Here is a 67,268-nt window from a genome sequence, read left to right on the forward strand (position 1 = left end):
AATTGAAAATTACTCTGGTAGTATTTTTTGCCTCATGGCTGGTTGCTAAAGGAAACCACCGTCATGTCCAAATCACAGAATATTGGTTTCACACATTGGAATGTATCCATTCAAAGAAATAGCTATGAAAACGCGTTTAAAAGAGGAACTAATGACATTACAATGGAAAATACGAGAGTTTGAGGGGAAGAAAAGCAGAATACAAAGTTTGTGCAGCTGTGGTATATATATCTTTAAAAGCTGGAAGAAAATACGTCCGAATGTTGGCAGTAACTGCCTCTGGGGTCATGAATACTGGCGTCCTTTGTGGTGGTGGTGGTTTCAGTTTCTGCCCAAGTGTTTTACAAGTGTTACCTTTATAATCACTTAGGTTTTCCTTTTAACCGTCCTAAGCACTTTGACACTGCTCGCCTTTTTCCTCCTGTTCACCCTGTTTCATCCTCCAGTGTCCCTTCCCAGATCCAGGCCCACGTTCCTCAGGACACGTACTGACGTCTCCCCCATCAGTATCCCAACCCCACCCTCCCACAGCCAGTCCACTCCTTTGCCTTCCACTCCAAGCACCAAACTCCTCTCCTCTGGGAAGGTCCCACTCAATCCTGTCCCCTAGTCCCTGTGCCTTTGGTGACAGCACCTCCTTTTACAGTTTCGGCCTGCTTCTCAGAGATGGCAGCATTCCTGCTCAGATGACCTGAGAACGGTACCAGTCTTCCTGTTCATGTGATTTTCCATCCTTCCACTTCCTTCGCTGTCTTCTGCCTCACCTTCTGCCCAACACGTGGAGCGTAGAGCCCAGAACTTAACACCCCACACCCCCTGGTAACGTATTAACCAAAGGAGCTGAGTTAACTGAGAGTCTGCTGGGTGCTAGGTGCCTTCAGAGGGCATCTAACGTAATTCTTACCCAGCCATGCAAAGAACACATAGTGTCCTTAGTTTGGAGACCAGTAAACCATGATTTGGGAAAACTAAGTACAAATCAGAGGTCACCCAGCTGTGAAATTGACAGAGCCAATATTTGAACTCAAGCCTCTTAGTCCGTTTCCAAATTCTTTCCACTGTGTTCTGAGATTTAGTCCCAAGGCCCTCCTCTGACCCAACTTCCACCCCAAGGCAGCCTTGTCGGAGGTCAAGGAGCATCTCAGTGTTTTCCATCAGAATTAGTGGTGAGTGGTCTGTGTGCGGGGGATGTACTCTGGTGAAAGTCGTGTCTTCAAGGACAGTCTTCTATCCTACACAGACAGCTCCTGCGATTTAGAAAACTGTATGGGGCAAAGGTTTAAAATTCAACCATGAGGTTATTTACAAGCCAAGCCTCACCTCGGCTTCTCCGTGATGGCTGGAGCCCTTTCTGCAGCTAAGACGGTCCTGAGCTTCTGCGGGTGCTACCCCCTCCGGGACGGCTCGCAGCACTACCCTGCCAGGAGAGGGTCGGGGGTAAGGGAAACCTTTAACAAAGGCTCTCACCTGCTCCCCATGTCCAGCTCTAGTTTGGTTGTGCGGTCTTGACTCGGCAGGCCTTGGGGCTTTGTGCCAGGAAAAGGAAACAGCAAAGTTACAAAGTTATTTCTAGGATGCCTTCACAGGCCCGTGCGGGAACCCAGAGTGGAATCTGGAAACTTTAGTGAGATAGGAAAGCCACAATGCAGTTCCTGCTGGAACCCCCCGGCCCCTCTCCCACCAGACACTGCGGGTCATGGGGAGCACTGTCTCACAGGTGCTGGGGACAATCGCCAGGTTACAAAGTTGACACCGTTGCTTCTGTAAATAACTTTTCTGTGAGGGAGCCCTTCTATGAGAAATAAATGAAGACAATGTAACGAAGTGCTAGGCTAACCTAAACCACAGAAAGGACAGTAGTCAGCTCGTTGTCCCTTCTGAAGCGGATGTGAGGCCAGGTTAACAGATGTAGAAAAGACTCAGTTTTTACACACAAATGTAGTATTTCTATTCCTGGAACTACAAGAGGATCAGATTTTCTTGAAGATTTCAAAACAAACAAGTATTATGTTTAGTTAAATATATGTAATGAAGAATCTACCAGGTATGAATATTCATACCAGTCCCAAAAGCGTACGTATCCTTATGCACGTACGCGTTTGGGCACCGGGTTGGTAGGGTTTTGCTGGTTCCTTTTGCTGAAACAGATTTCTGTCTTATTACGCCCAGCTCAGGAACTAATTGTTCATGTATTCAGAGCACACTATCACAGTATCCAAACAATACCCAGAGAAAAAAGACGCATCACCGCACTTTTCTAGGAGAAACTACAGAATGCTGAGAACTCTGCTATTTGACATGTGAGTACAGGTCTTACACCTGTAATAAGCACAATCATGTTTCTGCAGTAAAATACAAGATTTTTTTAAGATTTATTCATTTGAGGGGCGCTGGGGTGGCTCAGTCATTAAGCGTCTGCCTTCGGCTCAGGGCATGATCCCAGAGTCCTGGGATCGAGCCCCACATCGGGCTCCTCCGCTGGGAGCCTGCTTCTCCCTCTCCCACTCCCCCTGCTTGTGTTCCCTCCCTCACTGGCTGTCTCTCTCTCTCTCAAATGAATAAATAAATCTTATTTATTTATTTGACAGAGAGAGAGCATGAGCAGAAGGGGCAGAGGGTGAGAGAATATCAAGCAGATTCTTCTCTGAGTGTGGAGCCCCACGCGAGGCTCAATCTCATGGCCCTGAGATCGAGACCTAAGCTGAAACTGAGAGTCAGTTGCTCCACTGACTGTACCACCCACGTGTCCCAAAATACGTGTTTATTAATATTAGGTGCAGTAAATAACGACCATAAACACCTTCACAGCTGGTCTCGCCGCCAAATGAGTTGCAAAGTTTTTGATTTTCGGAGCACTGTGGGTTTTGGATTTACAGAATAGGGTGTGTGGAACTGAGTGTACAAACATGAAAAAAGATCTACAAATGGACACTTTAGGAGTCAAGTGAACACATCCGAGGCCAAGGACTAGAGATTCTATTCATAGAAATACCATAAAAACACCAGCGAGGACACCCATAATGGCCCTGTATGGAAATTAGGACCCTATTGCGTTGGGTGGGATGGGTCCTGCCCTGTCCGGTGACCCAAATGGACACCTCGAATCTAAGCAGAAAGGAAAGCCTGGGACAGATGTGAGGCAAGGTCTGCCTTTAGCAATGTAGAGCGAGCAAACGGCTGCTGAGTTTTAACTCTTCCTTCCCCGTCTTTCCAACCATCACTCTGAAATTCTGAAAGCCAGCATGACTCAGACACACCTTCGGATGCTTTCGGTGTTTATTACACTTAGATCCGCACAGAGACATGCTACCTTATCGACACATAGCCCACAAGCAACTCACACTATCTGTCTTAATCCTCCCAACCGTCTCTGTGCACTGTTATTATCAGGATCCATTTTCAGAACAGAAAGCTGCAGCTCAGAGGGGTGAAACGACCTGCCCAAGGTCACACAGCCAATGCCAGCAGAGCTGGGCCTCCAGCCAGACCTCTGGTCCTCCTCCCTCTGCTGCTGGTGTTCCAGCCATCCTGGCCTCATGGCACTCTACGACCTTGCCCAAGTGCTGTCAGCTCAGGGAGCAAGCACCCTGGACACGCTCTCTTCAGCCTCCCCACCCCATGCCATTGGCACCTCAGTAACTGCCTAAGTCACCCCCTGAGGGACCCCACCCTCCCAGCCAGGTGCTCTCCCAGCACAGCCTTCGCCATTGAAAGCACTCATCTCAGCGGTAATTTTGTCTTGATTATAGCACCATTGATTTACTACCTGCCTTCCCGACAGGACCTTTAGCTCCGTGGGAGCAGGGACACTGAGCACGGTGCTCACTTCCTCCCCTGCCACCTGGTGAAAAGCGTAATGAAAGATCAATCAACAAAAACATCGTCTGACCCCAAGATCAGTTTTCACTCCGCAGTGTGGGATTATCTCACCAGTTTCCAAGCCTGTGGACCTCTTGCTGGTCTCTGTTGCTTGTCAAAGATCCACGCATTCATGAGACGCTTTCTTCTGCAGGCCATCAGCTTGGCACAACCTCCACACATTGAAATCCCGCCACCACGAGTCCGCCCTGCAGGTATGACTTCTGGCGCGTGCACATTCTCGTCCACGTGGCGGCTCGCAGGGTAGCTCACGGCAGCCCTATCAGCACAGCACGTGGTACCCAGAAGATGGTCTTGCTGCTCTTCCTGCGGCTCTTAACAAACGTGCCTTTCCAAAATCAGTCTCTCTGCTCATACCCCTAAGACTCTGCTGTGAAATAGGGGCAAAGGTGGAGAATTTCCGGCTGTGTCAAGAACAAACTCTCATCCTGTCCGGATTAATTACAAGTAGGAAAGGGGGAAGAGACAAAGAAAGAGAGGGAGGGAGGAAGGAAAGAAGGAAGGAAGGAAGGAACGAATGAACCAAGAGCCAATGGACCCTAGGAAAAGGACTGGTGGCCCCGTTGTCCCTGGTTTTTGTCAAGCAGCCAGCCCGTGAGACAGGGCTCTCTCCTCTTCCCCCTGCACTAGACACCCTCAATCCTATATCTGTGACGAGCTTGCATCCTCTCTCCTACATCCAACCCAAGTGAAGCCATGGTGGAGAAAATGTCCAATCGTACAAAGAATGTATCAAGCAAGTATCCTTCACTTGTTTTGCTTCTTACCAACATCTTACCAAGGAGACGGCGGTCATGTGGCTTCTAAGTCTTGGGGCCAAAGACAGAGGAGTACAAGCTAACTGGCAGTTCATGTTGGGGGTGGCGGATAAACTAGTCAGGGAGGAGAACGAGAAATAGCTCAAAACAGGCACAACCAATCCTCTTGAGTTTAACTCCCGAGGGATTTCCTCCTCTGGGCATTGACGGAGAGAGAGGGAGAGAAGACACGAACAGTGGGATATAGTCATGTCTGCTTTTCTCAGTGGTAAGACAGTATCACAGGCAATATAATTTATGAAATTCTTTGAAATAAAGGGAGGCAGCAAAGCATAGGTAAGAGAGGTAACAACCAAAACCCAAAACCTGGAGTCCAATCTGCTGTGTGGTCCAGGAAACAGCAGCTGGTGTGAGCAACCTCAGACCCCTGAGCCCTGGCTCCCTTTCCTGACAGTGGGGACCCTCCCTCCTGCCCACTTCCTTCAGGACGTGGTTATGAGGCTCAGACAAGCCAGAGTGCTCTGTAAGCCTGAAACACTGACAAATGTTAGTGCCTAGAAGTTTACTATGGGAGAGCAGTAGATGCAAGAGGAACGGTGATCCAGTGCTCGCAGAAAGGAAGTGTCTGTGCGTCAGGTTACAAAGGCAGCAGCCACTCACCGAACGTGTGGTCGATTTACAAACAGAAATGCGGAGCTTTCCCGATTTCCCAGCCCAGAGTGCATACTTTCCCACATCCTCCAACAGTGACCTTTCGGAACGGCCGGGCTGTGGGAAGCAGCAAGCTCAGGGAGGCTGCGAGCCTCCTGTCCGAGTGCTACGCCCAGACTCTCAGATCTTTTCTGTCTGGGCACGGCTCCTGCACCCAGGCCCAAACTGACCAGGAAGTACCCCCAGAAACCACCTCCCCAGTATTTGCAAAACATTGTTTGGCCTCCCTGTACCCCTCACCTTCCTCATTCTTAAAATGGGCTTAATAGTGTATCCCTCCTGGGGGTGTTGTAGGGGTTGACTGATGAATCACCCATGTGAGAATTGCTAGCCCACAGAGGCCCTCAAAAATAGGTAGCACCCTTTATGCCCCTAAATTCACCGGGGGCCCATCTCAGCTCAGACACTTTACAATGGATCCAGAACCGATGTCCTGGGGGCCCCTGGTGGGTTCAGTCAAAGGAGTCAGCGACTCTTGATCTCGGGTCTTGAATTCGAGCCCCACATTCAGGGTAGAGATGACTTAAAGAAATAAACTTAAAAAAAAAAAAAAACAACGAAGAGATGTCCTGGCCAGGCCGCATCGTGGACAGGGTTGGTGTCCTATGTTTTCTTCCAGAGAGAGATTATAGCTGTTTAAGCAAATGTGTTTCCGCTTCATGACTGTAAGTACAGTAGAGTGCTGTAGTTGAGGCAAGAATTCCACATTAATACGCAGACAGCTCCCTCTTGCCTTACGATGGCTGAATACCCCTCCACTGCATGGCTGTCTCATAGTTTATTTAATAAGTCCACTTTTAATAAACCCTAAGATGTTTATCATCTTCTGCAATTACAAACAACACTGCATTGAATCACTTTATACATAGGTCATTTCCCACCGTGGAATCTGCTTCTCCCTCTCCCTCTGCCGCCCCCTTGTGCTCGGGCGCGCGTGTTCTCTCAAAAATATAAAATCTTTAAAATATGTTTGATTAATAACAGAAATGAATTATACGTAAATTTAGCTTTGTTGTTAAAAATCACATCTCCAAACAGAGTTCAAGTTGGGACAAATTATAAAAAGTTACCATAAATAAAAAGAGATACCATAAAAGAAAAAAATAATAAAATAATAGATAAATAGATATATCGATAGATAAATAGAGTAAAATAAAGGATAAAAAGAAAAAGAAGCCCTAGCAAAAGCTGTAGAAATGGTAGAGAAAGGTTAGGGAACCACTAGGTCATGGCTCCCGGTGAAACGCCTGGTAAGAACTAAGCCTGCACACCTGTGTCGGGGCAGCCGTCACGCCCGGCAAAGGGCCCCGCTGTGCACCTGCGGCCCAGGCTTCCGGGTCTGGCCCACCTTGGGCTCCTCACACCTCCTCCGGCCTCAGTTTTGTCATCTCAATACAACTATTCGGTCCACTTATTGATCGCATATTATTGTGACGGACACGTACAATCCCGGAAACTTCTGAGGAGGTTAAAAACTCCGCATGAAGGCAAAACAGTATCCCCGCCACTGACTGGCACGCGATTCAGCACGTCGCGCACCGGCCGGCCCTTGAGCAGGAGTTCATCGATGCGTTCCTAGCCCAGTAAGTACAAACTGTGGGCAACCTTGACGACGGCCCCGCGCTCTCACCTGCCGCTCCGCTGAACGTCAGGCAGGTGGATGGACCCTGCCCCGCTACGGGTCCTCCGTCAGGGCAGTAAGTCAGTGTGACCATTAGATGGCGCCAGTGACCAGGCGAGCCCTCGGTCCCTCCCAAAATTGAGCATTTTCCCTACTGAGGAGCTTCTTCAAGTTGGTTTGTTTTGTAACTTAAAAAAAAATCATTATAAAGACTGTATGCTCACTGTGAAAATATATCGAACAGTATAAGAAATAAAAAGGAAATCTCCCGTTTCTGGTAAGCCTCGGAGCAGTGTCCTCTCCCCGGTTTGAATGCAATAATAATGTGCAACCCCAATTAACCCTAACTGGCCAGAAAGCCCTGCTGGGCTAGTTGGAATCACCTCAAAAGCGTAACCATAGCAACACAAAGCCACTGCACCCACACCTCCCCCTCCCACCCTCAGAAACACAGGTCCACATTCAACACTCACCAGTCCCCTTCATCACTCACTGGCTTCTTACGAAGCCCTCATCCTTATCGAGGGAATGGCATTAACAGGCTAACTGAGCTGGTTAGACTTTTGGGGTGTCAGCAAGTCAGTAACTGAATCAACAGTTCCAAGAAGCATGTTAAAAATCTTAGAAACAGGGGCGCCTGAGTGGCTCAGTCGTTAAGCATCTGCCTTAGGCTTAGGGCCTGGGCTCAGGGCCTGATCCCAGGGTCCTGGGACCGAGCCCCGCATCGGGCTCCCTGCTCTGCTGGAAGCCTGCTTCTTCCTCTCCCACTCCCCCTGCTTGTGTTCCCTCTCTCGCTGGCTGTCTCTCTCTGTCAAATAAATAAATAAAATATTAAAAAATAAAATAAAAATCTTAGAAACAAATTCAATAATGTGGCAGGATACAGAATCAATGCACAGAAATCAGTGGCATTTCTATACACAATGTGACTGAAGAAAGAGAAATTAGGGGATCAATTCCCTTTACAATAGCACCAAAAACCATAAGATACCTAGGAATAAACACTTATGAAAGAAATTGAAGAAGACACAAAAAGATGGAAATACATTCCATGGTCATGGATCGGAAGAATAAACATTGTTAAAATGCCTATGCTACCCAGAGCAATCTACACTTTCAATGTCATCCCGATCAAAATACCAATGCTGTTTTTCAAAGTGCTGGAAAAGTCTTAGAAACATATTAACATAGTTATCCCCCCCAACACACACACACACACACACACACACACACACACACACACACACACACACACACAGTATTTTTTCTGGGGTAAAACCATAACTATGTTTGCCTCCTTTATAGGGTGACTTAGTAATACCAACCATTCCCAGCGCTGTGAGAACCAAAGGCAAATGGGAACCAAACCCCTGGTGGGCCAAAATGGCTGTCAAAAGGTTCATTCAAACCAATAATACATTATATGTTAACTAATTGAATTTAAATTTTAAAAATGGGAAAAAAATAAAAGAATAAATACAAAAGCAATAAACATTTTTCAGGTTTATAAAAATATTCTAGGTTTCTTTGAAAATGAAGTTATTACTAAGTTCAAAGAAAGGTTCAACAAAATAGACTCAGTTCAAGTCGATTTGATTTGGTTCAAGTTTTTATCTTTATTTTTTTAAAGATGTATTCATTTATTTATTTGAGAGGGAGGGGAGTGGGGAGGGGCAGAGGGAGAGAGAGAGACTCAAGACAACTCTCCACTCAGGGCAGAGCCCAACACGGGACTCGCTCTCAGGACCCTGAGAGCAGGACCCGAACCGAAATCAAGAGTCAGAGGCTTAACCTCCCAAGCCACCGAGGAGCCCCTGATTTGGCTCCTGGTTTGCACTCGGAGGATCCCTGAGCCGTCCCAGGCTTGTTCGCTGCGGGTGCTCTGGCGCCTTTACACGGAGACCTAGCGTCACTGCGGGGAAGAGCCGCGCGTCCCCTCCGGGAGCAGGCGGGACGGTGGAGCTCGACAAGGACACTTCTGCGCCTGTGAGCGCCGCGGGTCACCGGGAGAGGCGGGCGCAGGGAGGGGAGGGAGGAGAGCCGGCGGCAGGGATGTACCTTGGCTGCGGGCCCTGAAAAGCAGCAAAGCCATTCCCCGCCGGTTCAAGAGAGCTGCTCCGGCCCCGGCCCCCCGAAGCCCCTCGTCGGCACCCAAAGCCCTCATCCAGAATTCGAGAGCACTGATGTCTGAGTGCACAGACTGCCGTATGTAGACCAAGTACAAGCGCCAATACTGACCTCTGCGGCTAGAGCGCAGGAAGCGATGCGGAGCAGAGCACAGAGGCTGGGGTCCGCTCCGTCACGCACCCTCCAGCACACTCACTCTGCTCTGTACCCACGCAGGGGGGAGCCGGGAAGACGGGAGAGAGTCCTGCCCTCCCGGCCTCACCTCGTGTGCACAGCGGCTGCTACCATGGTCCTAAAGGGGTCAGACACAGGCCTAGAGCCTCGTGTCCCCTGTCTCAGCTACTCCTCACGTCGGGCCCACGGGGTGGAGGCGGGGGATAGCCCCCATGGCACAGTTAGAGACCGAGGCTGGAATTGGCATCCGACGCTCGGGTGCAAGCTTCTCTACACCCTGGTGTAGACGCAGGGTCCTCCAGGTGCCGGAACGGGGCATCCCTGTGCCAGAGCTCCCAGAATGCGACTGTCCCCGCACAGTTTCCTCTGCGGGAAAAGACCCTAATTGTCAGGCAGGCGGGACCGGCAGAAGGACAGGGCCCAGTTCCAAACATACAGCAGCGCCTTTTCCCAGCGTCGGGCAGTCAGTCCCGTGGAGACCAGCGGGCCCTGGGTAGGTGGGTGCTGCCCGGTGGGTGCGCGCGTCCAGGCAGGACCGCGGCGGGGAGAACGGGGACAACCTGCACAGGACCCCGCGCGGCTCTCACCGGCCATCCCACCGCCCCTTCTCCGCCCCCAGAGGCTCCGGCAACCACTTCTCGGCGGCGGGGCCGTGACGTCACTGTTGCCGGGCAAAGCCGGGGCGCGCTCGGGCCTCCGCCCGCGGATCCTGCCGCCTCTTCTCCGCCCCCAGAGGCTCCGGCAACCACTTCTCGGCGGCGGGGCCGTGACGTCACTGTTGCCGGGCAAAGCCGGGGCGCGCTCGGGCCTCCGCCCGCGGATCCTGCCGCCTCTTCTCCGCCCCCAGAGGCTCCGGCAACCAATTCTCGGCGGCGGGGTCGTGACGTCACTGTTGCCGGGCAAAGCCGGGGCGCGCTCGGGCCTCCGCCCGCGGATCCTGCCGCCTCTTCTCCGCCCCCAGAGACTCGGGCAACCACTTCTCGGCGGCGGGGTCGTGACGTCACTGTTGCCAGCAAACTGGGGCGCGCTCAGGCCTCCACCTGCGAATCCTGCCGCCTCTTCTCCGCCCCCAGAGACTCGGGCAACCACTTCTCGGCGGCGGGGTCGTGACGTCACTGTTGCCAGCAAACGGGGGCGCGCTCAGGCCTCCACCTGCGAATCCTGCCGCCTCTTCTCCGCCCCCAGAGACTCGGGCAACCACTTCTCGGCGGCGGGGTCGTGACGTCACTGTTGCCGGGCAAACCGGGGCCGCGCTCAGGACTCCACCTGCGAACCCTGCCGCCGTGTGGGCGAACAGCGAAGGCGCCAGGGGAACGGAAAGGAGGCGAACTAGACCGGGGGAGAAAGATGAGGAAAGCAGTTAAATTCCTGCAGGATCCTACAGCTAAGGACCACCGGGTTACCTGGCTAATTTCCTGCTCGGCGTCGGCGTGACGGTCCAGCAAGGGGAAGAACGGAAAACCCGCTCGGTCCGTGGGGTCTGGCTGGGCAGCTCCGATGGAGAGGCGGTTCCTCTGTACTGAACTGAAGTCGGCGTCCCGGGCCTGCACCTGCCCAGTCCGCCCCACGAGGACCCACACGACGGCTCGAGGCCTCTTCCGCAGAACAATGCATTTCTCCTGAGTGCCTGACTCACCTGATTCGTCACAGGAGGGAGCTTTCCTTTATAGAAGAGGAAAATATGGATGAATTTCAGAATAGTAACAGGGAAGACACAAAAATGGGGGAAATTTGGTAGATAAAATGTAAACCTTTGGCAAAACACTGTTGTCCGTATTCTTCTGCCCCGTGTGTGTCACTTGTGTAAACATACCAGTGTAGACAGAGGCCCCTGACTGAAGCACAACACACATGCTCATAGCTACGGGCTCGGTCACCTGCGCCGGGCGGATTCGGACCCGGGCTCCCCTTCCTCCCGCCCACCTGTGAAACACCTGGGTAAGTGCCTATGAGTCAGACCCTTCACCGTCTAGCACTCGGAGTCTCCGGGACTGTCCAGACCAACTGAAACACAAACGCTGTGGAAATAAGGAACTTTCAAATTCCTCCTGATATTTACACCACTAGGGGCGGTCCCAGAAGAATAAACCAGTGCCGGGGAGCATTAACACGGCGCAGAGCGCTCACCGTGTGGGGTCACAGCTCATGGGGAGTCGCACCCCTAGTTCTCAGCATCGCCCTCCACACGAGAACACAGCACACACCTGGGTGCAGGGCAGTTCATCAGTGCTTATCAAAATGACAAATACACATGCTCCTTGAACTAGCAACTCCCTCGTGTGGAAGGCCCCATGCCCCTCACGGGCCCTGGGCCAGGACGCTGGCGCTGCCCCATGCTCAGTCAGGAGGGGGAGCCAGGCACTGCCCTGTCTGGCTTCTCGTGCTCTGTGTCATCACCTTGAAATTCTTAGCCATCTTATCTTTCAATGTGTGTTTTGTAAGTGAAGTCCCAAGAGATCGCGCCGGGGCTTGGAGCCCAGGCTCAAGCTTGGTCTTGCTGTTCCTGCCTCCAGCATCTGCAGGACGGGTTTCCAGCTGCCTCCCACTCCCCGCAGGAGACACCGCCACCCTCTGTACTGTGTTTTCCCAGGAGGGGCCAGGGCAAAGGGGAAAGAAAGGGTCAGGCATGCACACCTGTCTAGACAAGCCTGGGGCAGGGCCTCAAGTATCTGTGTTCCTGGAGGAATGTGACATTAAACAGCAAAAACAAAAATGTGCCACCAAGACAGATCAAGAGGGAACTCACACAAGAAAGGAAAATCTCCTTTCTTGCTATTTGGACAAGGGGCCCCTCACATTACGCAGCTGGCCCTACCGGACAAATATTCACTCGCAAATTATATGTAAGAGCAAAAGATTGAAAATGGGGGCTTGATGCTCTGTGACGTGTGCCCTTAGGTGACACGTAACTAGAATGTAGCTCTTCCAGCCCAGGTCAGGGTCTCAGGGTCCTGGTATTGAGCCCCCATTGGGCAGGGGCAGGCTCCCTGCTCAGCCTGGGACCTGCTTCTCTGTCTCCCTCCACTCCTGTCCCCCCTTCTGCACTCTCTCTCTCTCTCTCTCTCTCAAATAAACAGATAATTTTTTTAAAGTATATAGTTGCAATGTAATTGGCATATAATTTATGTGAAGGCAAGAACCTATCTTGTCTTCCTGAAACTTTTACCATCAGAGCCTCATACAAAGGTTAACACATAAGATTTTCTATGAAATATTTATTAATTTAAATTAATTAAATACATTTTTATTTAAGCCAATAAAATAGACACTTAAAAAATTGAAACAACTTAAATGTTTTTGGGAACTAGTTAAGTAAGTTTGATACATTCGTGCAGTAAAACACTGTGTAGCTGTATAAAATAATGAGTATGTTCTTTAGGTACAAATATGCAAAGGTCTCTAAGATAAATCATTACCATTTGTGGGGAGCCTGGCTGGCTCAGTGGGTAGAGCTCATGACTCTTGATCTTGGGGTTGTGAGTTTGAGCCCCATGTTGGATGTAGGGCTTACTTTAAAAAAATTTATTACCATTTATGTTTTATTTTATTATTTTTTAATGAAATCTCAGTGTTTATTTTATTTTAAAGATTTTATTTATTTGACAGAGAGAGACAGGAGAGAGGGAACACAAGCAGGGGGAGTGTGAGAGGGAGAAGCAGGTCCCCTGCCGAGCAGGGAGCCCGGACAGGGCTCGCAACCCTGAGACCATGACCTGAACCAAAGGCAAACGCCTAACGATTGAGCCACCCTGGCGACCCCATTTATGTTTTAAAAACTACAAGGTGAGAGGAGAGCTTTCTCCTGGAGTCTCGTCTAGAGGCACATATGTGGAAAGATTCAGAGAAGTAATTCAGCTCCGGATGGCTGGGAGGGAGGTTTTCAAGGGACATTATTATATACCTTTAGGATTTTGAAAGAAAAACATACGAATAACCAAATAAACCAGAGTTAATTTTTGGAAGTGCAAGAGAGCGAAATCACGTGTTCCTGTGGAATGATGCCTTGTTAAGTGAACACAAGAGCAGCGTGCCTGTCGTCCTCTGTGTAAGACACGTGTTGTACACAGTGTCTGGGAGAGCTTACACAGTACTCTCACTGCATAACCGCTGAGCGGGCTACGTCTTCCTGAGCGCTTCCTGTCCTGCACACGGATAACAGTCAGTAACACACACAGGCGCTGGGTGTGGTATGCCATTCTGCCTGCATGACCGTGTCCCCAGGCTGCAATCAAACATGGTGAGAGGTGCAGATAAAATGGAAATTATTGAGGAGAGAAATGCACCCCAAAACAACCCAAGAATGCCTGTGAGACCACATATCACAAGCTGCACAAAGTCAATTAAAGTAACACTTCAGCACTGAGGGCGATGCCCAGCTCTGATCAGCACAGGGCAGCTTCACCCCATCCACTCGTCTGCCTCACCTCCACACCCAGCAAAAACCTGATGGTCCTACACCTGGATTCCTGTAAATGGCGACGCTACTGGATTCTTCTCCTGGTGCCCCCTCCTCTTGTTCACATCACCTTTGCACAGAGAGCACGCTATCCTCGGGACAGCTCCCCCAGCTCCAGGGTCCACCCCCTTTCTGGAGACCTGAGGCAGAGGAGGACCTGAAGGTGAGTGCGGTGAGGGGACCAGTGTAGCCAGACAAGTGCCAGTTTGCAGAGAGAAAACCTGGCCCAAATTCGAGCCCTGCCACTCCCTAGTGTTGTAACCTGGAGCACGTTCCTTAACTTTTGTGCTTTAGTTCCCTCATCTGTAAAATAAGAATGGTAATAATTTAACATTTGCTTTATTGTTGTAAGGATTAAATGAATTAATACAAGCAAATCCCTTAGGACAGCGGTACAGGGAAGCATTGGGTCAGGTGTTTCTTTGGTGTTTGTTACTTTGTTTTCAGAGACACTGCGAGTTCTCCAAAGTGGCTTTGATTAGCGAACTTTTTTTTTTATTATTTTATTTATTTATTCAACAAAGAGAGAGAGAGCGCACACGCGGACGCAGCGGGAACACCAGGCAGAGGCAGAGGGAGAAGCAGACTCCCCGCTGAGCAGGGAGCCAGATGCAGGACTCGATCTCAGGACCCTGGGATCATGACCTGAGCTGAAGGCTTCACCAACTGAGCCCCCCAGGCGTCCTGATGGGCAAGCTCTCGACCCTCTGCTCTCCCAGCCCTGCACTTCACCTGAGGTCCCATCCAGCTTTGACACCTGGACCAGTGCTGGATGATTTCGAGCCCCACCCAGGGAAGTATCTTGAGCAGAACTCTCCCACCTGCCTGGGCATCATGGAGGAAGAGGATAGCAGGGTATTTCAGATTCCGGAAGGAAAGACTCCCCCTGGGGAGACAGCAGGCAAGCACAGAGCCTGCCCCTCCCAGCTGATTGACCCCTCCCGACCTTGACATTCACCTTCACAGTTCCAGAGCAGCGAGCCTGTGTGGGCCCAGCTCCAATCGCCTTGCGGGAAGGAGGAACAGGACACTCAACGGACCCATCTGTTCTCCAGCTCCATGGGCTCGAGTCGAGTTCCAGGCCCTTGAACAGTGCTGCCCGATGTAAGTCCTGCTGATGGTGAAATGGTCTGTGTTTGTTCTGTCCTCTGTGTCAGCCGCCAGCTGCACGTGCTGCTGGGCATCTGAGACACGGCCGGTGAATCAAGCAACTGAACTTCAAATTTTATTTAAGTTTAATTTGAATGACCACTGTGGCGAGTGATTACTATATTGGACAACATGGCTTTAAGCCGTCCGTCTTGACCCTTTTTTCTTCTTTGGTGAGACAGCCTTGCTTTAAGATTGGCAAGTATGTTTCTCAAATTTGGTGGTTGTTGTGAAAATGTTGGGGTTCGAGAGCAAACAGTCAAGAAAGAATTCTTGAGACGTCTTCGGAAAAAAGGTTGTTTATTAAAGCACGAGTGCAGGACCCGTGGGCAGAAGGAGCTGCGCTGGGGTCGCGAGGAGTGGCCCATATATACCCTCAAGTTGGGAATTGGGTAGGGAGGGCGTAAGTCTCTAAGGAATGCGGAAGCAGGGTTTCCAGGACCTTGAGGGGCTAGCTGTTGTTGGGAAAAGGTCATTTATTACCGTCTAATAACACCTGAGTCCTGAGACCCTTCAGATGTATATTGGTGGGCCATATGCTTGGGGGGGTGATTGCCAACACGTATCTTGGGGGAGGGGTGTAGAGATAAAGGGAGTTTCCAAGGGAATTTTTGTATGTTAAAGGAGACTTACAGGATCCTGGAGGTCGCGATAATGTCAAGCTAAGGTTGCCTGTTGCCCTCAGTAAAGTTCTAACATAGAGGCAGCTGAGCTCCCAGAGGAAGGTCCCTCTGCCTGCCTCAAGGACTGTCAAGGGCTGTAGGTTGTAGGTAAGTCTGGTTTTTTTCCCGTGTCTTTGTTCTCCACATCAGTGATGCTGCTGGTCTTGCTCCTCAGGGACCCTCTGCGTCTGAGGACCAGGAGAAATCATGCCAAGGCTGGGAGATGCGCCCTGACGGCTGTGCTGCCCGCCCGCCACTGACCTCCGTGAACCTCCCTCCACCGTGTTGGCCTCTCTGAGCACAGGGAACACTCAGCTCAGGACTCTCCCAAATGTCTTCTCTGGGAACGGGAAGCCGACGACGCCCAAGCGATCCCGCACACATCAGAACATAAGGAAGGGGGGGCGGGCCGTGCGTGGGAGAGAGGGAAGTTAGAGGTCAGGGAGAACGCCTGCCTGCCTTTATCAAAAACCCACAGTAATTCCTCCCTCTTGGCTGACAGCAGGAAGAGAGGGGTTGAAGGAACCTCACAGACCACACGCAGCCTTTCCCGAGGCCCAGGGAGTGTCACCCCCAGAAGCCCCAGGGAGGCTGGGCTGTGGGGAGGGGCTGGGCGGCCAGTACCAGGCGGCCTCTGCTCCGAAGCTCTGGGGGGGTGGGGATGGCAAACCCTGGTCATCGCCTGGGTCAGTGGCCCTTTTGTGTAAGTGCCTGGCGGGGATGACTCGGCCGTTCCTGGGAGCACAGCTGCACAGAGCTGGGAGGAGGCCGCCCTCCCAGATCCTCCCCTCAGGCTTTGTCAGAGGTGGGGGACATGCACCCTGAGGGCCTCCGCTTGGCCTGACCCTGCTGCAGGGACGCTCTGTCCCCAGTCCCCAGTCCCGGTAGAGATGGCCAGTTTTTTGAGCTCCTCTTTGCCCAGCTGCCTTCCCTCCCTCCTCCTCCTCCTCCAGCTGTCTTGCAGCTCTGCAGGTAAGATTTATCTTTATTTCTGCCTTGGGGAGGCCCTGACAACCGAAAAGTCAGTCTCCTTGGGTTCCCCTCCTTCAGTTCATCCTCAGGGTGTCTTGCAAGTTATCTGTCGGAAGCACGGGTGTGCTGACGGGGCTCCTTCCTCCGAAACCTTCTGTGGCTCCCTACGCACGTCAAAGTAGGACCCGAGCTCCGTAATGTGACCTTCACGTTCTCCTTCAGCTCATTCTTACCCATCTTCCCCGGGTGCTTTCTCACCAACCGGTGGAGACACCCTAATAGCAGCTCCTTGGGGCTGCTGCCAGGGTTTAATGGGGTGAGGTATAGAACGTGCTTGGTCGTGCCTGCCCCGATACATCCTGATAAATGCCGAACGGCCGGATCTCATCACGCGTGAGAGCTCTCTTCCACACGATCAAGCACCAACGAGTTTTTACAGAGGAGCCCGGCCGTCACGTTCTGGGGAGAAATAAAAAAAAACGAAACAAACCAAAAACACACAGATTCTCCGCCTCAGGGAACCCCCAGAGCGGAGCCCAGCCCCACTCCCCCTTGGGGAACCCTTGCAGGTGTCTTCCCTTCATGTAGCTCTGGCTGACAGACACACTCCATGCAGGAAGAAGTTTGGGAGCCTGGGCTGAAGGCACAGAGGAGAACAAAGAAGTGGAGCCAGCTCTGGGGTGGGACGTTTTGGGAACAGGGTGTGAACAAGGACAAAGCAAACCCACCAGGGGAACGTCGGGGAGCAGCTTGGTTAAGTTCAGACAGGGAGCCCCCACCCGAGAATTATACTGCAAGGTGCCAGAGCCCGTCCCGTGGTGGGAACTAAAGGCTGGGCTGGAGAGTCAGAGATGGATATGTCGGCAGGAGGGTGAGCAGCCCTGCTGAGTGACCACATGCTAGAACGTTCCTCCTGTCCAGGGCCCTCGAGACGCCTCGGTAACCAGGGATCTCTCCTCCCCGGTTCCAGAACTCCATGTAAAGAGAGGTGTCTTCCTCCTTGGCTCTTAGGAAGCAGCCCTTCCCAGGACAGGCTTGTGTGGCGAGGTCCTGTGACTCTCGGTTTCTTTCCTTTGGTGTCTTGGACAGGACAGTTCAGAGTAATAGGACCAGGCCACCCCATCCGGGCGCTGGTGGGAGATGAAGCAGAGCTCCCGTGTCGCATCTACCCCGGGAAGAACGCCACGGGCATGGAGGTGGGCTGGTACCGGCCCCCCTTCTCCAGGGTGGTCCACCTCTACCGAAACGGCAAGGACCAAGACGCAGAGCAGGCGCCCGAATACCGGGGGCGGACGGAGCTGCTGAGGGACACCATGGGCGAGGGGAAGGTGACCCTCAGGATCCGGAACGTGAGGTTCTCAGATGAAGGCGGTTTCACCTGCTTCTTCCGGGACCATTCCTACCAGGAGGAGGCGGCGATGGAACTGAGAGTGGAGGGTGAGTATCTGCGGGGCAAGACCTCCCTCTGAGACTTCCATCAGTCTCTCCAGGGAGATGTGACCCTACAGCCCAAACATCCTGCTCCTGCGAATCGCAGCAGGACGCAGGAGTGTGTATGCGCACCCGGCCCGTGCGGGTGGAGAAGCGGGACCAAAGCCAGGGCCAGGAGTAGGGACACGACAGAATCCGTGCTGTTACCCAGACCCTGAAAGGCTGTTTGAGGGCCGTGCCCCTCCGCCTGGAGGCACTGCGTGCGGGGCTGCTGCATGTAGGGAACATGCAGGGGCTCCGTGCTCCTGGGTGCAGGTGCAGACGCAGAGACACTGCGGTAAACTATGAAAGGACCCGTGAGACAGTTAGGTGACCGTGTTTCACTTTGGGGGAGGAGGGGGCGAGAGGGAGGACAGAGTGTGATCCAGCCAAAGGAGACGCCGGAATTATCCATACGGTCGTATGTATGCATTCATATAAAAGAGCTGATACTATGCACATTTGTGAGTACATATACAGAAAAATTAAAGAAAAAATTTTAAAATAAAAACCAAAATACAAAAGCTGAGAAATAGTGGCAGCAAAACCCAAAATAACCAATTTCTGATGGTTTTTTGCCACTAGATGAGAATAACCTGAAAGCTAATTCCAGTGTCAAAGTGGACTTTTTTCCTTCCATGTCTGACTTTGGAATGTTTTCCTCTTTATTTGTTAGAAACAAAGGCGTGATTCCTAAGGAGTGAAATGACCAGATCCCACTACCGCAGAACCCTCACTGGGTGTGTCTGCGGTGCTTTATTAGACAACATCCCCACATTCCTGGCAGACATGGTCCAAGTAAATACACGAGCGGAGCAAATGTCCGAAAGAAAGGGACGCCACCTTCCAAATTCTGTCTTTGGTGTCTTCTGTGTGACGGGGATCTTGGCATCGATCTGTTGTGGGCTCACGGTCTGCTAGGATGCAGGGAGAGGTGGGGGCAGGGGGAGCCTGACTGTTCACTGCTATTGTCTGAAGAGCAACAATGTCTCAAGGTCCCCGCCCCCCTCCACACCTGCTCCTCAGACAATCCTCACTTCTGTGGGCTCGGCCAGAAGATGGCATTGTGTGCGCGGTAACAAAGCCCTGTTTCCGGAGGAGGGAGTCCGGGACGTGAGAATGGCTCTGTGTGCACACAGCTGGTTCTCCTGGGGGTTGTACCTGCAGGGACGAGGGACTGTGAGATCGCCAGTGTGCAGCTTTCCCGCCTAACTGCTCTGTGTTTTCCTCCCCCAGCACAACCCCTACCTCCAAAGACAGAAGGAGGAAGGGAGGAAGAAGGGAGGCAGGAAGGAAGAGAGAGAGAGAGAGAAAGAAAGGAGGGAGGGAGGGAAGGAAAGAAAGAAACAAAGAAAGAGAGAGGAAGGAAGGAAGGAAGGAAGGAAGGAAGGAAGGAAGGAAGGAAGAAAGAAAGAAAGAAAGAAAGAAAGGAAGAAAGAAAAGGAAAGAGAAAGAAAGAAAAAGAAAGAAAGAAAGAAAGAAAGAAAGAAAGAAAGAAAGAAAGAACAAAACTGCCTCAGGGGACAGGTTTTTTTGGGTTGATTTTCCACATTCCAACCCCCTTCCTCCCATCTCAGAGTCTGCATGCCTGAGAGTCTAAAAAAAAAGTGTTTTACAAGTAAACAAGGGACCGCCCGCCACGCCTGGAGAGCAGGAATCTGAGCCGAATCTAGGACTGAAATCGGTGACTGTATTACAGCCAATCATTACCTCCCTTCCTTCTCTAAAGAGTGTTTTCTCTTTCTTTCCAACTTTATTTTTTTCTTGCATTTTTGTGATTTTACTACTTGTTGTCTCTAATCCTTTCTTTAAATGCTTCATTATGAAACTTAAAAGCATCACAGCAGTAGGTGATTACAGTGAGCCTCCAGGGACCCACCACCCTTCTGCGACAATCCCCCAGGCGGACAGACAGACAGCCTGCTTCACCTGACCCGCTCGTCTCCACCCTCCCCCACTGAATCACTGGGGCAAACCCTAGCCCATATTACCATTCCATCGCGAAATGCACAAGAATGTGTCGCTCGGGCTCCTGGCTGACTCAGTCCGTGGAGCACGTGACTCTTGATCTCAAGGTCATGAGTTCCAGCCCCACATTGGGGGTCGAGTTTACTTGGAAAACAAAAAAAGAATGTACCACTCAAATGTAAGAACTCTATTTAAAAATCATAACCACAATACTGTTACCTTTTAAAATTAACAAATATTCCTTAATATCCTCAATGCCTGCTCTGTGTTCAAATTCCCTTGTTTCAAGAACGTATTTTTACAACTGCTTAGTTTGAGTGAGATCTACACGAGAGCCACACGTTGGTGTGTGCCCTGTGGTTTCCCACCGTCGAGTTGGCTGATTTCACTCCCATTCTGTTCACGCGGTGCCCCATACTTGTATTTCTTCTAAACAGAGAAGTACCATCAGAGCCAGGTTTAACTTATTTTTTCAGGCATTCATAGGTGATGCTATATACTCCTGCTTTCCATCAGAAGGCCCCTACTGGCGCCTTCTTCTCTGTATTTCCGATCCTAGTACTTTGCGAAGGTATAAAATGTGCGAAGGGTGGAAGCCTGCAGCTGCTAAGTCACGTTGCTGCAGGGACTTCGGAGAAGAACCTGGAGTAGGACTGGCTCCACTTTCTCCCGGGAACAGAAGAGACAAGAGCCTTAATCTGCAGCTTGAAGGGTTTTGCTCCTCCCTAAGAAACCCTCCCCGACCAGTTGCTTGCTGTCTCTTAATCCCTACGCTTGATGGCCACGTCTTTATCTAGCCCACGAAAGGACGGAACAAGATGAGAAGTGCTGAGCCCGGCCGGGCACGCTGAGGCTCGACAGGCAGACCTCTTGGGCGCTGAGGGCAAGATTCTAGAACGGCAGCTTCTGGGTGGGAGCCAGAGCTCCGGGTCACCCCCGGCAGTGGCTCCACTCCACATCCCCTCGGTCATCGAACCCCTCGGTCATCGAACCCTGTGTGTCCTACTGTCTCAGAAACTCCACAAGACGGGCTCTTCACTGGACTGGTGAAGTCGACGGACCCCTCTTCTCTCTTTTTAAGTAAACTCTGTGCCCAATGTGGGGCTCGAACTCACAACCCCGAGATGGGGAGTTGCGTGCTCTCCTGACTGAGCCAGCCAGGCACCTCCCCACCCCCCCCCGCTCTTTTTTTACCCCTTCTCAGACGTATGTTTTAAATGCATTAAATAAACATGTTTGCACCGAAACACAGCTATCAAAATGTTACAGTAACAAGATACGGAGTGGCCCTGATAAGTAGTGTAATTTCAAAATAGTGAAGAACAGAAGCGATATCTTGAGGTTTCTGCGACAACTCTAATGTGACTGAAAATACTGGTGGTTTTCACGATGACAAAGTCACAGGTTCTGTTCACGGTACTGTGGTGTCAGCTTGCCTACAGACACGCTCACGGAAAGAAGCGCTAAATCCCAGTTCAAAGATTGCTGAAAATAACTCTGTATGGTTTTCTATCTGGCTCCTGAGAGCCTGACTTCCTAACCCCCATCCCGTCCTAGTTCAGGCCGTGTTCTAGTCTCACCATGACTGCGGCCTCTTCCCTGACCTCCCTCCTCCAGGCGGGCGGTCATGGGTCAGTCGTGTCATCCTCCCCGTGAGACTCTTCCCCGAGCCCCGTGAGGACCAGATCTGAGTGTCTCCGCTGGTTCCCAAATCTCTGGAAGACGGGCCTTGACAGTCGCCAGCCCGTCCCGGAAACAAGCCCACTCTCCCTCCAAGCTGCGTCCTCTTGTTGGAGCCCTGGAGCCCGGCGCGGTGCGGGCCCTGGGGCTGCAGCGCTGCTCTGCCTTCCAGATCCCTTCTACTGGATCAACCCCAGCGTGCTGGTTCTCATCGCGGTCCTCCCCGTGGTGCTCCTGCAGACCGCCGTGGGCCTTCTCTACCTCTGCCTGCAGCACAGACTGAGAGGTACGGGCCGGAGGGTGGGCTGCCGCGGGCCCGTCCCCGAAACACGAAACACGGGGCCTCTTGGAGCTTGCTGGCCTGATGGTCAGTTTTGAGTGACTTCTGGGTTCAAAACTGCAGAACGACAAGTTCTCCATCGTTTCTGTAACGGGTCCCTGCATTTCCCTGTGCGGTAGGGCTGACACACAACGGCCCGTGTTACAGAGGAGGCCCCAGAGGCCAGGGGTGGTTCGGGAGTTACGTGAGGACACACCCTGCAGTGGCAGGGCCGGCCTGGCCCCCTCGGTCTCTGGACCACCCCTGGCAGCTTCCTGCCGCTGGGGAGGGGGCCTCTGAGTCGGACAGGTCGATGCCTCCTGGAGGTTTGAATACGGTCCCTGCGCAAACGTCCCCACCACATCAGCAGTGTTCAGAACTTGCTTCCTCCTCCTTTTCCACTCAACACGGAGGACTCAGCCTCAGCCGTCCGTGAAGCCCCTCTTCTGTGCCCAGAGCGTCCATCCGGAACCTTCTCCCCGAGCTGTTCTCAGAGCCCAGGCTCGCAGGCCCTGGGATTCTTCTCCCCCTCCCGGTCCTGAGAGAATAAAGCCCGAGGGAGGGCTTGGGGTGTGCAAGAGGGCGAATGGGGGGGTCTTCTCTCTCCCCTTGAATTCATCCCGGGTACTTGGGGCCCTACGCCCCCCACGTGGAAAAGGCTGTCTGTTCCCATGGCTGTGCAGAAGGGACGTGTGACGGTGGGGGGCCGCCTGGACGCTGGTGGACCTCAGCCTCGTGAGGGGGTGGGGGGGGCACTCCCTCCCTCCACCTGGGAGGGGACATTGTTATGCAGAATCTACTTGGGAGCCCGTCTCCTCCCTCATTCGGAAGTTAGTGGCTTTAGATTTACAAAGGGACAGCCCCGCGGGGGAGGAGGGCAAAGTGAACGGAGACCTGCCGGGCGGAGGGCAAGAGCCACCTCGGGGGAGGTGAGGACACCTGAGGCTGGTTTGGGGCCTTGCTGTCCCCCCAGGCTCTCTCTCTGGATTCCAGTGTTTGCCGCTGACCGCAGCCACGGAGAGAGCTCCAAACCTGGGCTCTCGCATCCATTCCCCTGCGGACACTGCTGGACCTCAGAGAAACCGCCGGCACAAGGGTCCAGGGCGCCGGGTGAGGAAGGGGCCCATCTCATGCCAGAGCTCCAACTAAAAATGTTGCCTTTTTCTATTTCAGGAAAACTTCGAGCAGAGATAGGTGAGTTTTCGTCGTCCTCCCTCCACGATCCCTCTGTCCTCTGGCATCACTGACATGGTCACTTTCTCTGACCGTCTCTGCCTCTGTCCCCACACCCTGTGCTTCCTTCAGACAGACACACGCTCATAGTTCAGACCCCGCCAGCCAGCCAGGAGTCGTAGCGAGACGGGGGAGAGAGTCCAGCAGGTCCCCTTCCCCCGCGGGTATCACAACTAGTAGCAGTTTAAGTGATCCTCTCACAGAGGCTCTGAGGGGAAGGGCTCCCCTCCCAGAGCCCCACTGAGCCCCTTCCTGTGCGTTCCCTTTCAGAGAACCTGCACCGGACGTTCGGTAAGTGCCAGGACCGGTCCTCCCCAGTCAGCGTGGTGTGTCGGTGGGACCCAGTCACGCACCGCTGGGCTCCTGCCTCTTCCCTTCCCGCCTCCTGTTTCTCTTAAGTCACGGGTGAGATGCTAGCGGGTACCCGTGAGGCTTCTCCGTGCAGGCCCTGCACCAGCAGCTCCGCGGTAACTCGAGCTGTAGGAAGCGCCACGGTTCTCTCTGCAGACGTGCAGCGGGAGGTAACAGACCCTCCCAGTGCGCTCGCTGTCTAGTTGGGGACGCGATATGAACTCACTGCGGAACTAAGTACTTACTATCACCGATGGAACCCACGTGGTAGAAGGGAGTTTCAGGCAAGAACAAGAGACTCTACAGGGCTGATTAGGGAAGGCTTCCTGGAGGAAGAGACACCAAGCCGGTTTAGTGTTGGCTCTTCAAGACTCCAGTCCCCGTCCTTTTTGTTCACTGCTGATTCCCCAGAGCCTAAGGACAATGCCAGCAAAGGAAGGGCACCCACATCCTGGTTGGATGGATGTTGCAGAAATTTCTAAGATGCCTTCGGGCCCCTGCTCTGAGCAGCCTCCCTGAACGGGGAGCACTCCATCCTAGCGTTTAGGACGTCGCGTCAGCGTGCCAACCATGCACAGTCTCTGCGACCCAAAAAGGGAACATGTGAGCGGTTTTGTAGGATTAGAGTAGCAAAGGCCTTACCCCTTTCTGTACCATGAATCTCCTCGGCATTCTGGTGAAGCCTAATGGGCCCTTTTCCAGAATAATGTTTTTAAACAGTCACAGAAAACATATGATTGCAAAGAAAACCACTGAATTGAAATACAGGTATCAAAATAGAACCCTATGTGTAATGTAGCACAAATGTTTCTTTAAGTAACAAAAACGCACCAAGTAACAGTGTGGCGCAAGGGCAGTAACTGTCGAACTATGGCAAACATTTCGAGGTTCCAGCAGCCCCAGTGGGAACGAAATAAGTGGTTTCCGTTGGGGATAAAGTCACAGGCACTGCTGACGACTGCTGTGTGGCCTCCATTTTTAATGGACGAAATGCCAGATTCGGTTCAAGGCTGGTGAAAATAAGGGTGCAGAGCTTTTCTCACCTGGGTTCACAGCTGCACAGGCCGTGGGGTCGCGAGAGGGTGGGTGGGGCCAGGGGCGCACGCTAACCCTGTGTTCTGTGGCGGCGGCTCAGACCCCCACTTCCTGAGGGTCCCCTGCTGGAAGGTCGCCCTGTTTGTGCTGGTGCCCGTGCTCGGACCCCTGCTCGCCCTGGTCATCTGCTACAACTGGCTGCACCGGAGACTCGCAGGTGCCGTGGGGGCGGCACGCGGGGCCTCGCAGCGGTGGGGGGACCCAGACCGCCTGCCTCCTCCCCAGGGCCAACTCCAGGGTCCTCCGCGGATCCCGGAGGAGAGCCAGTGCTGAGCTCCGTGGGGCCGCTCCGTGGCAGGGGAAGACGGGGCGTGTGGGGAGGGGGCCGGTCGTCTTCCACCAGTCACGTCCTCCTTCCTTTTTTCCAGGGCAGTTTCTTGAAGAGCTGAGTAAGTTTTCTTCTCCCTTTATAAGCTGAGATCAAAACGCCAGGCAGGCAGGCAGAGGAAGGGGGGCTGGGGAGGGACCAGAAGCTGGGGGGGGGGGGGCGGGCCCGGGGGCCGGGACAGGAGAGCCTGGCTCAGGGAGTCCTGGGCCCTCCCATGTGCTCTGCGGGCGTTTCTGTCCCGTGCTCGGCAGCTGCCCTGGGCCTCGCCTCCACCACTGCTGGGGCAGGCGCAGAGGCAGGGGGACCCCCGGGGGCTTCTCCTCTCGTGGATTAAGGCTTGGTACTGACAGGTTTTTCGGGTTATTTTCTCCTCTTTCTAGGAAACCCCTTCTGAGTGACACTGCATCTTGGTAAGGGTGCCGGACAGCCTGGCCGGTCCCAGCACCGGTCCCCAGGTGTGGCATCCTCTGAGCTGTACCCACACTGGCCGCCTCGCCCCAGAGACAGCCCATTTCCATTTCCAGGAATGCTCTGAATTCCAGACGGGCCTGAGTCCTCTTCCATCATCTACCTTTCCTCGTCCCCGTTTCCCTACCCACATTTGTCCTCCCCCCTCGTCCTCCATCTGGAAGCTGTCTCTGGCCGCGGCCAGCCGGGCGTTCCTCTCTCTGACCGAGGACACCTGTGCTGGACGGTGACAGCGGCAGGACTGAGACCTGCAGCCTCCCTCTTGCAAATCACAGCACGCCAACGTGGCCAACGGTGGTTGTTTCTCCCATGATGTCAGTCCTGGGGGGCAGAGCGAAAGGGAAGGAGGAGTGCGAACCCCTGGAGCTGCGTGAGCGGCAGGCCGGGACACGGGCTGGAGTGCCATCGGGCCCCGGCCTTCGGAGCAGCGAGGGGAGCGAGGGCAGTGTCGAACACTGGCCTCGACTTCCGCGTCTTGAGTGGACGGGTCCCCCCTTTCTGTCCCGTCTTACCCCTGTCACGGCAGCCACTGTTTTCTCCAACAATTACTACTTGATGGTCTGTCAGACACAAACAAAGCAGGTGCTAATAATAATAATACAACTCTCCGTGCGCCACTGCTCAGCCGGTCCTTTCGGCATGTCCCTCCTCGCCCCTACCCTCTCTTCTGCCCGAGCCGCTGACCCTGCAGGCCCGTGCCGAGGAAAAGCAAGCACAAAGGACGACCTCAGTCAGAAAGGCCGTTTCTTTAGTTTATGTACCGCGCCCCTCGAAGCCTCATTTGCTCTCGCCCCTCCGGTGCCTTCTCCCCGCCCTCTCCTGGGGCCTGGATGCCCGGGGCAGACCCATCTCCTTCCCTGACAAAGGGGGGGCATCACGAAAGAAGCTGAACCATTGGCCCAGGATGGCCCAGCACGTCTGAAGGTTGCCCAGACACGGGTCCTTGCTCTTGGGGCCCCCCCAGTGACCCATGAGGCCGTCCTTGTCCCCGAAGCAGACATCGCACACGGGGCAACGGTAGACCTTCTGCCTCCAGTGTGTCTGCTGGTGTCTGACCAGCTCCGACCGTGAGCTGAAGTACTTGCCACAGCGGAAGCAGCCACTGGGCTGCTCCGAGAGGTGGGCCTTCAGGTGGCTGGACAGATGGGCCTTCCTGCCAAATGTCAGAGGGCAGTGAGGGCAGGAGAAGACCTTGAGTCTCGAGGGCTTTGCTGAGGGACGGCTGGGCCTGGTGTCCAGGCAAGGGGTTCTCGTGCTGGGTGTCTGCGTGAGGGTCCCAGGCCCCGGCGCCGTTCCCGCTGCTGCCCAGGGTCTCCCAGTGACCTGCTTGCCGTTACCAGGTGGCTCTGTCTCGGCCACGGGACCCTCGGTTCCAGTCGTGGGTTCTCGGGTCCTGGCCACTGGGGCGTGGGTCTCCTGGCTGGACCCCTGGGTCTGGTCAGCGCGCTCCTGAGATCCAGCTCTGGGGCCTGGAAGCCTCCCCAGGCGCTTCTGGTCTCGGGCCACCAGGCTCTGGTTTTGGTGTGTCTTCTGGTGGCGTTTGAGCTCGGACCGGTCCCTGAAGCCCTTCCCACAGCAGGGGCAGGAGTGGGGCCGGTAACCCAGGTGCACACGGCGGTGCCGACTCAGCCCCGACGCGTCACGGTAGGTCTTGTCGCAGAGTGGGCAGCAGAAGGGCCTCTCCCCGAGGTGCACGCGCTGGTGGAAGCTGAGGTCCCTGGGGTTTCGGAAGCACCTGCCACACTGGCCGCAGCTGTCCGTCGTGTGGGGACCGTGAACAGACTGGTGACTGTGCAGGCTGGAGCGCTTGCTGAAGGTCCGGCCACAGGGCTGGCACAGGAAGGGCGGCCTGGCCGGGGAGGCAGGCTGCGCGGGGGCCCTGTGCGTGGACCCCGCTGCCGCGGAGGCTGGGCCCACCCCTCTGCAGGCAAGGGACGCCCTGTCGTCGGGCAGCCTCCAAGTCTCCTCCCGAAGCGTTTTCCTCCTGCCGCCTGCGGTGGGGGCGGGGGGACAGGACGCCGCGTGAGAGCCCAGCACCAGCTCCCCTTCAGCCCGCACCCCCCCACACGCTCTCACTGGCGCTCTCACTCGCGGACCTCACAGGCTGCAGGCAGAACGGACCTCTGGGTTTCCAAATGAAAAGAGAATCAACATTCGAAGCGGAATCCTTCAGCCAGAGCGGAGGTCAGAACTCTAGCCTAGATCCACACTTCTCACAATCCATTTCCTCTCGTTTTCAGTATCTCACGCTCCCACGACACCCGCAGTGACCTCCGAGGTGGTGCAAACGGGGTCACCGAAGGGAAAGGCGGTGCCGCTCATCACCCAGCTAGCATGGGAAGTTCACACCAGGGCCCGTGGTCAGCTCGGCCCGGAACCTCTCCTTCCCCCTCTACCTCAGGAACAGGTCTCCACTTGGGCTCAGCACAAGCTCACGCCCCTTCCTCTCCTGTTCCCTTGGAAGGGACGTAAGCAACCTGCATGAACTCCAACCCCCGGAAAACCGCACATATTTGCTTGTCCTCAATAGTTCAGATAGTCCTCTGGGGCCGAGGGACACGAGCACATGGTCTCAAGCCCTCTCGCGGCTCCACGTGGGGCCCGGTGAGAAGGACGCAGGCTGGGAGAGGATGTGCTCGGCCCTGGTGCTGGGAGGCAGCCCTCCACCCTCCCGGGGCATGGCCGGGGCCCTCGCCGCCCCCCTCCTTTGCCATGCTTACCTGAAGGGAGGCCTTCTCCATTTGGGGGTCGGAGCTGGAGCCCTGCTCTCCACTGCTTTTCTTCTTGTTCAAGCTTGATGATCAGATCTGGGTTAGACAGAAAGATTCTAACTGGGGGTGGGAAGGAAAGAGTGAGCCGAGGTCCCAGGCTTGGCCCCATCCCACTCAGTGGGGACAACAGGCTATCTTCTCCCATTTCCTTGGTTTAAGAACTGGGACACTTAGGTGCAGGGAGGAGACCTCCTAACGAAGTTCCTGGCACCTAACAGGAGCTATTCTGTAAGTACAGGTATGTTTCAAATGATCATGATGTTCCAGGGATTATCTTTGCCTCAGTGCAGGCTTTCATTTCTCGTCCTTTCACCCCGAGCTTAGGGACCTAGATCTTTCACACCTGGAAGGCCTAGAAGGTGCAGGGTCAGTAAAGTGAGCTGTGAGCTTATCTACCTGCTCAGGGAAGCCAGGTGTCCCAGGGTCCTGGGCAGGGGGCTGCGCTGAGGGTCCTGGGCGGGGTCCTGGGCAGGGGCTGCACTGAGGGTCCTGGGCGGGGTCCTGGGCAGGGGGCTGCACTGAGGGTCCTGGGCAGGAGGGTCCTGGGCAGGGGCTGCACTGAGGGTCCTGAGCAGGGGGCTGCGCTGAGGGTCCTGGGCAGGGGGCTGTGCTGAGGGTCCTGGGCAGGGGGCTGCGCTGAGGGTCCTGGCAGGCAGCGTGCTGAGGGAACCCCGGCCTCTTACCCACAGACATCAGGTTTCTGAAGGTCTCGGACATGACGTCCTGGTACAGGACCCTCTGACCGGCGTCTAGGCACACCCACTCTTCCTGCGTGAAATTCACGGCCACATCGTCAAAGGTGACTGGCTTCTGGAAGAGCAGGAGAGACTCAGGGAGTCGTCCAAGCTCTCGTTAGAAAACCGAGAGAAAAAGAAAACCATGGAAGGAGGGGAGAAATAGGGAAGGACAGGCACAAAGCCACCATGTTCATCTACAGAAAGGAAAGGGAGGAAGACAGGAGGGTGGGCGGGGGCGGTATGCACTGAATATAGGTAAGGTGGGACCAGTCCAGGAAGCTGCAGGGCGGGGTGGAGGCGGGCGCTGAGAAAGGCGGGCATGAGCTGCCAGGTGTTCAGCTGGGAGCCGGCTGCAACCCCGCCTGACCTTGGACTTGGACGGGGACGCACAAAAGAGCTCGGGAGCCTGGGAGCTGTCCCGCCCGCCCTCTGCTCACTTCCAGCCAGGTCTCCCACCAGCTCTCTCTCCTCGCGGCTTCCCGCTGGGCCTCCTCATCCAACCGCGGGAGCAGCTTCTCGTCCGCCGCCCTGTCTGCCCGCAGCTCTGCCCACTCCTGGCCTGGCCCCCGGGGCCGACCGGACCCCTTCCTGGGGCTCTGTGTGTCCTGGTCACTGTGCGGGTGGAGAGCGTGTGCACTGGCCTCGGTCGGGGTTGGCATGGCTTCCGGGACAACGGAACTTGCTCCTCCTGGTTTGGGTCTGTGGTCCAAACTGTCCTCTCGCACAGCCGAGCACACCTCTGCTCCTCGAAGCCCAGGCTGCAGGGCTCAGGGACGGGTCCCCGGGGCGACGAAGACACCTGGAGAGCCCCACCTCCTCTGCAGACCGCCTCTCACGTCACTTGAGGTGCACTCCCTTGAACAAAGACATAAAAACCCGCTGACTTTCCTCTTGCAGTTTCTCTGGACTGGGGGTGTGCTGAAAATAGCCAGAAAAGGGGGGTCTGATGATGGAGTTAATGAGACTGCTGAGAGGTGCCAAGTGCGGCCGGGTCCCTCCGTCCCCCTCCCTCTCCATCAGGACTGTTCACAGTGGTCGTGGGAGATGTCCCTGCAGCCAGAGGACCCAGGAGGCTGTCCTGCTCCCCGGGGGGCCCCCCAACGGCCCGTGTGGGGGCGCTGGGAGGAGGCCCCTGCAACTGCCCCAGCACTTTCTACACCCACATCCTGCAGAGGGGGAGGGGGCAGCGGTCCTGGCGCTGGCGACCCGCCCTTCCAGAACGTAAATCCCCTGAGGGAGCGTGTCGCCATCTTCCCATCCTGAGAGCAGCCAATCTCTGGGACCCAAAACCACCGTCAGCGGCTTCCCACAGCAACTCCTAGAAAAAACAAAAGCCCCGCCACACCTGCCAGGCTTTGTGGGACCGGCTGGCACCCCGGGCCCCAGCTGCTTGAGTCTTGGGCCCTCCAGCCAGGCTCTCGCCCTTGGTTCCCTGCTCGGTCCCAGCAGGACACCCTTTCCAGCCCAGCCCAGCCCTGAGATCAGAACCTTTTGTCCCTTGGGGTGAAGCCTCCCGCAGGCAGGAAGGAGACAGAACGGCTCACCATTGCGGTGGCCCACTGGAGGGGCTGAGGTGCTCCCATCGGCCGGCCACACCGAGGAGCCCCCGAGGCCCATCCACCGCGAAACTTCCCTTCTGGAATCCCAGCTTTCTCAACACCAGCCAGGGGCCCCCATTGTGGCCGGAGAGGTTGGTGCACCAGGCCACACCCCTGACAGCCAGGTTTCCCCAGGGCCCCGTGGTGGGAGCCTCTCCACGATGACGGGTGCAATGCCCGCTTGCCTGCGTCAGGCCTGAGGAGTGCGGGACGAACACCCGCGTTTGCCTCCATCCCCCCAGCTCAACACCCAGCTGCCCCACTCACCCACAGTGCTCCAAGGACAGGGACTGTCTGGGGGGCCCAGTGCCGGGCCGCCCCGCTCTCTCAGCCAGGTTCCACGAGCCCACCGCGTTCCCTGCCCCGGGGCCCAGCTGAGACTGTGGACCCACCAAGGTCAAGAGTTCGCCGTCTGAGAAGCCCGAGAGGAAGAGAGCCCCGCCCCCTCCCCAGCCCACCCTCCTACCCGCAGCAACCCTGGTCCCACCTAGCGCCAGGACCTTGCCTTAGTCCCGGTCCTAATTTGCTCTTGAAAAAAGAGGATTATCTCTGATTAAAACCTCCCACCACCACCATCTAGAGGGGAAACGAGCCCCACGGGCCCCCAGGAGAGAGGCGGAGGCATACGGCATCTTAGAGAAACACACCTTGACCAAAATGCTGGAGGTCGGGGAGCGCGGGGAGGACCCGGGCAGGTGGAGAGCTGCTTCCGCAGCCACTTACCCTCACCCAATTCAGCCTGGCTCGGTGACATGTATGTAACAGTGCAACGGATACCAGATTTATTGTTTTCCACTTAATTAGCACTTCATGTGGGAAACAAAGGCAAAATAAAAAAATTAAATTTCCTTACTTCCTACAGCCCATTGACAAGGCCATGAAATAGGCAAGGGGGGGGAGCTTGGTCTGGGAGCTCAGCTGCCTGGATGCTGACGCTTTGCTGAGGGCAAAAGGCAACCTCAGACCGACCCTGGACCCTGTGAGTCTCCTTTAACATATAGAAATTCCTTTGGAAATTCCTTTATCTCTACCCCCAAGATACAGGCTGGCAATCATCCCCCAAGCATATGACCCACCCATCCACATCTGAGGGGTCTCAGGACTGAGTTCTTACTAAGCAGTAATAAACGACCTTTCCTAACAACAGCTGCCCCCTCAGGGTCCTGGGAGGCTTGTGCTGTCCCTGCCCCTCCCAGCTTGAAAGCATATAATGGGCCACTCCTCGTGACCCCGTGCAGCTCTTTCTGCCCATGGGTCCTGTCCCCGAGCTTCAGTAAAGCCACTTGGTTTGCACTAGACGTCCCAAGAATTCTCTCCTGGCCCTCGGTTCCGAACCCCGACATCCCCACGTCAGCACACACCACATTCCACTCGGTGCCGCGACCATCCTTTAGGCTTCATGTCGGCCTGGGGTTTTACCATTTACAAAGTACGTTTGCAAACATGGCCCGGGTGAGTGTCCACAAACACCCCCTGCGGTAAGACGTGCTGCTCCGTCCCTGCGGGTAGGACACCATCCCTCCAATGCTGAGCCTTCCCAACGCAGGTCTGCAATCTCTCAACAACCAAGGCGTCATTTTGGAAGATGTCTTTGAGGATTTAGTGGAAGCCATGTTTACAAAAGTTTGTTTGTTTATTTTAGATTTTATTTATTTATTTGACAGAGAGAGAGACCATGAGCAGGGGGAGCGGCGGGCTGAGGCAGAGGGAGAAGCAGGCTCTCCGCCAAGGAGGGAGCCCGACACGGGACTCGATCCCCGGACCCTGGGGCCACGACCTGAGCCGGAGGCAGGCGCCCCTGGGTGCCCTCCTCTTGAAACGCAGCTTCAGCTTGTTTCGGGCTCTGCGGGAGCCACAAGGCCGGCCCGGGGAAGGTTTCTGACGCTGCGGCTTCCTCGGCGCCTTGGAGTGCGGGCCGCCTTGCACGCCACTGCTTCGAGCGGGAGGATCTGAGAGCCCTGCTCGGCTGTGGAGACGGCACACCGCAGGGCGCGAGGCCGGCCAGACACCTCGGTTCGCGCGGGGAGTGGCAGATGCGCTGGTGGGGCCGGCCTGGTCCCGCACGCTGCCGTCGAGGCTCCGCAGGGCTCGGAGCGCAGGTCCTGTCGCTGCGGTCGGCTAAGCTGTGGCTCAGGCCCAGGCCGACATTCAGTCCCCGCGCCAGTCACTCAGAACCAAAAATGGAGGCTGCCACCTTACCCGCGGGGCAGATGCGAGGCCGGGGTCGTGGCTCTCTCCAACACACCCCTCCGTCCGCCTGCCTCTCGCTTTCCTGACTCGGGCCGTCCGGTGGCCTAGCTAGTTGGTCAGGCACTTGGAAGACTAGACTGGATGGACATGTCTCTTTGGAGTGGCCAACTGTGGAAATAAACCCCCTGCTGATCTCGCCGTCTGTCCGTCAGGTGCATGCCCATGGGAGGAGCCTGTTCTCTGTGAGCCAGACTGGATGAGGGACGCGCTGGGTGCCCGTCACCCCCACCGCTGCCCGCGTCCATCATCGTCCCGGGCCTGGCGGGCATTCACCGTCAGAGACGGGGCACACGAGAAAGGATGCCGTCTCCGACTTGGACTGTGACCTGCTTGTCCTACAGGGAGGGAGGCCACACAGCGAGGGACATTGTCCACACCCGCTCTGGGCACAGGGACTTCACCGGACCCCGTAGTGCTGGCACTTCTCTAGGGTTCGGTGTTGCTATTCCAGTCCTGTCGGCCTGCCCCCGGCCATACTGTGTGGCCCTCGAAACAAAGCCCTGCCGCGCTTCGGGCTTTCCAGACTGCTCCAGTCTGACGATGGTATGCCTTTTACTGCAAAGCCTCTTGACGATGGGTTGGTAGCCAAGGTACCTGGTGGATCTTTCATGCTTCCTACCACCATTCACAGGCTGAAGAGCCTTCTCTCAGGTCCACTAAAAAGGATTTTTTAAGTCTGTTTCCCTCACCTCCTCCTGGCCCGCACACCTCCCTAAGGCGGCTTGGCCACCCCACGCTGCTGTCCCCCCAGAAGTATCATCTCCTCTTGGCCACTTCTACTGATCTGGATTGGAGGTTATAGAGACCTGTTCTGGAAATTCCTGGACATGGTGTTTCTCTCTTTTCCCTAAGACCCTAATAGCACCCCCAGGCTAGCCGGGCTGGTACGTCCTGTTGGCAGCAATCCAGCCAAAATGGGGGGGCCGGTGCCAAACCAAATTCTGGCCCAGCTACTCGGAGTCTCCGATTTACGTGGTCCTGGGTCATAAGGAGAATGACCACTTGATTGCGTACACGGCTCACGAAGTCCCAGGCCCACGCAGACCAAAGGGGAGTACACGATGGGTTTCTGTATGTTCTGTGAAAATATTCTTCCTCCTCCTGTTGAACCAGGCGGGGGTTCTGGTCGGGTCACTGGACACACAGGCCAACCACTGGCTACACTGGTGTCAGTCACCGGGCCTGGAAGAACAGGTGCTACCGTCGGCGGGGACTCGCTGGGGACAGCTCTCTACCAGGACGAGGGTGGGAACTGGCTTACCGGAAACAGACCTTGGGCAAGCAGAGCAGGCCGACCGCCACGTTACAGAGCACAGCTCTGCATCTGTAAAAGACCTATGCCAACCAAAGATATCTGGGGATGTCACATGCACATCCCAGAAAGTTTGAGAAATCCATTGGCTAAATTTCCTATTCCTCTCAACAAAATTTTATGTCAATATGGTAGACTTTGGATAGTTCATTCTCTACTCAGTCAGGATATATTGATTACCCTGGAATCAAGATGTATTGATGAGTCAATGAAAAAATTAATTGTATTTGATGCATGGCAGACACTTCATATGTTTTATTTTCTCCCTCTACACAACCATCCTTCTGCTCGCTGCCATGAGGTCACCAACAAAAATATGACTTATGAGAGACGAGGTGCAGTTGACTCAGTATCTGAATTGACAGGAGGTAACAGGTGAGTTTTAGAAAGCCTTTGCTGTCAGGCGTTGCCAACCCTGTTCGCCCTTATTCTAATTTGTGCCACTAACCCAGTGGAAGGCTCTATAATTAGATGTGAAACAACACCAGTCTTGCAAACCGTACTTCCCGAGGCCCCATTTCCAAGCAACTTTCATGGTTAAAGATACTGTCAGACATGCTTTCATGAGATCAAAGTCTTATTTCACGTACTGACTCAGTATGAGGGTCACGGTAATTGTCTGCTCTGCCTCCTGCCCCCAAATCTGTTTCTGTTTTGGGCTTTCTTAATTCTCAACTGGTGGTTGCCCATCCCTAGTGAAACCCAAGTCAGCAGGTCAGTTTTGTTTTGTTTTGTTTTTTAAGATTTCATTTATTTATTTATTTATTTATTTATTTATTTATTTATTTGACAGAGATAGAGACAGCCAGCGAGAGAGGGAACACAAGCAGGGGGAGTGGGAGAGGAAGAAGCAGGCTCCCAGTGGAGGAGCCTGATGTGGGGCTCGATCCCAGAACGCCGGGATCACGCCCTGAGCCGAAGGCAGGTGCTTAACGACTGAGCCCCCCAGGCGCCCGTTTTGTCACCCTTTCTACTCCTGGGCTGGTCTTTCATGCTGAGTATTCGCTTATCTTGTACCTGAGGTCCCCGGCTCCAGGTCCTTGAATGGGCTCCATTGGTTCCCTACCTGCCACCTTCCAGGACTCTTGATGTCTTTGCCCTCCTGTTTTCTAAGGTCTGGATTCCTCCCCTCCAGCTGCGATGTCTCATTCATGCTGCCTTTGCTGCCAAAAGCCTGGGAGGTTATGCCTGCTGTTGGCGCCCTCTCCTTTCTCCCTTCTACCCTTAACTGTGCATCGGATTCAGCTGCATGGAGCTCTTTGAGGACGCAGCGAAAGGGGGTTTGGTGGATTGATGGGCACTGGGGCCAGAAGGCAGGCAGTTTCTACAGCCTTCCTAGGAGATCTGGCTTGGGGGGCAAAGGAATAGCATGGTAGCTTGTTTAGATATTTATAGTTTAGTAGGAATGACCCAGTTGAAAAGGAGCCATTGGGGATGGAGGAGAGAGAAAGAGTAGCTGTTGGCATAAGGTTCTGAGAAGGTGGAGAGGATGCTGCCAGGTGTCTTGAGAAGAAGGCATGGGGGTGACCCTGTCTGGAAGGCACCAGAGAAAGTTCTGGAAAAGTGATACATAAAATCATGAATTTTATTGAAGGGTATTAAAAAACAAACAAGTAAACAAAGATATGTCAGTACCTCGACTGAACTACAAGAATGAAGACAGACTACGTGCACGGACAGGATGTGAGAAGGTCCAGTGGCACGTGACCAGCTGTTCTTGTACTTTGGGGCCAGGCTCTCCCGGACACAGCTCTGCTTCCAGCAGGTAACAAATGTCCTTCTCTCTTTCAACAAACACTCAAACAGACCCTACAGAACAGGCTCGTGGGCACACAAACACAGTGCAACGAAAACCTCACAAGCTTCCTTCAGCTCAGGTCATGATCCCAGGGTCCTGGGATCGAGTCCCGCGTGGGTCTCCTTGCTCGGCGGGGAGCCTGCTTCTCCCTCTGCCTGCAGCTCCCCATGCTTATGCGCTTTCTCTCTCCCTAACATATAAATAAAATCTTAAAAAAAAAAAAGTTTACAGGGGCGCCTGGGTGGCACAGCGGTTAAGCGTCTGCCTTCGGCTCAGGGCGTGATCCCAGTGTTATGGGATCGAGCCCCACATCAGGCTCCTCTGTTGTGAGCCTGCTTCTTCCTCTCCCACTCCCCCTGCTTGTGTTCCCTCTCTCGCTGGCTGTCTCTATCTCTGTCAAATAAATAAATAAAATCTTAAAAAAAAAAAAAGTTTACAGAAGTTGCATTTGTAGAATAAATAATGGAAAAGCAAAACGTGGAACAACAAGAGAGCTCCACAGTAGAGTAGGTGACAGAGATGGGGCACGTCCTGAAACGAACCACAGCAGAAGCACACGTAGGTTGGTGGTGATTCGGTGGACAGATAACGTGGACGCCGTGCGGCTCAGTGAGACAGCCGAGAGTGCACGTGTGGGTTACTCCAGCACCGAGAGACTGGGCAGGTGAGGGTGGACACGGAGACGGAGAAGGAACAGCCCGTGAGGCTGCAGAAAACCCAGCAGAGCGTGCGATCCCGGAAATCAAGTAAAGAGTGTGTTTCAAAGAGAAAGAAAGAGAGAAAATGAACTGTACGGGGCTGCACCTCAACCCGGATGATTAAAAAGTATTAATGACCAGAAGACGTCAGTTACATGCAGCCTCCCGTTATCTATACAAACTCATGAACAGGCAGCGAGGCACGATGCCGTCACTTAGGACCACGTAACGGTGGCAAGCACGCAGGGAAGGGGGTCGGCACCACACAAGCCAGGGTAGCGACCGGCTGTGCGGCGGGGACGACGCCGGTGCGGCCCACGGGCGCTCCACTCCCCAGGCTGCGGTCCTGCACGGGTACCACCCTTCCAGCCGTGCACACACATCTTCATTTGTATATTCATGTCACGTTGACAAGAAAACAGAACACAAGACGGGGGCACCTGGGGGGCTCAGGTGGTTAAGCGTCTGCTTTCGGCTCAGGTCATGACCCCAGGGTCCTGGGTTCGAGCCCCCTGTTGGGCTCCCTGCTCAGTGGGGAGCCTGCTTCTCCTTCTCCCACTCCCCCTGTTTGTGCTCTCTCTCTGACAAATAAATAAAATCTTTAAAAAAGAGTACAAGACAAAGGAAAGGCGTGAAGCATGCCTGAGGATTTAAGGGCTGGTAATTACGGTGCTGCTCACACACAGCCCAGGGGATGAAAGGGGAACTGTGTGTGAGGCACAGGTGATGGGATCGGGTTTGGTCAAACTGCACCCTCGTCCCAGACTTTTGTTCTCAGCCCCATGAGCTGTGAGACTGCCTGGCGGTCGCCAGTTGCTTTTCTGCTTGATTTGGAGGACAGGGGGCAGCTGACCTCACCAACGTGTCCAGCACTGAAAATCCTCGTGGTAAACAACCACTTACAGGGGCATCCCTGTCGGGACCCCTCTCACTCTTGAGAGTTTCTCTGTATCTTCATTTAATAAACTTCTATTGCTTTACTCACAAAACCCCCCAAAACAATCACTCAGAGTTGAGTCATCTCTACACCCAATGCGGGGCTCGAACTCACGACCCTGAGATGAGGAGTCACAGGCTCTGCTGATGGGAGCCGTCAGGCGCCCCTCCAGTTAATGTCCTGCTCACCTCAAAGGGCGTCTCCTTACCCTCTGATCTGGGTCTCCGGGTCTCCTGCCCCTTGCCCTCGCCGATACCTCCGTGCAGGGTAGAGGACCTACCACCGGGACGCGGAGAAGGGAGGCCAGACACTGCCGTCTGCGGGAGGCCGATCAGGGCTTGCTGGGGGGGCACCGCGTGCAGGTGGCGAACACGGAAGAGCCCACCACTGGGGAACGTTCCGCTGCGCACTGCGCACGTCGCGGTATCAGGGTCACGAGTGAACTGCTGGTCCCGAGGGGTGCGCATGCGGACCACCAGGACTCAAGTAGAATGCTCCTTACGGAGTCCGGCCTCCACTTCTCTGAGTCTCTACTCACCAACGCTCACCCCCAACCTTCCCAACGTCTCACTATCTGGGAAGAGAATGAACTGAAAATGAAATGAAATCCATCAGTTTCATTCTGCTTGGGATTAAAATTCTCGCTCAGCACATCAATTTGTCTTCTGAGTTATCAGTGAGGGTGGGGGGGACACGGGCTCGAGGGTGAGTCCGGTTTACCTCCGAGTGGAACCAAATATCGGGAAGACGTTGCTTACGTGCGCTGTGGGCCCTGTGGCTGCCCTCCTCGCTCGGCTGGGCTGGGCTCGGGGTCCCTCCTCGGCACAACTCCTGCGCGGGACTCCACCCCAACCCTGACCACGCTCGGTCTCCACCACTACCTGCGGCCCAGTCAAGGGCAGGGACCTCTCGCTCACTCACAACACGTGGCACGCAGCGGCTCTCGAAGTTCCTGTAGGGCGCCAGCCAGAGTGTAGGGCCTGGTCAGTAGTTCCCTGAAGGACCACAGGCCGCGCCTCAGCAACCTCACCGAGACAGCCGTGAAGGGCCGGGAGAGGGCAAGCGGAGTGGCGGATCCCAGTTCCATGCTCACCGTCATCGCCGACCGCACAGCTGGCGGCACGGGACGCCAGACAGGGTCCCCACGCGGGCAAACACGAGGTAACTGCAACAGCTCCGCCGAGCCGTGCGCCCAGAGCTGTCTGATACGAACCAGGATGCAAGGACTCTGGGGACAGATGAGAACTAGCACTAAAAGCAAAAGTTCACTCAAGACATGTGATTTCATTATAAAAGCACTGAAACTTTACTAGTCTTTTATTTTTCCTATTTGGCTTCTAAGAAAGGGTGGCATGGTTAGGAATTTCCTTTGATGTGGTTTTATAATAGTATTTGCTTCTTCTCTATTCTTTTCCATAAGGATATTCACTTTAATCTGACTTCTGCATGGCTGGAAAAGGGGATACGCAATAACGCTCTCAAACTCTTTCATCTCCCTCTTTGCTCTCCCACGCCTCTCACGGGTCGGCGGCTGGCTCTGGCTTTTTCTCAAGACTCTCTCCTTGACCCTTTGCTCCACGAGTTCTCTCCCGCGAACCATGCGTTCCTGGTGATCTTTAATTTGCATCTGTTCCCTCTCGCTTACGTGCTTTCTTCTCTGGGCGCTCAGGACTCCGCGCTCTTCTGGCACAATTTTGGGGAATGTTGTTTCACTAGGGGGCCGTGGTAATTGTCTACATGCTTTGTTCTTCGACCCTCTGACCTGACCTCCTCTCTGAACATGCCTTTCTATGTGTTTCACCTCTCTCTCCGGAACCAAGTAATACCGCCTTTGTCTCTCTAGCCTGTGGGTCGTCTTCCCCTCCAATTTCTTCTTGTTTTCGTGGCCTGTCTCTTGTTCTTTCACCATGTCCATTATTCTTTTATTATAGTAAGACTCTGCTTTGGCAAGCCAGTAGTCAAGGGAAAGAGCTTGCTCCTTACACAGCGTCTCATACTCCTCCTGGTATCTGTGAGTTATCAGCTGTCTTGCCGCTGTCGTGTGCACGCCACCTAGATTCTGTCAAAGTAAGGTACAGAATTTTATAATGTGACCGTCTTTTCAGACACAAGTAAACAGGCACTGAAAAGATATGCAGTCTCTTGTTTACGTTGGTGTTTAACAATCGTGATTTTTACTCCCTTCACTCCTAGGTGAAACTGGGAGCTTTCGGAGTTGAATTACCCACCACCAAAATCAATAACTAGTTTTTAAAAAATACAGTATTGGGCGTTTTGAACACAATACTCTGTTTTGCAAGTATGGATACAGCTAAACACAACTGCTAGTGTAGACACACTCTGGAGAGGGGTCACCCGTGCAGGATTTTAACCCTAAGGCTCCTTCTCCTAGTAGTTCCAAACTGAACAACGTGAAGATTATTTACCAAGATTTTTTTCTCCAGTGGGGACTGCTGACCCACAGCAATCCTAGGGTCTGTAGACGTTTTAGCCCAGGCCAAACTGGAAGATAAAAAAGCAGAAGTAAATTAGAATGTGGGAGGTGTCAGAGCCTATCTGCTCACATACTGACTGAACTGGAGAAACCAACTGTTTTGGTCAAGGCCAAGGGTATGTCCTGTCGGAGAGAGAGATCCTCTGTGAGGCGGGCCTACCTCCTCTGGGGAATTTAACAACAGCACCTAACCCTTTCATGGAAACTAAACACGCACATCTCCCGTGGACTCAGTGGGAACCACTCTGAATCTGGAGTGTGGGCCTGGGAGAGGGATGATGCAGGCTCCGCAGTGCTGGGCTGCTGGGCCTCCCAGCCTCCTCCGTCTTCCGAGAGACTTCCGGACTCCGGAGCTCGCAGTCCCTCCTCTCTCTGCAGCTTCTTGGTCTGGGCCCTCTCCGCCTCTATCAGCACATATAGCATCTCTGCCTTCCGATCTTTTGTTCTGAAATTCTGTTTTGACGTAATCACCTGCCCCTCTGCTTTCCTGCCTTATACTGCCACTCATCCTTCACCCTAAATCCATTATGAGACCGTGCCCTGTTCAACCCCTTGGGGTGGGAATTTGTGGTTACCCTTTTTTATGGGTCAGGCTCATGGCAACACAAGTGAAGATTGCCAACTTTTTATGTGTCATCCCTGGTCTGATCTGAGTTTACTATGAGGTCGTGTTGAAGCCACTGGGGATGACTGGCATTTCATCTCTGTGCCTTTTGTACTATTTACAGCAAAGACCGTGGGCTTTGAAGCCTGACACGGCTCTGTCTGAATCCTAATCACACCACTTTGAGGTGTGTGACTCTGGGCAAGTTACAATCTCGGTCAGCTTCCTCATCTATAAAAGGGACGTGGAAGACAAAAATCTGCTTCTCAGGGTTACAAAGAACAAACGTACATTAGATTAAAGAGCCTGGCACAATGTTTGACAGGCGGTAAGTTCTCAGTAAATGGCAGTTGTCTCTCCTCCACAGGTCAAGCCCCTGACCATCAATTCTTTTTGGAACATTCTACATAACAGTGATTTTTTCCCCTTCTTCTGAACACTTATTTTTAACATTACCTCTACAACTCATTTGAAAATCAATCAGGGTTTACACTGTGATACCTGTACTCCTCTATCATTTTTAACATTTTCACGCTGAAATTTAGACTCTAAGAGGGTGGTAGTTTGTACTTTACACCACGAATATATTATTAGAATGAATCTGATACCAAACATTGGACCTCACGGGCTCCTTGGGTACATTCCTGTCTGCCTGTGTACACCTATTTTGATATTTAAAAAATACAACCATCTCACTTTTCTCAGTACGTAGAAACTAGCACAGTACTTAACATTAGAGCATGTGATCCCAAGTTCTCAAAGTTAATGATTTGTTGGTTACCCTTATCACATGATATTTGAGCATCTTTCTGTTACATTCCCCATAACGCTGTATTTATCTTTTCGCTGAAACATTTGCCCGTCTTCCTTGAGGGACGGGCATGTTTGTTTTCCATGCCTGTCTGGGGCTCTCACACTGGGTCCTACCAGTGTACTTTCATTGCATTCTCATCATTTGGACCCCTTAAGGTCACATAACAGTTTTCAACTTTGCAGCCCCAGCCTCAGCTTAATAAATACTAGTTGAACAAATTGTGAGGTTGTGTGAGAAAGGGCTGTGCCTTATAACACCCCGCACATTAGGACAGTACTCAACGATCCGCGGATCCTCACTGAATGCTTGTCCAACTTAAAAGGGAAAGTTAGAGGGGGAAAAAAAGCTAATCTCAATTTCCATTTTCAGAGGAGACACACAGGATAAAAACCGCCTACGTCATGGGCTCCACAACAGACCTCCATTTTTAAGACAGACACAACGACACCCAGCGAAGTGAAATCATGGGACTTCTACTCAGCATCTTGCTCAGAGTTTTAACTCCGTCACTATCGTCTTCCGTCATTGCAGAAACAGGCAGAGCGGAGCCTCTCTCCAGGGGAGACCACAGCTTGTCTTCCAGAGGCGGGGACCGTGATGGCTCCAGAACCTTCGCATGCAGGGAGCTGACTTAGCACAGCTCCCTGGCTGGCTGGCGGGTGGCGGGGCCGGGATGGAACCAGGACGCTCAGGTCGAAGCGGTCCCTTCAGGACGAGTTTCTACCCTAGACTGTAGGTTATAGATGAACGAAAATAGCATGATTTTCTAAAGATACTCGCTCTCATGTTTTATGGCTTTTATATTAGGGAAACGTCAGGTGTCCACGTAACGCATGACGATGAGAATTCACTGTGGCTGCGCGGGAGCCGGGGGACGAGGTGGAGGCGGGTCCGCAAACCAAGTCAGCCTGGGTCAGCGGGAGATCCATGCACGGCTGCCCCCGACGAACGCTAGCCTCCCCGGGGCGTCTAAGGGGGGAGGGAGTCCCGACCTCTCCTGTTCCGTCCCCCGCACACTCCTAAGCCTCCTCCCAGGTGCGGCACTCCAGGCCCGGTTCCTCCTCCACCTTCGCGCGCACCGCTTCCTGCGCCGGAGGCGGCGGGTGCCCTGCCCGACCGGCCCAGCGCGGCGCCCGGAGCTCGCGAGGCCCCGGAGCGCCGGGACGGGGTCTCCGCGGACGCCCGGCTGCGCCTCCGTCCGCCCAGCGCGCCGCAGAGGGCAGCCCCGCTCGGGGACGGCGAGAGCCGGAGCTCCCAAGGGGCAAACACTCAGGACCCAGGACGGCCCGCACGATTTCCAGGGCCAACGCCCCCGCGCATGGGAGCGGGCACGTAAATACCCCAGGACGGCACTCGCCCCCGGCGCGCAGTAGCCCCCGGCGCGCAGTAGCCCCCGGCGCGCAGTAGCCCCCGGCGCGCAGTAGCCCCCGGCGCGCAGTAGCCCCCGGCGCGCAGTAGCCCCCGGCGCACCGTTCAGTACCCGTCCGCCCCGCCCGGCTCGCACACGCGGCCGCACGCCGAGCCGCCGCCCGCCTCCAGAGGCGCTGCTCTCCCGCCCCACGGCCCCGCGGCTCCGCGGCGACGGATTATGACGTCACGGCCAATGGCGAGCCGGCGCGGCGGACGCTCTAGCCCGCCCCGCGCTGGGCCGGCGCTCTCGCCTGCTCCGGAGGACCTCACACGGCCGGCGGACGCGGAGCATCGTGCGTGCAGGCAGGCAGGCTCCGGCTACGGCCGCTCGCTCGGTCCGGCGGAGGGGCTGCTCTGCTTCGCTGACACGCGTCCCGCCGCCCTCAGCGCTCCGGACCCCGTGCGTCATGGACAGCGCGCGCTCCGGCTCCAGATTCCAGTCGGACCTGGACTTTTGTCCGGATTGCGGCTCCATCCTGCCGCTGCCCGGGGCGCAGGACACGGTCACCTGCGTTCGCTGCGGCTTCCGTGTCCCCGTGCGAGGTGAGCGGCCGGGGGGGGGGGCGGCGGGGGTCCTGACGCCGAGGGCCCCGGAGCACAGCCCGCGGGGAGGGCAGTGCAGGTGCCACGACCGTGCTTCCCGCCCGCGCAGACTTCGAGGGGAAGGTCGTGAACACCTGCATCGTGTTCAACAAACTGGGGACAGCCGTTCCCGTGTCGGTGGACGAAGGACCGGAGTTCCAGGGACCCGTGGTGAGTTAATGACCTCCAGGACTGGCCCCCTCGGGAGGGCGGTGTGGAGATGCGGGGGTGGTTGTTGAGGTCTGGAGGGAAGCAGCCCAGCTTGAGGAGGAGTGTGACATGTGATTGCTGGGAGCAGCAAGGGGCAGGACGGGGCCTCCCTGACCATCTCCGCCCGGCCTGCGTTGCTGGCCAGGTTGACAGGCGCTGCTCTCGCTGTGGTCATGAAGGAATGGCCTACCACACCAGACAGATGCGCTCGGCCGACGAGGGACAGACGGTCTTCTACACCTGTACCAGCTGCAGGTGTGCACCCTTCCCTGCCCCCCTCCCTTTCTCAGTCTGCTGCTCCACTGATGTCCTCTTGGTACTGAGAAAGCAGTTATTTCCTTGGGTCCCATCTCTCTCTACAGTTCAGCTAACAGGTTTGTGATCTTTTTATTTTTGAAAATCAACAGTTTTCTTAATCTTTTTATAGCCAGTGAACTAAGCCTTTTCAGGTATTTAGAAGGAAATGAAAACATGGAGAAGGCAAGTACTGCTTAGTGGTTGTGTTGGAGTCTACCACGGGTTCAAGGTAGTCTTTCTTCCTTTGGTCAGAATTAATCACTTGTGCGTTGAAGAACCCGGGAGCTCCGAATGGGTGTAAGAACTCTTTGTCTCGGGGGCTCAGTCAGTGAAGCATCTGCCTCCGGCTCAGGCCATGATCTCGGGGTCCTGGGATCGAGCCCGCATCGGGCTTCTTGATTGCTGGGGAGTCTGCTTCTCCCTCTGTCTCTGTCACTCCTACTGCTTGTGCTCTCTTTCTCTGACAAATAAACACATAAAATCTTAAAAAAAAAAAAAAACAAAAAACCCAACTCTTTGTCTTTGGTGTTCTGTAGTTTCACAACAACATATCGAGATGTGTCTTTCTTTTCTTTATCCTGTTTGGAATTTGTTGGACTTTCTGAAACAGGATCTTTTCCCCCCGTCATTCTTGGAAAACTATCAGCCGTTATGTCACCGAATGTCGATGTTCCCGCTTGCTCTCCGTTCTCACTTCTGGAGCTCTGACTGATGAGTTTATTACACCTCTTCGATCCTCCGTCTCTCTCATCCTGCCTTTCGTGTTTTTCCATCCTTTTCTCTTTATGCTGCTTCTGCGTAAATTCTTCCAGTCTCTTCTAGGTAACTAACTCTTATCTTTGATTATTCCAGTGATTATTACTTAAAAATCTTTTTGAGTTCTACTTCATTATTTTTCAAATATCCTCTGTCATGTTTAATCATTCCCAATTCCTAAATCTTACTTTAAATTGGTCCTATTAGGGATGCCCGGGTGGCCCAGTCGGTGGAGCGTCTGCCTTCGGCTCAGGTCGTGATCCTGGGGTCCTGGGATCGAGCCCCACATTGGGCTCCCTGCTCAGCGGGAAGTCTTCTCCCTCTGCCTCTATCCCTCTCCCTGCTCATTCTCTCTCAATTAAATAAAATCTTAAAAAATTTGTCCTTTTATTCTTTTTCTTTTTTTTTAAGTGGGCTCCACATGGAGCCCAACGCGGGGCTCAAAATCAGGACCCTGAGAACAAGACCTGAGCTGAGATCAGGAGTCAGATGCTTAACCGACAGCCACCCAGGCGCCCTCCTCCTCTTATTCTTAAAATATGTATTACATTTAAGTATATCAAATATGAGTGTTTATATTCTGTGTCGGGTAATTCTGATACCCATAGTTATGGGTCTGATGATGCTCTTTGTTGTTTCTGCTGACGACTGACTCATGGTGCTTTTTTTCTTTTTATTTATTTAGTAATTATGTGTTTAGTTATGTATATATGTAGTCTCTGCGTTGAATGTGGGGCTCGAACTCATGACTCCAAGATCGAGTTGCATGCTGTTCCCACTGGGCCAGGCAGGTGCCTCTCATAATGCTTTTTTGATTTGTTTTTTGACTATAAACACACATTTTTTTTAGAATTTGAACGATGGGAATTTCTTGAGTCCTGAGTTGAATGCTGTATTCTCAGTGTTTCTGTTTCCCGTTTAAGTGCGTTGAAACACTCACCAAGCTGCAATCACTTTATTTTTTAATTTAATTTAATTTAATTTTAAGATTTTATTTATTCATTTGAGAGAGAACGAGCGAGCAAGAGAGCACAAGTGGAGAGAGAGGGAGAGGGAGGAGCAGACTCCCGCTGAGCAGGGAGCCTGATGCAGGACTCAGTCCCAGGACCCCAGGATCATGACCTGAGCCGGAAGCAGATGCTTCACTCACTGAGCCATCCAGGCCCCTGGAATCACGTTAAGTAAATCCTTGGCTTCAGGTCTTTTTGGAGCGCATGCGTAGTATGAATTTGGGCTGCAAAGCCATGGAAAGGCCAGCTTAACGTTAGAAATTCTCAGGGGAGATCTTTTTTCTCCCTCTACCCAGTGAGACCATCAAATTCCACTTCTACAGAGTTGGATTTTTGTTTTCTTGTTCACTGTTACGCAGATGGGTAGCCCTTCAGGAATCCCAAATTTATGCAGCGTCTCGTGTCAGACATTCTGGGTTTGTCTCTGGTTCCTCCATGCGCTGTCCAAACAACAAGGAACCGTGGTAGCAGGGGCTTCAGTTGTGACTGACCGTCCAGAGTACTGGCTGCCCATCGCTGCACTCGGTGTGAAGACTGCCTTTACTTTCCTGCCATTCTATTGGCAGGTTAAAAATATCGGTAGTTAGATATACCTTTTGAGAGTCTAACTTTTTTCCCCCAGTCTGACGTATTAAACTCTTTTTTTAAAGAGTTTATTTATTTACCTGAGAGAGAGCAAGCACGAGTGGGAGGGTGGGGGCGGGCAGAGGGAGAAGCAGGCTCCCCGCTGAGCAGGGAGCCCGATGCGGGGCTCGATCCCAGGACCCTGGACCATGACCTGAGCTGAAGGCAGACCATCAGCTGACTGAGCCACCCGGGCACCCCTAAGGTTTTATTTTTAAGTAATCTCTACACCCACTGTGGGGTTCACAGTCACAACCCTGAGACCCAGAGTCGCATGTTGTATGGATACAGCCAGCCAGGCACCCCATTTCTTAACTTTTTAAAAAAATAGTTGTTGGTTTTTGTTTTTTTTTTTTAAAGATTTATTTATTTGAAAGAGTTGGGGGGGTGCAGAGGAAGAGAGAGAGAGAATCTCTCTCCTGCTGAGCGTGGAGCCTGACTGTCTCACCACCCCGAGATCATGACCTGAGCTGAAATCAAGAGTTGGCCACTTAACCCGCTGTGCCATCCAGGCACACCAACTTTTTTTTTTTAATGAACAGAAGTTTTTAATTTTTATGAGGTACAGTTTATCCCTTTTCTTTTTTCCTTTTTTTATTTAATGGCAAGTGGCTCTTTGTGTCCTAAGATATCTTTTGCATATTCTTTATAATTCATTGCATATATTTTTGGAATGCTTATATATATTTTTACTTTTTATTTGAATTCAGTTAATTAACATATAGTATATTATTAGTTTCAGGGGTAGAGTTCAGTGATTCATCAGTTGCCTGTTACACCCAGTGCTCATCACATCACGTGCCCTCCTTAGTGCCCATCTCCCAGTTACCCCATCCCCCACCACCTCCCCTCCAGCAATCCTCAGTTTGTTTCCTACAGTTTAAGAGTCTCTTATGGTGGGGCGCCTGGATGGCTCAGTTGGTGAAGCCTCTGCCTTCGGTCCAAGTCATGATCTCAGGGTCCTGGGATCAAATCCTGAATCCGGGCTCCCTGCTCGTTGGGGAGTCTGTTTCTCTCACTGTTCCTCCCCCCCCCCATTCATGCTCGCTCTCTCTCTCTCTCTCTCTCTCTCTCAGATGAATAAATAAAAATCTTAAAAACGTCTCTTATGCTTTGTCTTCCTCTCTGTTTTCATCTTATTTTTCCATCCCTTCCCCTGTGGTACTCTGTGCTATTCCTTACATTCCACATATGAGTGAAACCATACTGAAACCATATGATAATTGTCTTTCTCTGCTTGATTTATTTCACTCAGCATAATCTCCTCCAGTCCCATCCATGTTGATATAAATGTTGGGTAATCATGCTTTCTGATGGCTGAGTAATATTCCATTGTATATCTGGACCACAACTTCTTTATCCAGTCATCCGTTGAAGGGCATCTCGGTTCCTTGCACAGTTTGGCTATTGTGGACAATGCTGCTATGAACATTGGGGTGCATATGCCCCTTCTTTTCACTACGTCTGTATCTTTGGGGTAAATACCCGGTAGTGCAATTGCTGGGTGGTAGGGTGGCTCTATTTTTAACGTCTTGAGGAACCTCCACACTGTTTTCCAGAGCGGCTGCACCAACTTGCATTCTCACCACAGTGTAAGAGGGATCCCCTTTCTCCACATCCTCTCCAACACTTGTCGTTTCCTGTCTTGTTAATTCTAGCCATTCTGACCAGTGTGAGGGTGTCTCATTGTGGTTCATTAGATGTATTTTAGATGTAATTTTAATCCAGCATTTTTCGTTCTCTTGAATTTGAAGGATTGTTTAGGGGAGCTAGTCTTCCACAATGTCATAAATAAAACTCCTTCCTTGACCTTTCAAATGAATGTCTTATCTAACACTACTCGAACTTCTATGCTTAAATATAATGAATCCTTTCTTTCTCCGTAGGTTCCAGGAGAAGGAAGACTCTTGATTTTTTTTCTGGGCGACTCAGCAATTCTTCCTCTTCTCTTCCTTGGACGGTGAGGGATATTGGGTTCTTAGACCCTTTGTTCATCCTAGTTGCAATGTTGTGCTCCCATAGAAGGAAATTATCATGTGGGGATTACCATTGTCCCTAGAGTACATCTTCTCTAGTTGAGTTTCCTTATCAAAGTTATATTTTTCTATATGAGCCAGACATATGTATGCTATTTATAATCTGCCTTGTTCCAAAAGGAATTTAAATGAATTTAGAGATATGTTTGTAATTTCAATAAGTATATCAGCTATGAAATATATATAAAAATTAGTATATGAAAAGGAAAAAGAAAAAAAAAAGGACCAAAAACAGAGCCAGGAATGAGACTAATGGCAAAAGTAATTAAAAGTATTCCATCACTAAATGTTTTTGGTTCTTGAGTTTAGTGAAACAAAATATAGGAATCTGGGTAGTGGGAGATTGAGCAAATAATTTAACCAGCTCTCTTGGCATGTGAGCTTGGGCAACGAAAAATCTGATATTAAGGGTTACCCGTATGTGCTTACTATAGTTGGACATTTTGAAAATTGTTTTCATTGTTGAGATAAATATAATATATATTCATTGTAATAGATTCATATATAGAAAGGTGTAAAAAAAGAGTAAAAATCACAAGGAATCCCGCTTCAGGGAGAGACTTGTTTTTTTACGGGCTTTACTATACATGCTGACTTGTATCTTGTTTTTTATCAGTTTGCACCAAAAACTTACGAGGGGAACTCTTGTAGTCCGGGCACAATAAACATATTCAGATTTACTCTGGGAGTCTGTAGTTTTGCTTTCCTTGCGTAAATTGTGATACTCTTTACATGTTCAGAGCTCTCCAACTCACCGGGTGGCGTTTGGCCCCCGGCCACGTGGAGGGGTGGGCAGGCGGGCGTCCCTGCGCCTGTCCACCATTCCGGTGGTTCTGGTTGACTCCCGCCCCCATCGGAAATCGGAGACAAACCTGTCCGTGTGTCCAGACCCCTTCCAGCCCTCCCTGGCCCCCAGCACCGCCTGGGTGCGGCCCGGGCTTCTGGGAGCGGCGTGCGGGCCTCCGCCCCGGGGAACCGGGCTCCCCGCCCAGCCTCCTCCGACGGCCCCGCGCGCACAGCCGCCCCGTGGAAGCGGCGCTCCGCCTGCCCCTAGCCGGCCCCCCGACCCCCTTGCTTCTGGGACGCTGGCAGGTGCTCTTATCAGAGCACGCAGTGGTCTCCGGTCAACCCCATCGCCACCCCAGAGTGGGCAATCTAGGGCTTCGGTTTCACAGGTGCGGTACTTAGTATCTCGTGTCTTGCCCGCCAGGCCCGCCAGCAGACTGGCTGGGGGCTCCTAGGCGGGGTCTGGGGACAGTCTGAGCAAAAGGCGCAGGAAGCACCTCGCCCCGACGCCCGCAGACCCCGGCAGGGCCAGAGCTGGTCCTGATCAGGTGCTTGCACCTGCTGCTGGGCCGGAGCTCCATTTCCACACGCAGCCGGGAAACCAAGGCAGGCGCTGCGGGCGTTTGCTACTGCAGCGGCGGGGTGGTGTCCCCGGTACCCGCGCCACGCGCGGATCCCTGCGCCCCGCCTCTACCCCGCGCCCCGCCCCCTCCTGCCGCGGCTCCGCTGCGCGTGCGCGGGCGCCCGCGGCCCACGCTCCACACCCGCAGTGACGCCTCTTCCGCCAAGTCTGTGGCTGCCCCTTGCGGCGCCTGCGCACTGTCACGTGACGGCGGAACTAATCCGACGACGCGTGCGCTTAGACGCCTTTAGTGCCCGGGAGGGGAAAAGGGGAACTACAGAGTACGTCACACCCGGAAGCAGAGAGCCGGAAGTGGGGTTGGACAGGTTATTCCCCGGGGTGGGGAAGCGGAGGCCCAGGAGGAGGGGGAAAAAAGAAGGTGGAGGATCCTGGCTGCTACTCTGAGCCCGATACCGATTGTCTTAGACCCCAGAGACACAGAGAAAGGGAAGGGTGTCTCCTCCCCCTTCCTCCCCTCCTCCCTCTCCTCAGCCTTAGCCATGGCCGAGGCAGGGGCCGGGCTGAGTGAGACCGTCACTGAGACAACGGTTACCGTGACAACCGAGCCCGTGAGAAAGGCGGGGGGGGGGCGGTGCTCCTCGGGGTCTTCGGGAGAGGCCGGGGGGGGGGGGGGCAGGGGCTGGGGCTCTGGGAGGAGCGGGCTGGACCCCTTGGGGTCGGGAGCAGCTCTAGGTGTGCGGGATCTCCGCAGTGGCAGAGATGGTGCAGGAGGCCGGCCAAGCGGCATGGGATAGGGAGTCGGAGTTGGGGTGCAGGCGATGCTGCCCGGGGTGGGGACGGGGATAGGGAGTCAGAGTTGGGGTGCAGGCGATGCTGCCCGGGGTGGGGACGGGGATAGGGAGTCAGAGTTGGGGTGCAGGCGATGCTGCCCGGGGTGGGGACGGGGATAGGGAGTCAAGAGTTGGGATGCAGGTGATGCTGCCCGGGGTGGCAGTGGGACCCAAGGTTGGGACCTGGGCGATTGAGGAGCAAGGCAAGTACTGGGGGGAAGATGAAGGGTTCTGTGAGAAAGCATGGGTGGAGGCCTGCTGTAGGGCAGTTTGCCCAGAAGCATACTTGTCAATAAGTATTTGTTGAACTAGTGACTCTAAAAGGAAATGGAGGAAATGAGCAAACAAGACAAAGGAGGTGGAGATAGTATTTTGAGAAATCAGAAGAGATAAAAATAGAGAAAAGAGTAGCATTTTTGCAAAAGCAGGTTAAATTGCTTTCAAAGGGAGGAGGTGTATTGGGCTTCATAGCCCCTGGGTTAAGGGCGTTTCAGATAATAGTTAGCAGAAGTGCCAGGATGCTAGGAATAGGTGGACAAGAAGTGGGGAGCGCCGGGCTCGAGGATGAGAGGGGGTCTGGAAAAAGAAAGGGAGATCAAAGATTAAGTATTGGGGACTGAGAAAATAATGTTCAAGTATTAAGACCACCAAGGATGATTTGGGGAGGAAGACGGAGAAACAGCAAGGACTGTTTTCCTTTGAAGATTTGCTGGGACCTTCCCTAGGTTAGGAATTGTGTCTTCTCTGTATACTGGCAGTCATCAAGAACATTCGATTCCCCAGGGACGACTCGAGGTCAGAGACCCGTTGTGGTCTGTCCTCCCCCAGCACTCAGCTCCTGTGCTGCCATGTCTGTGACTCTGATTGAACTGGGGCCTGGAAGAGAGGAGGCCCCCGGGAGGGAGTGGGAAAGGTCGGCCGCAGGGGACTAGATAGGTATGCCCATCCCTCTCCACCTTCCAGGAGAACCGGAGCCTGACCATCAAGCTTCGGAAACGGAAGCCAGAGAAAAAGGTAGAATGGACGAGTGACACTGTGGACAACGAACACATGGGCCGCCGCTCATCAAAATGTGAGTGTTGGCTGCCAGCAGCCCCGGCGCTCTGGCTCCCCGCTGCCCGCAGTCCTGTCACTGGCTTCAGGGAGACGAGGTTCAGGTAGAGGGAGCGAGGTGGGAGTATGCCAGGCCTGAAGTGAAAGGTGTCAGAGCCGGGAGAAGTGGGGCGTTGGATTCCTGGCGGAAAGGACAGGGGTTTGGGTATCTGAGCCCCAGGGGGTCGGCCTGGGGAAGCTGGATCCTGGAAGGGAGGAGGAGCCAGTGGTGACAGTAGGAGTTTTTACTGAGATCCAGTGGGAGTAGAACTGTACATCTCAACTTTTGCTCCTTTTTTACTGGGCTCCTCCTTCCAAATCCAGGCTGCTGTATTTACGAGAAACCTCGGGCCTTTGGCGAGAGTTCCACGGAGAGTGATGAGGAGGAAGAGGAGGGCTGCGGTCATACACACTGTGTGCGGGGCCACCGCAAAGGACGGCGTCGTGCAACCCCAGGACCGAGCCCCACCACCCCTCCCCAGCCTCCTGACCCCTCTCAGCCCCCTCCAGGGCCAATGCAGCACTAAATTCCTCTCTCCCCCACCATTCCTGTGTCTGTCTGGCCCTGAATGTATTCATGTGGCTACCTGGGGACTGAACCCATGGTTTGATCCCTCCAGTGCCCTCCTCCCATCTCCTCTGCCTGATGGAGGGAAGAGGGAGAGGAGGGCTAGACAGAGATCCTGGAATTCTGACTTGCTGCTATTCCAGAACCCAGACTTCTGGGTTCCCCCAGCCCTCATTTCTCCTTCCAGTACTCATCCTGTGTTCTCCAGCGATCCAGGCATCTTGGTCCCATTCTTTCCCCCTTGTTCTCACTGCCAAACTGCCTGTCCTGGGATCCAGTTATCTTGGCCCCTTGCATTCTCTCCTTGAGCCCCAGACACTTAAATTGGGTTTTCGACAGCCCCAGCTTTCACTGCCAGGGTCCTAGTTGGATTTGGGGCAGTCTTGCCCCAGCTATGCTTGTTAATCCTGGCTTTGAGCTCTTCCAGTAATGTATTTATATAATTGGAACTCCTAGTCCTTGCCTTTGGGATGTGAGGCCTCATGGGAGACTGCAGGGCTCCCAGGGGGCTCCCAGGCTTTCCCCTCCCCTGCCCTCCCCACTCATGCCCTCCAGAGGAGTTGGGAGAGAGGACTTTGCTTTCTCACCATTAATGGGAAATGGAAAAGGAAGTAGTCATGGCTTCTCCTCTCCTCACCCTTCTCCTATGATGCAGGATTTCCAACAAAGCCGGCTTGAAGACTGGGCACTTAGAGCCAACTATCTCATCTGTCTTCTGGCTTCAGGGACAGATCCAACATAGTGCCAGGGCCCTGCATCCCTGGGAGAGGGAGCAGAGAGATGGGGGCATGCCCCCTATACTACGCTCTTACCCTTCCTTCCTCGGTTTCGGTGTTTCTGCCGGTCCAGATGTCCAGCTCTCAGCCCTCTCCGCTCCTTACTGGGATCTTGACATCATTTTCTAGGCCTCTTGCCACGCACAGTTGCAGAGATGAGTCAAATGCATACCACCACTGAGATCTCATTTATTGCCACAGATGCACAAAATAAATAACCAAGCATCACAAAACGTGTTAAATACGGGCCCATTTATACATATGGAGAAAGAGGTGAATCTATATACGAGGGTGAGCTTGGGTGTCTGGGCCGTTCCCAGGTCCAGGAGAGAGAGGTAGCACCACTGGTTCCTTAGGGGGGTAGAAGGTTCCAAGGGGGGAAGGGCTACGAGCATAGAAAGCAGCACGGAGTAGAGGCCCTGGGACCCTAGTCTCCTAGAGGGCCTGACTCTTGCAGAGAAAGCTGAGATGAGACAGGGCAGGGAAGCCCGACCCTTCGAGCTGTGCAGAAGGACTGGGCGCTTCCTCGACGAGGAGCGGCAGGAGCGGGAAGTAAGGCCGTTCCTAGATCCTGGTAGAGCGCCCGGGTCTGGACCAGCGTAAGGTGGGAGAGGGGAGAGGGGGCGGGAAGTAGCCGAAGGTGCGGCCGCGTCCCGGAGGGCGGGGCGGGCATGGACTCGGCTTTGGGTGTGGATGTGGAAACCGAGGCCATGTGGATGGTGGACACGCTCCCCGGGATAAGTGCGGACTGCGTCGCGCAGAGGAAGCCGGCTCCCGGGGGGTGTGGGTGGGACTCAGCCCTCGGCGGGCACGATGCGGAGCGGGGCGCGGGCGTCGCGCGTGCAGAGCAGCGGGAAGACGCGCTCCCCCAGGGGGCCGGGCGCCTGGAAAGCGAAGAGCAGGTCCAGCGAGCGGCCGTCGTAGAAGGCCACGCGGCCCCGTTCCCAGTCCAAGTCCACACGGATGCGGCGCGGCGGGGGCCCGGCGCCGCCCAGCGGGGTGGGCTCGGGAGCCGTGAGTGCCCAGAGGCGGCCTCCACGGCCCTCCACGGCCCACACGGCCCCCGCGGGGCACAGCCCCACGCGGCCCTTGCGGCGCACCGACTCCCCGGCCGCACCCACGGCGTAGCGGCCCTCGCCGTCGTCCTCGGCCTCCCCAGAGGAGTCTGGGCCCGAGGCGGCCGCGGCGGTCTCCACCTCCCAGCAGTGCCGGCCGGCCCCGAAACCCTGTGCGCCCAGCACCGCCGGGAGCTGATCGAAGCGCGCGGGGCCGTCGGGGGGCGCGGGTGTCCCTGGAGGGGCCAGTCGGACGCTGCGGCGGTCCGCCGAGATAAGCAGGCGGCGGTGCGCGGTGCCAGGGTCCAGGGTCAGGTCGGCTGCACAGGGAAAGGCAGGAGAGGAGCGCTTGAGGGCTTCCCGGGTCAGAGGCGGGATGAGACTGACGGTGTGCAGCAGAGGGCACCAAAGAGGCCTCGCCGCAGCTCCGAAGGCGGCGCAGTTCTAAGTGCGGGAAGGCCCAGAGAAGGGCGGGCTTGGCAACACTCAGCCTGCCCTGCTGGGCCGCTTCTGTAGAGTTGGATCTGGACAAGGACCGTGCTGGCCCTGGGCGGGCGGGGGCACAGTGCAGAGGGCAAAGGAGGGCTTGCCTGGTGTGTGGGGCTGGGACGAGTAAGGTCTGCTCGTGCACCTGCTGGATCTGGGGCGGGGCGTGGAGCTGGGTCAGCAGGATGGGGAAGGTGGCTCGGAAGAGAAGGACTGACAGGAGACACTGGGACCCCAAGGGGAGGTGGGAGCGGACTGGCCTGTTGCTTCGGGAGGGTGGGGCAGAGGAGGAGAGGGGCGGTGGTGGTAGCCAAAGGGACCATGTGTGTATGGTTTGATTTTGAGGAAGGGTTTCTGGATTGGGTGCTAGAAGCAATCTGGGGCGGGTGGGATGGTGGGCGACCAAGCGGGTGGAGCATCTTCGGCAGGTTGTTCTGTTTTGTTTTGTTTTTAAGATTTTATGTTTAAGTCATCTCTACACCCAGCGTGGGGCTTGAACTTACAACCCTGAGGTCAAGAGTCAGGCTCCATGGACAGAGCCAGCCAGGCGCCCTTCTGGCAGTTTCAAGAAGGTGGAGGGCAGCTTTGGTAGTGGGCGGGGAGGGAGCTGCCCAGGAGCTGCAGAGAGACGAGGAAGTCTTCTGGAGAGGAGTGATGCCCCGTGGCAGAAGCAGCTGGCCGCCAGGAGTGTGTCTGTGAGGGGCTGATGCTGGAATATGGGGCACTGAGGGCAGACATTGTTCTGGGTCAAATTGTGTTCCCCCAAAAAAGATATGTTGCAGGCTCCCAGTACCTCAGAATGTGAACTTCGTTGGAAATAGAGTCTTTACAGAGGTGATTAAGTTAAAATGAGGTCATTAGGGCAGGCCCCAGTCCAGCATGACTGGAGTCTTAATAAAAAGAGGAAATTTGGACCCAGAGGCAAATGAGTACCAGGAGAAACCACGTGGAGAAGACCCAGGGAGAAGGCTATCTTTGGGCCATGGAACACCTGAGGCTCCCAGACGCCAGGAGAGAGGCAGGGAGCAGACTGGCCCTCAAGCCACCAACTTCCTCCAGAACCGAGACAGTACGTTTCTGTTGTTTGAGCCACTCAGCCGGTGGTGTTCTGTTACAGCGGCCCTAAGACACTAATACAGACATCAAAAAAGCCTTGAGTGTGTTTGAGAGAGAGAAGGGAGCAAGCCTGAGACGGACTCTCACTCGGTGGGATCCCTCCTGCCCCCCTTACCCGTCAGCCTGTGGAGCATGTTTTTGACCACTGGATAATCTTCAGGGAGATCATCGTCTGAGTGAGAGGACTTGGGTGTTGGGGCATCAAGTCTGGACAGACGAGGGAGAAGGGTCAGGAAATCAGGAGACACCCTCTGCCCTCTGATGCCCCCACCCCTACCCCACTCCCACCTCTGGAGCAGGAAACCTGTCCGTGAGTGGGGACAAAGCTGTGAGCCATGGAGAAGGTCATGGATGTGGTGGCCAGTAGCGGAAAGGAAGGGACGGTAAAATGAAACTCACCTTCTCCATGTCTTCCTTATATCCTGGGATGGGCAGAAGAAAACATGGATGTGAGCCCCGGGCTTTGTACTCAGGAGCCCCCCCCCCCTTCCCCTTCCCCAGGTAGCTGGGTCTCCCTGTCACCTCTCAGAGTGATCTCGCTTGCCTCTTGGTCCCCTTTCATGGCCTGTCCTTCCCTTCCCCTTCCTCAGCCTCATCCAGGCCTTGTTTTCCCCACCCCCCCTAGCTTCCAGAGTCCTTACCTTTCCCTGCTGCCTCCCTCCAGCCTCATTCTGTCTCTTTGAGTGGCTCCCTGTCCTTGTCTACCTTCCTGAGGCTGTCCTCCTCCCCTCCGGCACACAGACCAAACACCCAGAGGCCCGGGGCTAAGAGTTGGCATATAAAAGCCCTGTAACAAAGCTGCTTCCCCTGTTGCCATAAAAGCCCGGTGGCGTTTATTGGGCCCTTTGCTTTGTGTCTGTCACACTGGCCAAGGAGGCAGCTGGACTTTGGAGTGTCCCAGGAGGGCCCACGGATCTTCAGGGTACCGTGGGAACCAGGAGGAGCACCGGATGCCCCCTCCAAATACCAGGGTCCTCCAGCCCCCCCACCCCCGTCACTGTCCCTTGGGGATGACTGGAGTAGACCAGCGTGGTGGTGAAGGGAAGAGAGGAAAGGTAATTTGCCTAATTATGCCAATTACACCTGGACTAATTAGGTCTGTGTAGACTTCAAAGTGTGGAGGCAAGACCGAGACGGGCTAGGCTGCTGTGTGAAGCCAGTAAGGAATCCGGGATGCCTGGGGGTCCGGCAAGGGAATGGGGCTGGTTGAGGGCCAAGGAGTTGGGGCCAGGAGGGGCGCGGGGGGCGGGGGCGGGGTGCGGGCTGGGATGCGGGCCGGGAGCCAGAGGTCCCGAGGGCGGGTGGACCCGGCCTCCACCCGTCGCCGCCCCCGCCGGGGGCCCTGGGAGGAGCCGAGGGCAGCAGTAACAAACAGCGCCCGGCGCGGCTCGGGCTGACCCCTCGACGCTCCCGGGGTGTTCGGATCTGTTTTCCCTCCCTCGCGCCCTCCTCCGACAGCCCCTCCTTGCCCCCCCCCCCTCCAGCTGGTTCTCGCCCTCCCCTAGGCTGGTTCTGACCCCCGCCATCCTGGCAGGCCCTCGGCCCGCCCGCGCCCACCCGGACTCCCGCCGGGTCCCCCCTTCCCCCGCGCGCAGCCGCGACCGTCCGTATCCCCAGCAGCTCCCGCGCTCCGCCAAGGGGCTCCGGAGGCCCTGCGTTCCGTCCAGCCCCTGACCTCTGGGTGAAGTGTCAACTCCTTCCCCTTGTCTTTCCTGGCGCCTATCGCGTCATTCCAGGGACTTGGGGTCAGCCCACCGCCCCTTCGTCCTTTGCTTTTCTCAGGTCCATTCTTTGCCTAAACTTCCAGAAGGGCCTCGCGCCGGGAACCCCCAGTCCCCCTTCCACCAGCGGCAGCGGATCCGCGAAGCACGACCCTGCCTTACCTCTCCGTGCGGATCCAGGCAGCCCATGGTGGGGATGCGGCCCCCTCTGCGCCTCCCCGCGCGGGCCCCGGGCTCAGCCAGCTTCTCCCGCAGACCCCGGCTGATGCGCACCTCCACCGCCAGCCGCACGTTGGACCTCAGGCTGCGGCGGGGGCACGGCTGGCCGCAGGAGGGGCAGGCAGTGGGGGGCGCCTGGGCGCCAGGGGCCGGCGGGGCACCCCAGCAGCGCGCCAGGCACGCGCGGCAGAAGCTGTGCTCGCACGCCAGCAGCACCGGGTCCTCGAAGGGGCCCCCGCACAGCGGGCACGTCGCCAGCTGCTCCAGACGCTCCACCAGCCCCGGGCCCAGCTCGGGCGCCTCCATGGGGAGCGCGCGCCTGGGCGCCGACCCTGCCGCGACCCCCGCGGCCGCCTCCCAGCGCGCGCTCGGCGGACCACGCCTGCTGCTAGCCGAGTGGAGGGCCCTCTGTCCGCCCGGCGCATGAACTTTCGGACGCTCCCGGGACGCCCTCCTGGGACGGCCTCTCCCCCCTCTACCTGCCTCGGTCTCGGCCGCTCTCCGCGCCGCGTCGGCTTTATAGGGAGGAGGAGGCCCCCGCGGCGCGTAAACATCAGGCCTTGCGTAACACCTCATCTGGTTCTCCGGCTTCCCGGGTAAGGTTTGGGGAAGGAGGGCAGGAGGAAAGGGCTTCTGGGTCCTCGAGGCGAGGGAGTGGTCGGGAGGGGGCGCTCCTGGGGCAAGGCAGCACCCCGTGGAGCGGGGAGCCCCCCCGTCCTGCCTTTAGGGCCCGAACCTCCTGTCCCCCTGGGCCTGTGCTTTGCCGGTGGGCACGGTGCCCAGGCTCGCTTTCGGCATGGGTGCCCTCATCGCCAGGGTGTGAGTCACTGCAGGTGGCCGGCACACCTACAACCGGGGGCTGGGGGCGGAAGCAGGGATCCTGGCTCCTGTGGCTTTGCAGGCCTGGGTGTTGGTGTGTGCTGTCATTCCCGCGACTCTCTCCTTTCCATCTTCCTGCCTTCCCTATTAAGGGCTTAAGAACACTGAGCTCTGGGGTAAGGGGTGGGGAGCCGGTGCCCACACGCGTGCCTCTGCTGGCTCCCAGAGCTGCTCTTAGTACTCTCTTCCTATGTCTCTCTTTCTGGTTCTTTCTCTCCGTTTTTCCTGGTGTGTGTTTTCGTTTCCACGTCTCTCTTTCTCTTCTTCTTTGGGACGTTCCCAAGGGTTATCTATTTCAGATCTCTTGGTACACAGCCGCGCAGAGAGCTGGCATTGCCAAGCTCCCACAGCAAGGGAATCACCAGGAGTGGAGCCAGACCCAGATCTGATCTGTGTCCTTGCTGTCACTCCACCCTCTGCCTCTTTTATTTCAGATCCCACAGCTCCCTTCTGCTTTCTGAATGCTTTCCTCTCCCCTCACCGCCATCTCTTCCCTCTCCCCAGTTCCTCTGCCCCCGGCCCGCTGGGCCTTTCCGTCTGGATCCCCTGGAGGTCTGTGAGCAAGTAAGCATCCTGATGTCCCCAGCTGTGATCGCATACGCTGTGGAACAAACAGGCGTGCTCACCCACCGTGCGCATACTCCCTGCAGCACACACGCTTACGGATAGAGCGCTCACGCCGTGCCGACGTCACAGGTACGCCCCGGTACTCTCGTGCACACGGAGCATCCGAGGGACAGACAGGGTAAACACGCAGAGTGGCGGTCTGTCATTAGTTTCATTGTCAATCAGCACAACAGCACAGCAGCCGTAAGTCTTTATTACGGGGCAGCAGCCCGGAGATAGACGTAATAAAGATAGAGCACAGTCGCCATCAGGCACCCCTCAGGCGTCCTCGTCCTTCCCTCTGCTCCATACTTACCGGGGAGACACTCAGATTGGACAGCCTGATAGACCTGCACAGATAAACCCGTGTGTGCTTATCCCAGAACTGACCTCCCAGCCCAGGGCTCACAAACCTAGCAGCTGCCCAAGCAACAGATGACACATGTGACCCAGACCTGGTGTGCGTGGTGGGCAGAGTCCTGGTCCCCCGACGACGTCCACGTCCGGGTCCCGGGAACCTGCGTACACGTTACTTTTCACGGCAGAGACGAACGACGCTTGCAGGTGGAGGTCAGGCTGGAGTCAGTGGAGTTTAGAATAGGGAGGTTACTCCAGATTACCCGAGTGGGCCCCGCGTCATCACAAGCCCCTTCAAGGGGAGGACAGCAGGGCAAGAAGCATGGGAAGGACTCGGCCCACCTGCTGGCTTGGAGGACCGACGGGGGAGGGGCGTAAGCACAGGCAGTGGGTGGTCTCCAGAGCTGGAGGAGCCCAGACCTGCTGACCACGTGACTCTCGCACAGGGGACGCATCTTGGACTCGAAAGTTCAAACACAAGTTTGTGGTCGTGGGGTAGCACCAAACAGCAGGGGATACGCGAGCTTTCCCTTTTCCCTGCGTCTCTGATCTTGGGATCATCTGAGTGTTTGCTTTTGCTCCGTCCACTTTGTCACCTTTTCTGGATTTCCCTGCGTCTCTTGGCCTTCTTGCCCATTCTCTTTAGTTTCTCTTCCTTTGGATTGCTTCATTTTCTTGGTTCCGTCCCCACCTCAAGGCCTGCTAGACATCGGGTCCTTTCTGGCTCTGGGCCTGGGGAACTGGGGGAAGGCCTCTGAGCGTCTTCAGACGCCCTCATTGTCGGCCATCCCCGGGCCTTGCTGTGGCCCACGAGGCCTTGTCCGCGGTTCCTGTTCTGGGCTGCACGGTAGCCAGAATCATCTGGGGAACTTTTCAACTCCCCGTGTCCAGGACACGCCTCAGGTTAATTAAACAGAGTCTGGTGGGTGAGGCATCAGGAGTTCTAGAAGCTTTCCAGGTGATCCCAGTGTTCAGCCCCCGGGCCGGGGGACCTGCCCTCCCATCTCACTGGGCTCGCCTCCTGTTCTTTGTTCCGTGAGCACACGAGGCTGGTCTTGCTGCCAGGTCCTTGCACTTGCTGCTGCTTCTGCTGCGGCCCCTCTTGCTCCAGAGCTGGACGTGACTGTGTGCATCCCGTCCTTCAGGGCTCAGCGTAGACGGAACACACTCAACAGACGATGGCTTTCAGCGCCGTGTCTCCAGTATGTTTCCTCAAAGGCGCTCACTGTCTCTTTACCCAGGTTTATTGTCTTACCACCTGAAACCCTCTAACCCTGTGTTTGGAGCTGCTCCACCAGAAGGTAGTTTTGTGGGAACAGGGACCTAGCGTTCGTGTGGCGCTCCCTGGACCTGGAACAGTGCCAGGCTCACGCCAGGTCCCAGGAAGCATGTACCCGGTTGTTGAACCTTCTCAATGTGCACAGGACTCTTGCCCTTCTCGGCTAGCGGTTGTCCTCACTGGCAGAGGCCCGCATGGCGCTGGGGATGCTCGTGTGCGATGACACGCAGCCTTTGGCCTGGCTCAGGCTCACGGTCTGGTTGTCGCCTGCCTGCCACCTGCACGCGCGGGGGCTTCCGCTCAGCCTTTGTGCCGTGCTTCCCATGAGCTCACACCAGTGGTTCTAGGACATGGGGTACGGGGGAAGCACTGGGAAACGTCTCACTTCTCAGGACTTCTCCCTCCCTCGCCTGCGTCCGCAACAACTCTGACCCCATAGTCCCTGTCTGGGGCTCGTTCTGTGCCCAGGGAGCTGGGCAGGCGGGGTGCCTGCTGGTGAGTGTCGGCGTGGCTTGCCGCTGACCGTGACCGCGACCGGCCTCTCCGTTGGCACGACACTGGTGTGGGTGCCCCCCACCGCCTGTCCCCACCCTTGCCACTGCCTCCAGGGTGTGTCCCTAGGGCGCTGTGGGAAGTGTGTACCCATGCAGAGACTGGGGCGTGCTGGAGGCCGGGCCTCGGCCCATGCTGGCCTCTCTCCTTCTCTGCCTGCTTCTTTCTGTTTTTGTCTGTTCTGCAGTCTGTCTGTCCTCCATTTCAGTGACATCCCCATCCTTTCAAAGAGTCCAGAAGTCTTCCGGAGGCTTCCAGGGGGAGAGGTAGGTACAGAGAGGTGTTTGGGAGCCTGGAGGACAGGACAGTCATGGTCTTTGCCCTTGGGGAGTGTGACGGCCAGTGCACATCCATGTTATGAATTAGGGCATACCCATCGTCCCCCGCGATCTGTCATCACTGCACACGGAGTGGGGAAGACGGGGTTGAGGGTTATGTTGACAGACTGGGGAACGAGTGCGAATGATTTCAGGAAGGCTTCCTGGAGGAGGTGACTTGTAAATAAACTGGGAAAGAAATGGAAAAGCCTGAACAAAAAATGTGAGGCATCATTGGGGAGAAAACTGGATGTGGGAAAAGAACGCTCAGGACAAGAAGCCTAAGTTAAGGAGACCGTGATTCTTTCTCGGTTCCCACTCCCTAGGCCCCATTCCCAAAGATTTTCTTCAATCTCGGTTGCTTCTCTGAAGATTCATTTTTCTTTAGAAAGACTGTTTACGATGTGCTTTCCCAAGCTGGCGACTCTGCTGGAGCGGGCGGCCTTCTCAGGAGCTGCCCCAGGGTAGCCTCCCCAGAGCCGACCGGATTCCCCAAACCACCCCGACGCTCAGAGATGAGACCCAAGGCACAGGGACCCGCCCTCTCGCCCTCTCGCCCTTGCGTTTGGCTCTCTGACGGCCCTGTTACCGGAGGCCTCTGGGAGTTGCGGGGTGTCCGAGGCAGAGCCGGGGCTGAAATTCAGGTCTGCGGCCTCCAAACTCTGCTCTTTCCCCGAAACGTGGCTTCCTCTCTTCTGAGACTGGACTTTCTCTGCTCTGTCCTCCTGGGAACGTCCTTCCTCCCTCTCCCTTCAGTCCCTGCTCACGTGCTGCTTCTCCTTCAGCTAATCCCGGATGCTCACGTGCTCTCTGTCCTTCCGGCACCCCCCATCAGTGTCACCGGTGCTTCTTTACCCACCTGCAAACTGCCCGGAAGCATGTCCTCCTTCTCACCCCCGCCTCAGCAGTCCCTCTGGGAGCCCTGTTTGCCCAGCGCGTCAGCTCCTGCCGCCCCCACTTCCTGAGGGCCTCCTGTGTGTCCAGCACTGAGGAGGGAGCGAGGGGTGACCGAGCCAGCCACGGTCCCTATCCTCTAGCAAGTCAGATTCTGTTGCGAAAGACGAACCATAAGCAAGCAAACAAATAAATTAACAAGATAATTACAGACGTGATAAGTGCTTTGAAGACCGTGAAGTGGGTCCGGAGGAGGTGTGCACTATGTGCAACAGGGTGTCAGGAAACGCTTCTCCGAGGGGGTGGTGTTTGAGCGGAGCCCCCAGCGCCGGGGAACAGGTCTCGATGAAGCGTGCACGCCTGAGAGCGACATGGACGGTGGTTCGGTACGAGCTGCCCAGGCAGCCAGCGGGGCAGGCGCCGGGTTCTGTGCTCCGAGCCGGCTGCCCGTGGTGCGGTGTGTGCGGTCAGGCTCCCGCTCGGCCCCGCAGCCCTCGCCCCCTTCCCTGGTGCAAGTGTCGTCGTCCTGTGCGTGCTCACAGGCCAGATGGGCGTACGTTCGCGTGTCCACTTTCCCATCAGGGAGACGAGCCTTCCAGACCGATGATCTGTTAACCTGGACGCCGTACCAAAGGCAGCTAACTTGGCTCTGGTCCCACCTTCACCGCCGAGTTCGAAGAACGGCGGGTCGGCAGGATGTGAGAGTTGAGAGGGACGTTGGTGCCCTGTCGTGTAACCCTCACGTTGCAGAGGAGAAACCTGAGGTCCGAGGGGTGGCGGAGCTGGTCCAGGGTGAGTGGTGTCTGCGGGGGCAGGCTTCCTGGTCCTGGTCCCCGCGCGTGCAGGAGTAGGCCGTGTCCTGTCTCTTCCACGTTTATCTCAGTTAAAAAGGTGCTCCCCGAGCACTCCCTGCAGGTGCTGAGTGAGGCCCCGCCTGACAAGGGGTAGGAGGAGCACACGTGTAGTCCAGGCTCACCAACACGGAGGTAAGATGCTGAGCGGGGCCGCCACAGCCCGCGGACGCAGGAGACACTAACCAGTCCCACGGCATCTGCATACGGGCACGGCCGGCAGGGCAGCTGCGGGGAACCGCATCAGGTGGGCCCCAGTGCGGGAGGCAGACACCACTCACGGGGTCGTAGGTACAAGGGGTTGAATACAAGAAACTGGGTAAGAACATCACTGAAAGGCCTGCAGGGTTGAAGGCATGGGGTTCTAAGTGGACCCTTGGCTTCCAGTCCGTGGGAGCCGGTGCACCCACCCACTCCCACGGACCCCTCGGCCTCCCTGCTGCCTCTCGAGTCTCACACAGACACCTCCAACTGAGGACCCCAGCCGAGAAGGAGAGGCTCCTTTACCCCAACCTCTCCAAACAGAAGGGGAATGGAGTCGGTCTATACCTCTAGGCTCAGCAGGTAAAACACAGGACACTCACTCAAACAGGAATTTCAGATGAACAGCGAATATAACTATCTCCCAAATATCGCGTGGGGGTTACTTGTACCACGAAATGATTCATTCTTTGGGATTCAGATTTAAGGAGATGTCTTGTGGTTTCGTTTGCTGAACGTGGCCACCCCACAAAGGCCGGCACAGGGCTTGGGTGCAGACGGGGGCGTTGAGGAGGCTGCGTGTAAGAGACCTGGAGATGGGCACAGGGAGGAGGGAAGGGCATTCCAGGCCAAGGGAACAGCTCTGCAAAGACTCTGAGGAAAGGAAGAGTTGGGCCGACTTACAGAAAGCTGGTGCAGGGTGAGCCAGAGCTGGAGGGTGCCAGGACTCCGGTGAGACCAGGTCACATACCGCGCGGCTCAGCGGCGTCCCCCGGAGGGGTGCAGTTGGTGGTCCTGAAGAAAGGAGGTGCTGCAGGGGTTTAGGTGAGAGGCATGGCAGCTGGCGGAGCTGGAAAGGAGAGGCTGGCTCCAAGTGTGTTTTGTAGATGGAAGCCGCCCACATGGTCCCTGGGGGAGGGGGTGCTGCCCTCATGGTCCCTGGGTGCGTTGTCCACATGGTCCCTGGGGGAGGGGTCGTTGCCTGCACGGTCCCTGGGGGAGGGTGCGTCGTCCACATGGTCCCTGGGGGAGGGGCGTCCAGCGTGAGTTCTAGCTCCCGGAATGGACTGGCTCCTGCAAAGCTCTTGAGGAGCGCTGGCTGTTGGGATGGGACCACAGGAGAGGAGGTTAGGACACAGTGGCCGCCCTCTCCGTGGACAGCAGAGCCCGCCTCTCCTGCGGGCACCCCCTGCCCTGCGCTCCGCTGCTGGCCCCTGGTCTGCATCTTTCTTACGCTCACCCTCCCTTGGCTCTGTCCTGGCGGCACTTCCTGCGGAGTTGGGAGCTCAGCCAGGGCGGTGGGCGGAGTGTGAGGCCGCTGTCCCGCGGTGTGTGGTCTGCAGTCTGGCCGGAGCCGGCAGACCGTCAGACCGTCCGTGTTCTCCTGGGCCAGGGAGGGCTGAGGGGGGAGGAAGGAGCAGAAGGCGGGAAACCTGACGGTCTGTCCTTGGCCCTTGTGAGTGAACTAGGTAAGGACCTGCCCAGAGGAAAGGAGCCACACCCTGCTCAGAAGCAGTGGGGTTTCCAAGGTTTGGCTCCACTCTTGTTGGTTGTGAGACTGTAGAGTGGGGACACTTACACTTATGTCACAGACCTGCTTTAACGGTCAAAGGAGGTCACGTATATTCATTTGCTCCACAGGTATTTGTGAAGGGGGCGGGGGACGCAGACAGGAATCCGCCCGAGCTCGTGGGGATGACGTTCTACTGGGGAGACGGAGACATGGATGGTGACATGTGTGGCAGGTACGTAGGAAGGGAGGTAGCGAGGCCTGGGTTGGTCAGTAGGTAACCCTGAGCAGGGTTTGTCGAAGGCCTGGCGAGCAGTGGTCCAGACCGAGGGAGAGGCAGGGTGAAGGCCCGGGGCCTGGGAGCCGCGGGAAGCTGAGTGCCTGGCTGGGGCGCAGGCGGCAGGAAGAGGCAGGCTGCAGGTTCCGGGGGAGCTGAAGGTGTGCCGCCTGCCCGGGCTGTGTGTGGGGTGGCAGCAAAGCAGGGGCTCCGGGGGTGGAGGCGAGGGGGGGAGGGGCCTGTCCCGTAGCTCTGGGAAGCCTGCAGCCCTGGTGAGCCTGGGACGTTGTGAGTAGGGGGCCAGCAAGAACTGTTCCTGGTTGTATAGCGACCGGTCGTCTCCAGATCTGCTGCGTGTCACTAACCGGGGCCCTGGCTCGCTTGCCCAGGTCAGAGGTTGCAGGGCAGTGTCGGGGCGGGACGCCAGCGCTTTGTGTGCCCCCCCCCCCGGCACCCGGCCGAGCCCTGACTCCTCTCAGGGCCACCGAGACACAAAGCAAGTCCGGGGCAGGGACTGTGAGTCAGAGAAACCGAGGCAGGAACGTGAAAGGGAGCTGGGCAGAGCAGGGAGCCCGTGAGGGAGGCACAGCAGAGAGTGACCTAGAAAAGCCTAATGGGCTGGAAGTGAGCTGCGAGGAGCCCCACGTGCTTCTCCTTCGACCTCCCTCCCTCCCTCCCTCTTCACCGTGACCTGTCGCCCAAACATCGCTGGCATGCTGCTGGCACCCGGCCGCACCGGACTGACAATTAGTTGGGAGCCTCTCCCTCTGACTTCCTCCCAAGCCTGGCAGCACCCCCACGGCCCTCCGCCCAGTCCTGCCCGCCCGCGTGTCTGGGAGGGCAGCTGGCCCGACTCTGCTGCTGCCTCCCCGAGCCCCTCCCTGTGCGAGCGTGGCCCCGCACACCTTCTATCTGCCATCTCTGAGCACCTGCGGGGGGGGGGGGGGAAGCGAGCGTCCTTGAAACCAGGGCTGGGGAGGGGCACCCGACCACTCCCGCACCCCCAGGCTGCTGTGCCGCCGTGAGAGATGGGGGGGCTGCAGAGAAGTGGACACTGACGAGGACACAGAACAGGGCCGATGGAGGGCCGCTGGGACCCCGCCCCAGGGCGGCTGGGGAACACGGTGGGGGGGGGGGACCGTGAAGCTTCTTTTCGGGGACTCGGGACAAGGTGGTGTCAGAATGAGTTTGCAGAGGGGTAAGAATACTTGCCACATTTTTTAAAAAGCTTTTATCTGTTTATTTGGGGACAGAGAGTGCAAGCTCAGGGGGGAGGGGCAGAGGCAGACGCAGACTCCACGGGGCTGAGCAAGGAGCCGGACCTGGGGGCTCCATCCCCGGACCCCGGGCTCACGACCCCAGCGGAAGGCAGACGCTTCACCCACGGAGCCCCCAGGCACCCCAATACTTGTTACACTTTTTGAGCTCCTTCCTACAGTTTAATGTCTTCCGTCCCTGTGAGGTAGGTATCTTTACCCCCATTTTACAGAGTGAAAAACTGAGGCTCAGAGAGGTGGGGGGCGCGCCCCAGGTCTCACGTGCCACTGCGGCAGGCAGCTGCTCCGTAGGGAACACAGGAAGCGGGAGAGAGGGTTGATTTTCAGGAAGTTAAGGTTTTATCCCACAGACGTGCGTGGGGCGGTTCTTACGGGCCAGGCTGTGGGCTGAGCACGACGGTACCAGGACAGGCCGAGCCCCGAGGCTGAGCTCCTGACGGGGGTGATGTGAGCACGCAGACGGCGCAGGGAGGGGGCCTGGGGGCGGAGGGCTCTGCTCTGGGGGAGGCCGGCTTTCATGGGAAGTGACAAGACTGGTCTTGGAGGAAGGGAAAGTTTTCCCGTGCATGGCAGGGCTTTGGGGCGAGAGCCAGCAAGCACGCTGCATGGGGAGCGTGGCAGACAGGGACACGGAACGTGTCGTCTGCCGAGAAGCGGCACAGCTGTGGTGAGGGCTG

The 67,268-nt window shown here is 55.5% G+C and overlaps 5 protein-coding genes and 2 long non-coding RNA genes across 9 annotated transcripts in view; 4 read left to right on the forward strand and 3 right to left on the reverse strand.

Annotated features, from left to right (window-relative positions):
- The first annotated feature begins 16,427 nt into the window (after nucleotides 1–16,427).
- Nucleotides 16,428–25,795, forward strand: MOG (myelin oligodendrocyte glycoprotein). The gene is made up of 9 exons (XM_048225761.1): nucleotides 16,428–16,509; nucleotides 17,599–17,946; nucleotides 21,800–21,913; nucleotides 23,120–23,140; nucleotides 23,450–23,470; nucleotides 24,666–24,782; nucleotides 24,994–25,014; nucleotides 25,571–25,647; nucleotides 25,697–25,795. The coding sequence occupies exons 1-9, from the start codon at nucleotides 16,428–16,430 to the stop codon at nucleotides 25,793–25,795; spliced, it is 900 nt and encodes a 299-aa protein (XP_048081718.1).
- Nucleotides 25,796–26,164: 369 nt separating this feature from the next.
- On the reverse strand, nucleotides 26,165–29,784 carry ZFP57 (ZFP57 zinc finger protein). Its single transcript, XM_057304928.1, has 3 exons — nucleotides 28,876–29,784; nucleotides 28,142–28,228; nucleotides 26,165–27,412 (listed from the first exon to the last, which is right to left on the reverse strand). The coding sequence occupies exons 1-3, from the start codon at nucleotides 28,907–28,909 to the stop codon at nucleotides 26,199–26,201; spliced, it is 1,335 nt and encodes a 444-aa protein (XP_057160911.1). The 5' UTR covers nucleotides 28,910–29,784; the 3' UTR covers nucleotides 26,165–26,198.
- A 9,020-nt stretch (nucleotides 29,785–38,804) lies between these two features.
- On the reverse strand, nucleotides 38,805–43,017 carry LOC113248846 (uncharacterized). Of its 3 annotated transcripts, none has more exons than XR_008956628.1 (4): nucleotides 42,915–43,017; nucleotides 41,854–42,164; nucleotides 39,949–40,024; nucleotides 38,805–39,581 (listed from the first exon to the last, which is right to left on the reverse strand). It is a non-coding gene; the product is annotated as an uncharacterized LOC113248846 (long non-coding RNA). The 3 variants fall into 3 exon arrangements; XR_008956627.1 differs by having other exon boundaries at nucleotides 42,905–43,007; XR_003313638.4 differs by lacking the exon at nucleotides 42,915–43,017 and having other exon boundaries at nucleotides 41,854–42,806.
- Nucleotides 43,018–43,093: 76 nt separating this feature from the next.
- On the forward strand, nucleotides 43,094–49,047 carry POLR1H (RNA polymerase I subunit H). Its single transcript, XM_026490462.4, has 4 exons — nucleotides 43,094–43,387; nucleotides 43,497–43,597; nucleotides 43,782–43,891; nucleotides 48,210–49,047. Exons 1-4 carry the CDS (start codon nucleotides 43,252–43,254, stop codon nucleotides 48,232–48,234), a joined length of 372 nt encoding a protein of 123 aa, XP_026346247.1. The 5' UTR covers nucleotides 43,094–43,251; the 3' UTR covers nucleotides 48,235–49,047.
- Nucleotides 49,048–50,063: 1,016 nt separating this feature from the next.
- Nucleotides 50,064–53,227, forward strand: PPP1R11 (protein phosphatase 1 regulatory inhibitor subunit 11). Its single transcript, XM_026490484.4, has 3 exons — nucleotides 50,064–50,336; nucleotides 51,522–51,630; nucleotides 51,975–53,227. Exons 1-3 carry the CDS (start codon nucleotides 50,268–50,270, stop codon nucleotides 52,175–52,177), a joined length of 381 nt encoding a protein of 126 aa, XP_026346269.1. The 5' UTR covers nucleotides 50,064–50,267; the 3' UTR covers nucleotides 52,178–53,227.
- A 62-nt stretch (nucleotides 53,228–53,289) lies between these two features.
- On the reverse strand, nucleotides 53,290–58,178 carry RNF39 (ring finger protein 39). The gene is made up of 4 exons (XM_026490482.4): nucleotides 57,535–58,178; nucleotides 56,051–56,073; nucleotides 55,767–55,858; nucleotides 53,290–54,369 (listed from the first exon to the last, which is right to left on the reverse strand). Exons 1-4 carry the CDS (start codon nucleotides 58,165–58,167, stop codon nucleotides 53,789–53,791), a joined length of 1,329 nt encoding a protein of 442 aa, XP_026346267.1. The 5' UTR covers nucleotides 58,168–58,178; the 3' UTR covers nucleotides 53,290–53,788.
- A 7,008-nt stretch (nucleotides 58,179–65,186) lies between these two features.
- The window catches only part of LOC130542256 (uncharacterized), a 10,314-nt gene continuing 8,232 nt past the window's right edge, over nucleotides 65,187–67,268 (forward strand). Inside the window, exon 1 of the long non-coding RNA XR_008956687.1 lies at nucleotides 65,187–65,272. This is a non-coding gene — a long non-coding RNA (uncharacterized LOC130542256). The remainder of the gene's footprint in view (nucleotides 65,273–67,268) is intronic.

Source organism: Ursus arctos, unplaced genomic scaffold (genome assembly GCF_023065955.2).
Source record: "Ursus arctos isolate Adak ecotype North America unplaced genomic scaffold, UrsArc2.0 scaffold_31, whole genome shotgun sequence".
NCBI classification, from domain to species: Eukaryota; Metazoa; Chordata; class Mammalia; order Carnivora; family Ursidae; genus Ursus; species Ursus arctos.

Coding starts and splice junctions, on each gene's coding strand:
- MOG (XM_048225761.1), top strand. CDS start 16,428: ATGGCCAGTTTTTTGAGCTCCTCTTTGCCCAGCTGCCTTCCCTCCCTC. Junction 25,015..25,570: donor GCAGTTTCTTGAAGAGCTGA/GTAAGTTTTCTT, acceptor CCTCCCCCCTCG/TCCTCCATCTGGAAGCTGTC. Junction 25,648..25,696: donor GAGGACACCTGTGCTGGACG/GTGACAGCGGCA, acceptor TGCAAATCACAG/CACGCCAACGTGGCCAACGG.
- ZFP57 (XM_057304928.1), bottom strand. CDS start 28,909: ATGTCCGAGACCTTCAGAAACCTGATGTCTGTGG. Junction 28,229..28,875: donor CAGAAACCTGATGTCTGTGG/GTAAGAGGCCGG, acceptor TGTCTAACCCAG/ATCTGATCATCAAGCTTGAA. Junction 27,413..28,141: donor TGGAGAAGGCCTCCCTTCAG/GTAAGCATGGCA, acceptor CCCCCACCGCAG/GCGGCAGGAGGAAAACGCTT.
- POLR1H (XM_026490462.4), top strand. CDS start 43,252: ATGGACAGCGCGCGCTCCGGCTCCAGATTCCAGTCGGACCTGGACTTT. Junction 43,388..43,496: donor CTTCCGTGTCCCCGTGCGAG/GTGAGCGGCCGG, acceptor CCGCCCGCGCAG/ACTTCGAGGGGAAGGTCGTG. Junction 43,598..43,781: donor CGGAGTTCCAGGGACCCGTG/GTGAGTTAATGA, acceptor GTTGCTGGCCAG/GTTGACAGGCGCTGCTCTCG.
- PPP1R11 (XM_026490484.4), top strand. CDS start 50,268: ATGGCCGAGGCAGGGGCCGGGCTGAGTGAGACCGTCACTGAGACAACG. Junction 50,337..51,521: donor TTACCGTGACAACCGAGCCC/GTGAGAAAGGCG, acceptor TCCACCTTCCAG/GAGAACCGGAGCCTGACCAT. Junction 51,631..51,974: donor GGGCCGCCGCTCATCAAAAT/GTGAGTGTTGGC, acceptor TTCCAAATCCAG/GCTGCTGTATTTACGAGAAA.
- RNF39 (XM_026490482.4), bottom strand. CDS start 58,167: ATGAGGTGTTACGCAAGGCCTGATGTTTACGCGCCGCGGGGGCCTCCT. Junction 55,859..56,050: donor ATAAGGAAGACATGGAGAAG/GTGAGTTTCATT, acceptor TCGTCTGTCCAG/ACTTGATGCCCCAACACCCA. Junction 54,370..55,766: donor CATGCTCCACAGGCTGACGG/GTAAGGGGGGCA, acceptor TTCCCTGTGCAG/CCGACCTGACCCTGGACCCT.